The 72,089-nt window shown below is 36.7% G+C and overlaps 2 non-coding genes across 2 annotated transcripts; both read left to right on the forward strand.

Annotated features, from left to right (window-relative positions):
- The first annotated feature begins 16,444 nt into the window (after nt 1-16,444).
- Nucleotides 16,445-16,552, forward strand: LOC112725162 (small nucleolar RNA R71). Its single transcript, XR_003164286.1, has one exon. It is a non-coding gene; the product is annotated as a small nucleolar RNA R71 (small nucleolar RNA).
- A 22,388-nt stretch (nt 16,553-38,940) lies between these two features.
- LOC112725782 (small nucleolar RNA R71) lies at nt 38,941-39,048 on the forward strand. The gene has a single exon (XR_003164865.1). It is a non-coding gene; the product is annotated as a small nucleolar RNA R71 (small nucleolar RNA).
- The last annotated feature ends 33,041 nt before the right edge of the window (nt 39,049-72,089 follow it).

Here is a 72,089-nt window from a genome sequence, read left to right on the forward strand (position 1 = left end):
TAAAATATCCGCTCATCAGTGAGCTTGTTTGTTGCCCCATTCAGAAGCTTTTCCAATGCTTTTCTTCTTGGTGGCCAACCTAAAAGGAGAAAAAAAGAAAGAAAATTAAGCCTATAACAAAGATAGCGAAGCAAATAGAACATAGGCAGGGGCTAATGCCAAATAAGAGTAAGGTTCTCTACTACATGGTAGCTACAACATGTGAGTGAAAAAATAATATAGGCAAAGGGCATATTAACTAACACTTGATGCAAGAGTAAAGTCAAGGCATGAAGAATACTCAAAAGCATCAAGTTCAAAGAAGAAAGAGTGGGTCATGAAAGACATGCAAGTTCATATCAATGCACAAAGAATATAAGAGTCATACAAGATTAAGCATTGATTTAAAAGTTTCATCACCTAACAATATCAAACAAGTCAAGAAGCACCAAGATTAATCAAGAGATTCTCAACATTTGAGTAAGAAAATTCAATACCATTATTCAAATAAAAAGCTCAAAAAGGAAAGCAAAAACAGGCTATAAAAACAAAATGAAAATGCAAAGAATAAAAGTATACGAATGCAATGGATAAAGAAAAATGGAAGATGAGAAAAAAAAAACTCTTTTCTCTTTTTTTTTTACCGGCGCGGACGCGTATGCACCAATGCGCAGTTGGCCGAAGGGCGCGTACGCGCAAGGTGCGCGCACGCGTGGGTCTCAGGCACATAATAGGCACAAACTGGGCATAACTCTCTGAAACATGTACCAGGAGGGCAGGTGGCGCTATCGGCACGCACGCGCACAGCGTGCGTCTGCGCGCATTGCGCGATTAGCTTGAAGGACGCGTACGCGACAGGTGCGCGCACGCGCGGGTGGTTTGTGCTTCAGGCATGGTGCTGGCGCAGTGTAGACGCAACTCTCGGGTCAATGTATGGAGGGGTGAGATTTTGCAATCCATGCGTCCGTGCACATGGCGCGCCTACGTGGATGGTTGAAAATGCTTGAGGCGCGCGTACGCGCCAGGTGCGCGCACGCGCGGGTTGATGCTCTGTTTTTCAAAATTTTTCCATGTTCTTGCACCAATCCAAGCATTCCAAACCTCCAAACAGCTACCCAAACACCCTAAAACCTTATTTAACCTACTAAACTACCAATTATACTCAAAAAACTCAACAAAACATGAAAATAAACTAATTACCAATATGTACAAAAGGAAAAAAATGAAAAGAATTTACCATGGTGGGGTGTCTCCCACCTAGCACTTTTGTTTATTGTCCTTAAGTTGGACTTATGGGGAGCTCCTCTTAAGGTGGCTTGTGCTTGAAGCTATCCTTGAACATCCACCAATGCTTGAATCTCCAATAAGCTTTAGTCTTCAAAGATGATAACTCCAAGCCTTGATGGAGTTCCACACAACCCATGGGCTCCCAAAATTGATTTTCCTTGTGCGATCCGGGATCCCACACTTTGTTTTGACACCCATCTTCAAATTGATCATCATGATTCTAATTGGGTGAGAAGTGATCCGAATTCTCAAGTAAACACCAAACCATCTTCCTAGACCCCTTTAGTTGAGAACTATACCAACCATTATACTTAGACTTTGAGCATGCAACCATCATGAACTTAGAATGGTATTTCCAACCACTACACAACTCTCTCCTACTCTTGACTCCATAAAGAGCTCTAAGTTGCCCATCCGTCTCAAGCAAACCATATTCAAGTGAGAAATTAGAGCTTAGGGATAAGAATTTTATCCACTTGAATGTTGTATTGGATGGTGACTTAGGAAGGGGTGGTTCTAATGATCTTGCAAGTTCCACTCCCTTGTGCTTTTCTTTGACTACCTCCACCTCTTTACAAGCTTCTTCAATTTCAACCTCTTCCTCTTGGTAGCTTTCTTCCAATTCAATCTCTTCTTCATTGCTTACCAAGGGCATGGAAGGTTGTGCATCTTCTTTTTTGATCTCAATTTCAAGCCCAATGGGAGAGGATTCAATTGTAGATAGGAACTCCTCAATGATTGAATCCATCTCTTGATTAACCTCTTCAAAGTCTTCAATCATGATATGCTTTGGAGGTTGTACACCCTCCTCAACATCAACATCAAGCATCTTGGATGAGGGCTCTCTAATTCTACATTCCCATGGACTTCCAACATCTCCTAGGTCTTCAACCACTCCTTCCGGCTCAATTATCTTAACTTCCTCCTCTTGTGACAATTCTTGCTTCAACTCCTCTTCTTCACCTTGAAGCTTTAAACTCGCTCCCTCACTATGCTCCTTAATTGCTTCTCCACATTCGTCATTGGGAGTGCCTTGGTTGCTTAGGCTTAGTTGGAAGGAGGCCATATTGCTAACAGCTTCTACTAGGATAGCCATCTTGGCTACTAGCTCCTTAAACTTCTTTTCCATCACCTCTTGTTGCCTTTGGAATTGAGGGTTAAGATCTCCTAGTTCTTGCATGGGGGCTTCATCGGGAGGTGATGGTGGAAGAGAATGTTCATTTTTTGGGAAGAAAGGTTCATAATTGGAAGTTGGTTCATCTTAGTAAGGGTATGAAGGTGGTGTATATTGAGGTGGTTCTTGAGAGTAATTGTGTTGGAATGGTGGTGGTTCCATGTGTGGTTCATATGGTTCATAAGATGGTTGCTATGATGGATAAGGATTAGGGTCATATGGGGGTGTTTGGTGGTATGGAGCTTGTGTGTAAGGTGGTTTAAAACCATGTTAAGGGGGTGGTTCATAGGCATGTGGTGGTGGTTGTTGACAATCACAATAAGGGTCACCACATCCATTAGATTGATATGAATTAGGATTAGAATTATACCCATAAGAATCCGGAGGTTATTGTTGCCAAGAAGGTTGATCAATCCCTTGAGGCTCCTCCCATCTTTGATTCCCAAATCCTTGATGCATATCCCCATTGAAGCTTCTATTCCCTACAACATAATTTGAACCAAACTCATAGCCAAAGTGAGGATGAGAATTCATGATAGCCAATAAAAACAAAAGCTATAAAGAATAAGCAATAAATCCTAGAGCTAACAAAAACTAACAAATAAGCAAAAGACAAACATATTCACAATATTCACAATAGCCAATAACATAACACCATTGCAACTCCCCATCAACGACGCCATTTTGATAATGAGTTTTGTCGTGTGGTCTAGAATTTCTCTTATAGGAATAAGAACTTCGTTGTAAGCATAGTTCTAAACCAACAAACAATTCTCACATAAAAAATTTGAGTTGTCACAAGTACAAACCCCAAATGAAAATTTACCGAAGTATTTAAACTCTGGGTCGTCTCACAAGGAATTGCAATGAAGTGATCAATTATTGGCTATGAAGATGCAAGGGGGTTTGATTTTGTAGTTTGACAAGAAAATAAATGGCAAGAAAAGTAAATGAACAATTAACTAATAAAAGAAAGAAAAATACTCTTGGCTAAGACATGGGAAATTGAGATCACCATCCTTGTTTACATGCCAAATATTGATAATTGTGAGGGACCAACCCATTAAGTCTACTTCCAAAAGCTTTAAGTATGTAATATCTACTCCTAAGCTTGAAGTACGTCAAATAGGTTTGATCACATCAACCCATAAGTTCCAACCTATCTACTAATTAGATTAGTAGTGGGTTAGTGTCAATGAGTATCAAATTGATTACCAAGGGTTCTCAAATCACCAAATCATTGAGACCCAATGACTCAAGGTCACTCAATTCCCTTAGCCTAGGCCAAGAGCAAAGGAAACTACTCAAAAACTAGAGGAAACATTTTATCAAACATCTAGAGTGTAAGAAAAGTAAACATCACAAAATGCTAGAATTAATGAAACCCATAACTAACATAAGCAAGAAATCAATAATAACAATCAAGATCAACATAAAAGAGACATGGAAACATAAAATTGCATTAAGAGAAATCAAGATCCAACAATTGTTCATCAACATAAGAGAGCAAAATACGAAATTAACAAGAGAAACTAAGAAGATTAAGACAATGGAACACTAAAATATAATGAGAATTAAAATCAAAACAAGAATTGAAAGAAAAAATTGAGAGTGATTAACCTAACTTTACCCTAATTTCTATCCTAAATCTAGAGAGAGGAGAGAGCCTCTCTCTCTAGAATTCTATCCTAAAACATCATGAAAACTAAACTATGACTACTTGGTTCATTTTCTCTTTAATCCTTGGGTTTAATAGCATCAGAAATGAGTTAGATTGGGCCCAAAATGAGCTGGAAATCGCCCCCAACGAAGTGCAAAAAGTGGACCCACGCAGCTCCATCGGAGGGCACGCGTACATAGCGCGTGCGCGCCCCTGAACGCGAAGCAACATATGGCAAATTTTATATCATTTCGAAGCCCCGGATGTTAGCATTCCAACGCAACTAGAACCGACTCATTTGGACCTCTGTAGCTCAAGTTATGGTTGTTTGAGTGTAAAGAGGGTAGGCTTGACAGCTTTACAGTTCCTTCATTTCTTCATGAGTTCTCCCACTTTGCATGCTTTTCTTCTCACTTCTTCCATCCAATACTTGCCTTATGAACCTGAAATTACTCAACAAACATATCAAGACATCGAATGGAATTAAAGTGAATTAAAATCACCAACTTTAGGGCCTAAAAAGCATGTTTTCACATTGAAGCACAAATCAAGGGAGAATTGCAAAACCATGCTATTTCATTGAATAAATGTGAGAAAAGTTGATAAAACCACCCAAATTAAGCAAAAGATAAATAACATAATCGGGGTTTATCAGCGTTCAACACCTCTCATGGGCAGCATTGCTGGCATTGAACCCCAGCCAGGGAGCAGTCCCTGGGTGTTCAAACACCAAGTGCAAGAGGGCAGGGAATCTGGAATTCCTAACCTCTCAGGACCTGTAGGTTCCACAGAAACTCCACCTACCCCACCTTCTTCTACTTTGCTCGAGGATGAGCAAAACTCTTAAGTTTGGTGTTGCAAAAGCTTTGCTTTTTTACCTCTACGACTCTTAAGTATGGAAGAAGAGGATGGAGCAAACTAGGAAGCATGCACAAGAGCCTGTGCAACCGCCTCAACAAAGACAAAGGGATGACATAGAAGAGATCAGGCATCACATTGGATCCTCAAGGAGGAGCACTAGAAGCCACCCTTAAAGGTGGATTCGTTCTCTTTTACACCCATTTCCTGTTATTTTTCTGTTTTCTATCTGTCCATTTATCTGTTCTCTTGTTCTAGTTGCATGATCATTTGCATTGATGTCTTTAAGTTGTAAAATGTTCCATATATCTCTCAACTTGCTTAAATAAAATTTTCTATAAAGAATTAAGAGATGCATGAATTTCAAGTTTAAAATAAGAATAGTTTAATTATGTTGATGTGGTGTCATTTGCTTTTATTTTCTGAATGTATGATTAAACAGTGCATATTTGAAGTTGGAATTTTAGAATGTTGACTCTTAAAAGAATAAGGAAAAAGGAAAAATATTATTGATAATCTAAAAAAATCTAAAAATTGATTCTTGAAGTAAGAAAAAATAGCAAAAGAAAAAGCATATTGCAAAAAAAAAATTATATGCATGCGAAAAAAAGAGAAAGAAAAATGGCGAAAAAAGAAAAAGAAAAAAAATAAAAAGCAGAAAAATCCATTACTGCCCAAAAGTGCAGGAAAAGGAGGGCAGATTGAAAAAGCCAATAACCCTTTAAACCAAAAGGCAAGGGTATAAAAGGACCCAAGGCTTTGAGCATCAATGGATAGGATGGCCCAAAGGAATAAAATCCTGGCCTAAGTGGCTAAACCAAGTTGTCCCTAACCATGTACTTGTGGCATGAAGGTATCAAGTGAAAAGTTTGAGACTGAGCGGTTAAAGTCGTGGTCCAAAGCAAAAAGAGTGTGCTTAAGAACTTTGGACACCTCTATCTGGAGACTCTAGCAAAGTTGAGTCACAACCTGAAAAGGTTCACCTAGTCAAAGTGTCTGTAGCATTATTGTATCCGGTGGTAATACTGGAAAACAAAGTACTTAGGGTCACGACCAAGACTCTGAAATCTGTGTTCAAGAATCAAAATAAGCTTAACTAGGAAAGTCAATAATATCATCTGGATTCTAAGTTCCTAAAGATGCCAACCTCTCTGAGTTTCAATGGATAGTGAGATGCCAAAACTATTTAGAAGCAAAAAGCTGCTATGTCCCGCTCATCTAATTGTAACTAAGCTTCATTTGAAACTTAGAAATTTATTGTATCTTAATTTTCTTTTTATCCTACTGTGTTTTTAGTTACTTGGGGACAAGCAACAGTTTAAGTTTGGTGTTGTGATGATCGGATATTTTATACACTTTTTGGCATCATTTTCATATAGTTTTGAGTAGTTTTTATTTAGTTTTTAGTATGTTTTTATAGGTTTTAGTGTTAAATTCACATTTTTAGATTCTACTATGAGTTTTTTGTATTTTTTTTACAATTTCAGGTATTTTTTGGCTGAAATTGAGGAGTTAGAGCAGAAGTTTGATTCAGAGACAGAGAAATCACTGCATATGTTGTCAAGATCTGACCTGCCTGCACTTGGAAGAGCTTTTCTGGAGTTACAGAAGTCCAAATGTAGCGCTATCAATGGCTATGAAAAGCTTACTTCCAGAGCTTTCTAGAAATATATAATAGTCCATACTTTTCTTTGGATTAGAAGGCCCAAAACTAGCGTCCAACGCCAGCTACATGCCCCCTTCCAGGTGTCCAGCGCCCAAAGAGTAGAGACCAATGTACAAACGCCCAAAGAGGACCCCCTAGCTGGCGTTCTATGTCCAAGAGATCTCATAGCACGTGGATCTCATCAAGCTCATCCCAAACACTCACCAAGTGGGCCCCAGAAGTGAATTTTAGCACTAAATAGACTATTTTACCCTTATTAGTCATCTGTTTAGTATTTAAGGGATTATGTTTATGTAAATCAGACCTCTTTATGCTATTTTCGAGTTTTACATTATGTTTTACTTCAGTATGAGTTTCTAAACCTCCTAGGTTGAGGGGAGGAGCCCTGCTGAGTCCTATGAATTAATAAAAGTATTATTGTTTCTTCTTCGATCCATGTTTGATCTATCGCTAAGATGTATAATCCAATTTTCATCGTGGTGAATAGGATGATCTAACCAATGAGCTCTGTTCATCACATTAAAATGAATGTGCCTGACAAACACCCCTGTCTACTTGGGTTCGTGTGAATATTTGGTCGGAAAGCACGAGCCAACAGCTATGTTTATACATCTCTCAGACGGCTAATCCACGACTTCATTGGGGACTTCTCGAGACACCAGTTCAACCGATTTCCAAGAAGATTAGGGTCCCTGTGGTATAGGCTAGAATCCATAGAAGCAACACTCTCTGATCTGGAAGATTCGACCTTGTCTGTGGCATTTTGAGTAGGATCACCAAGAGAATGAACTGCTAAAGCTTTACCCTCCGTCAGATTTAAGGACCACAGGAAATGGCATTTGATCTAGAGCAGAGGAGATCAATGACCATGGGCAATGGCTTTGATCTCATACAACCTGCCATAGAAGAAGATCACTCACAAGCAGAGAAGACAGTAGTACCATAGTTAATTCAGAAAGACGAAGCAACTCCAATCCTTAACCCTATTCCTATTAGTATTTTCTACCTCTTTTTCTTTATTTTTGCATTAAATAGTTTCTCTTTATGAATGAAAACATATAAACCTTCTGATCTGCTTGACTAAGACCTGCAAGATAACCATAGCTTACTTCAAACCACAATCTCTGTGGGATCGACCCTGACTCGCTTAGGTATTACTTGGACAACCCAGTACACTTGTTGGCACTGCTGTACGAAAGTGTGGGGATCGTACGCACCATCCAGCGCCCAAAGGAGAAGAGACTAGCATCCAAAGCCCATAAAGGATCCCCTAGCCAGCGTTCAACACCCTAGAAGCCTCCTAGCATGTGAATCTCATCAAAGCTCAGCCCAAACACTCACCAAGTGGGCCCCGAAAGTGAATTTTAGCACTAAAAGACTTTTTTACTCTTCTTAATATAATCCTTAGTCATTAGTTTACTATTTAAGGATTTTTACACCTCTCATCAAGGGGAGGATACACACTTTACACGTTTATGATTGTATTTTCTATCAGTATGAGTTTCTAAACCTCCTAGGTTGAGGGGAGGAGCCCTGCTGAGTTTTATGGATTAATAAAAGTATTGATGTTTCTCTTCAATCCGTGTTTGATTCAATTCTAAGATGTATTTTCATTCTTCAATTTGATGAATGGGATGACCCGTGACAATCATCTTCGTTCTTCATTATAAGACCGCGTGCCTAACAACCACCCGTGTTCTTCTTGGGTTCGTGTGAATACGTAACTGGAAAGCATTGAACCACCATCTTGATTATACATCTCTTAGACGGCTAATCCACGACTTCGTTGGGGACTTCTCGAGACACCAGTTCAGCCGAGCTATGGGGAGATTAGAGTCTCTGTGGTAGAGGCTAGAACCTAAAGGCGCAGCATTCTCTGATCCGAAAGATTCGACCTTGTCAGTGGCATTTTGAGTAGGGTCATTAAGGAGAATGGACTGCAGGAGCTTCACCCTCAATCAGAATGGATCCACACTAACCCTGGGGTTCAGATCTGGAAGAGCATTGACGACCGCGCCCGTACGGCATCAATCACATACAGCCTGCAATAGAAAAAATCATTCACAGATGAAGAAGACAGTAAGACCAGAGTTAATCCAGAAGGACAAAGCATCTCCAAGCCTTAACCACCTTCTTATCATAGTTTACACAACTTCTGAGTTTTGAGTAACCTTTTCTCTTTATTTTCTTTTATGCTTTTAAACAACATACCTACATCTCCTACTCACCTGACTAAGATCTACATGATAACCATAGCTTGCTTCAAACCACAATCCTCGTGGGATCAGCCCTGACTCGCTCAGGTATTACTTGGACGACCCAGTGCGCTTGCTGGTACAGTTGTACGAAGTGTGGGGATTCGTGCACCACTCTTGACTGTGTTACATATTTGTAGGAAGCTGGATATGTGCATGTTTGGATCTTCTTGAGGATTCCCACCAAAATTGACCTTGTTGCACCAATTGGATGAGCGAGGGCTTCAATTCAAAAATGTTCGCTTGCACATTAGGCCTGACTATTTGGATCGTCTGCCATCTTCTCCTCTTCTTCTCTCCTAGCTCTAGATTTATTTCTTAATCAAAATAGAGTGAGTTTTATTTCTGGATCGTACTGGAGAGGTTCCTTGTCTTTATTGCGTTGCATAAAAAATACATAAACAACAAGTGAAATTAGAATTCCCAATATCATAGTGAAGAAAATTTCAGGTGAGGTGAAAATAAAATAATAAAAGTATAACTTAGAGAATCATTTAACTGGTTTGTTGTCAATCTCAATTAATTCCTGGCAATGGCGCCAAAAACTTGATGGTGTAAAAACCAACTCGACAAGTGCACCGAATCGTATCAAGTAATACCACGGTGAGTGGGTATTGTTCCCGCGAGGATTAATAGACTGAGCAAGTAATGATTAATTGATTAGTAGTAATTAGACAATTGAAAACAGAGGAATCAGAAAATTGAAACGTGTAATAGAAGCAAGATAAGCAAGGCAATGAGATGAAAAACAATAATGATGTGAATGTTAAGGTTTTGGAGATGTTCACTCTCTAGGAAAAAAATCCTTATGCTTTATTTATTTCGAGGCATGCAAAGATCAATTCACGACAAATCATAAATAATCAAATTACAATTCCTTAGTAATTTAATTTCTCTTAACTTATTAATTAACCGCTAATTTCTTAGTCCATTATTCAAGAAAAGAGGTTAAGCACAATTGCGATTTATATTCACATAAAATTCAAGAGTGATCCTAGGTTGAATTATATGTCACTTATTCAAACTAGTTCTAAACCAATTGAAGATCATGAGAAATTATAAAGTCGCACATCTTTTAAAACACTATTCTTAGTTGAGTTTAAAAGTCATGAGAAAGAGTTTTCAAGCTAATTTCAATATTAAATTACCCAAAATAATACTAGAATCCAAAATGGATTTAGAATATTTTTCAACAATTCTAATCTTTAGGGATGAACAACAAAAACTCAATCATAAAATAAATCAAAGCGTAAACCTCAAAATAAAATGAACACTTAGATTAATACTCCATGAAAAGATAAACAGAGCTCCTAACCTTAACAGAAGAGAGTTAGTCACTCATGATGCAGAAAAAAAAAACAGAGATTAAAATTTAGATAAGCTAAGGTGGGATGTCCTTCGATGGAATTCCTTGGACTTATTTATATTCAAACATAAACCTAACTTTTAAATTCAAAACAAAATCAAATAAAATCTTTCCTAATCAATCTCAACTAAAGGTGATATTCTCCTTGAACTTGATATTCAAAATTCGACATTTGCTTTCTTGAAATCATGGCACTTTGTCTTGGGCTTGGAGAGTTGGCGTGAAACTTGGTGAAAGTGGAGTGGCACGCCAAGGTACATTGGTGGTCATTGGAGCTTGGCCCAAGGAAGTGAGGCATGGGCGTGGCACTTGGTAGGAGAGTGGTGCGCAGAAATCGTGATCGTTTATTCCTTGGTAACGGCGCTGAAAACTTAATACACACGTTCATAATCTTAATTCTTTGTCACAACTTCGCACAACTAACCAGCAAGTTCATTGGGTCGTCCAAGTAATAAACCTTACGTGAGTAAGGGTCGATCCCACGGAGATTGTCGGCTTGAAGCAAGCTATGGTCACTTTGTAAATCTCAGTCAGGCGGATTCAAATGGTTATAGAGTTTTAATAATTAAAAGATAAATAAAATATAAAATAGGATAGAAATACTTATGTAATTCCTTGGTGAGAATTTCAGATAAGCGTATAGAGATGCTTTTGTTCCTCCTGAACCTCTGCTTTCCTACTGTCTTCATCCAATCATTCCTACTCCTTTCCATGGCAAGCTTTATGTAGGGCATCACCGTTGTCAATGGCTACTTCCCGTCCTCTCAGTGAAAATGGTCCAAAATGCGCTGTCACTGCACGGCTAATCATCTGTCGGTTCTCGATCATACTGGAATAGGATTCAGTAATCCTTTTGCGTCTGTCACTACACCCAGCACTCGCGAGTTTGAAGCTCGTCACAGCCATCCCTTCCCAGATCCTACTCGGAATACCACAGATAAGGTTTAGACTTTCCAGATCTCAAGAATGGCCGCCAATAATTCCAGCCTATACCACGAAGACTCTGATCTCATGGAATGGAAGGCTCGGTTGTCAGGCGAGGCAACCATGCGTCATGAACCAGGAGGCTAAGAGATACGCACTTAAGCTATTGCAAGTAGAATAGAAGTGGTTGTCAGGCACGCGTTCATAGGTGAGAATGATGATGAGTGTCACGGATCATCACCTTCCTCAGGTTGAAGAACAGGTGTATATCTTAGATAAGAAATAGGCTTTGAATTGAATAGAAAAATAATAGTACTTTGCATTAATTCATGAGGAACAGCAGAGCTCCACACCTTAATCTATGGTGTGTAGAAACTCTACCATTAAAAATACATAAGTGATAAAGGTCCAGGCATGGCCGAATGACCAGCCTCCATGATCTAAGAACTAAATGTCCAGAGCTGTGAAAGTAATAGTAAAAAGTACTATTTATACTAAACTAGTTACTACGGTTTACAGAGATAAGTAAATGATGCAGAAATTCACTTCCGGGCCCACTTGGTGTGTGCTTGGGCTGAGCATTGAAGCTTTCATGTGTAGAGGTCTTCCTTGGAGTTAAACGCCAGTTTGTAACCTGTTTCTGGCATTTAACTCTGCTTTGCAACCTGTTTCTGGCGTTTAACTCCAGAATAGGGCAGAGAGCTGGCGTTGAATGCCAGTTTGCATCATCTAAACTCGGGCAAAGTATGGACTATTAAATATTTATGGAAAGCCCTGGATGTCTACTTTCCAACGCAATTGAGAGCGCACCATTTGGACTCATGTAGCTCTAGAAAATTCACTTTGAGTGCAGGGAGGTCAGAATCCAACAGCATCTGCAGTCCTTCTTCAACCTCTGAATCTGATTTTTGCTCAAGTCCCTCAATTTCAACCAGAAAGTATCTGAAATCACAGAAAAATACAAAAACTCATAGTAAAGTCCAAAAATGTGATTTTTATTTAAATACTAATAAAAATATACTAAAAACTAATCAAATCATACTGAAAACTATGTAAAAACAATGCCAAAAAGCGTATAAATTATCTGCTCATCACAACACCAAACTTAAATTGTTGCTTGTCCCCAAGCAACTGAAAATCAAATAGGATAAAAAGAAGAGAATATACTATAAATTCCAAAATATCAATGAAACTTAGCTCCAATCAGATGAGCGGGACTAGTAGCTTTTTGCCTCTTGAATAGTTTTGGCATCTCACTTTATCCATTGAAGTTCAGAATGATTGGCATCTATAGGAACTTAGATTTTAGATAGTGTTATTGATTCTCCTAGTTCAGTATGTTGATTCTTGAACACAGCTACTTTATGAGTCTTGGCCGTGGCCCTAAGCACTTTGTTTTCCAGTATTACCACTGGATACATAAATGCCACAGACACATTACTGGGTGAACCTTTTCAGATTGTGACTCAGCTTTGCTAAAGTCCCCAATTAGAGGTGTCCAGGGTTCTTAAGCACACTCTTCTTTTTCTTTGGACCTCGACTTTAACCGCTCAGTCTCAAGTTTTCACTTGACACCTTCACGCCACAAGCACATGGTTAGGGGCAGCTTGGTTTGGCCGTTTAGGCCAGGATTTTATTCCTTTAGCCCTCCTATCCACTGATGCTCAAAGCCTTGGATCCTTTTTATTACCCTTGTCTTTTGGTTTTAAGGGCTATTGGCTTTTTGCTCTTGCCTTTTGGTTTAAAGAGCTTTTGGCTTTTTTTCTGCTTGCTTTTTCTTTTTCTTTCTCTTTTTTTTTTTTCGCAAGCTTTGTTCTTCACTGCTTTTTCTTGCTTCAAGAATCAATTTTATGATTTTTCATATTATCAATAACATTTCTCCTTTTTCATCATTCTTCAAGAGCCAACATATTTAACATTCATAAACAACAAATTCAAAAGACATATGCACTGTTCAAGCATTCATTCAAAAAACAAAAAGTATTGTCACCACATCAAAATAATTAAACTAGTTTCAAAGATGAATTCGAAACCATGTACTTGTTCTTTTGTAATTAAAACATTTTTCATTTAAGAGAGGTGATGGATTCATAGGACATTCATAGCTTTAAGACATAGACACTTAAACACTAATGATCATGTAATAAAGATACAAACATAAATAAACATAAAGCATAGTAAACGAAAAACATGAAAATAAGAACAAGGAGATTAAGAAATGGGTCTACCTTAGTGAGGGTGACGTCTTCCTCTTCTTGAAGAACCAATGGTGCTCTTGAGCTCCTCTATGTCTCTTCCTTGTCTTTGTTGCTCCTCCCTCATAGCTCTTTGATCTTCTCTAATCTCATGGAGGATGATGGAGTGCTCTTGGTGCTCCATCCTTAGTTGTCCCATGTTGGAGCTTAATTCTCCTAAGGAAGTGTTGATTTGCTCCCAATAGTTTTGTGGAGGGAAGTGCATCCCTTGAGGTATCTCAGGGATTTTATGGTGAGGAATTTTCTCATGCTCTTGTTGAGGTCCATGATATCTTGTTTGCTCCATCCTCTTCTTAGTGATGGGCTTGTCCTCTTCAATGACTCAGAGGTGGAAGCAATTGCCTTCCCTTTCCTCTTTCTTGAGGTTTCTCTGGCCTTAGGTGCCATTAATGGTTATGGAAAAATAAAAAGCTATGCTTTTACCACACCAAACTTAAAATGTTTGCTCGTCCCCGAGCAAAAGAAGAAAGAAAGAAGGAGAAGAAGAAGAAAAATGGAGGAGAGGGAGAGAGGTGTGTATTCGGCCAAGGGGGAGAAGAAAGGGTTGTGTTGTGTGAAAATGAAGAAGGGATGAGGGGTTTATATAGGAGTGGGGGAAGGTTTAGGGTTCGGCCATTAGGGTTGGGTTTGAGAGGGAAAAGAGTTTGAATTTTGGAGGTAGGTGGGGTTTTTGGGGAAGAGAGGATGGATGTGAGTGGTAAAGAGGTGATGGGGTAGAGTGATTGAGGTGATTGGTGAGGGGTATTTGTGGAAGAGAGTTATGAAAAGGTATGAAGAGGAGAGAAGAAAATGTGGGGATCCTGTGGGGTCCATAGATCTTGAGGGGATCCTATGGGGTCCACAGATCCTGTGGGGTCAAGGACTTAACATCCCTGCTCCAATTAGGCGTGTAAAACGCCATTAGCATGCATGTCTGGCGTTAAACGCCAGCTTGCTGCTTGTTTTTGGCGTTAAACACCCAGATGTAGCCTGTTTCTGGCGTTTAACACCACTTCCATGCTCTGTTCTGGCGTTAAACGCCAGTCTGGTGCTTGTTTCTGGCGTTTAACGCCAGCTTGATGCTTCTTTCTGGCGTTAAACGCCAGCTTGATACTTCTTACTGGCGTTTAAATGCCAGTAAGTTCTTCCTCCAGGGTGAGCTATTTTTAAAGCTGTTTTTCATTTTGTTTTTGATTTTTCAGTAGTTTTTATGACTCCACATGATCATCAACCTAAAAAAACATAAAATAATAATAAAATAAAATAGATATAATTAAATAACATTGGGTTGCCTCCCAACAAGCGCTTCTTTAATGTCAATAGCTTGACAGTGAGCTCTCATGGAGCCTCACAGATATTCAGAGCATTGTTGGGACCTCCCAACACCAAACTTAGAGTTTGAATGTGGGGGTTCAACACCAAACTTAGAGTTTGGTTGTGGCCTCCCAACACCAAACTTAGAGTTTGACTGTGGGGGCTTTGGTTGACTCTGCAGTGAGAGAAGCTTTTCATGCTTCCTCTCCATGGATACAGAAGGGGATCCTTGAGTTTTAAACACAAGGTTATCCTCATTCATTTGGAGGACCAATTCTCCTTTCTCCACATCAATCACAGCTCTTGCTGTGGCTAGGAAGGGTCTTTCAAGGATGATGGATTCATCCTCTTCCTTTCCAGTGTCTAGGATTATGAAATCAGCAGGGATGTAAAGGCCTTTAACCTTTACTAGCATGTCCTCTACTAGTCCATAAGCCTGTTTTTTTGAGTTGTCTGCCATCTCTAATGAGATTCTGGTAGCTTGCACCTCAAAGATCCCAAGTTTTTCCATTACAGAGAGTGGCATTAAGTTTATTCCTGACCACAGGTCACACAGAGCCTTCTCAAAGGTCATGGTGCCTATGTTACAGGGAATTAGGAATTTTCCAGGATCCTGTTTCTTTTGAGGTAATTTCTGCCTATCCAATGCATTTAGTTCATTGGTGAGCAAGGGAGGTTCATCTTCCCAAGTCTCATTACCAAATATTTTGGCATTCAGCTTTATGATTGCACCAAGGTATTACTTAGCAACTTGCTCTTCAGTAATGTCGTCATCCTCTTCAGAGGATGAATACTCATCAGAGCTCATGAAGGGCAGAAGGAGGTTCAATGGAATCTCTATGGTCTCTAGATGAGCCTCATATTCCTTTGGTTCCTCAAAGGGAAACTCCTTATTGGTCACTGAGCGTCCCAAGAGGTCTTCCTTACTAGGATTCACGTCCTCCTCCTCCTCTTTGGGTTCGGCCACACCAAGTAAGGTAATGGCCTTGCACTCTCTTTTTGGATTCTCTTCTGTATTGCTTGGAAGAGTACTAGGAGGAGTTTCAGTGACCCTTTTACTCAGCTGGCCCACTTGTGCCTCCAAATTTCTAATGGAAGACCTTGTTTCATTCATGAAACTTAAAGTGGCCTTAGATAGATCAGAGACTATATTTGCTAAGCTAGATGGATTCTACTCAGAATTCTCTGTCTATTGCTGAGTGGATGATGGAAAAGGCTTGCTATTGCTAAACCTGTTTCTTCCACCATTATTAAAGCCTTGTTGAGGCTTCTGTTGATCCTTCCATGAGAAATTTAGATGATTTCTCCTTGAGAGATTATAGGTATTTCTATAGCGTTTCCCCATGTAATTCACCTCTGCTATTGCAGGGTTCTCAGGATCATAAGCTTCTTCTTCAGAAGATGCCTCTTGAGTACCGTTGGATGCAGCTTGCAATCCATTCAGACTCTGAGAAATCATATTGACTTGCTGAGTCAATATTTTATTATGAGCCAATATAGGATTCAGAGTATCAATTTCAAGAACTCCCTTCCTCTGAGGCGTCCCATTACTCACAGGATTCCTTTCAGAAGTGTACATGAACTGGTTATTTGCAACCATGTCAATGAGTTCTTGAGCTTCTGCAGGCGTTTACTTTAGGTGAATGGATCCACCTGCAGAATGGTCCAATGACATCTTTGATAGTTCAGACAGACCATCATAGAATATATGGGATGGTCCATTCCGAAAGCATGTCAGAAGGACACTTTTTGGTCAGTTGCTTATATCTCTCCCAAGCTTCATAGAGGGATTCACCTTCTTTCTGTTTGAAGGTTTGAACACCCACTCTAAGCTTGCTAAGCTTTTGAGGAGGAAAGAACTTGGCTAAGAAAGCCATGACCAGCTTATCCCAAGAGTTCAGGCTATGTTTAGGTTGAGAGTCTAACCATATTCTAGCTCTGTCTCTTACAGCAAATGGGAAAAGCATAAGCCTGTAGACCTCAGAGTCAACCCCATTGGTCTTAACAGTATCACAGATCTGCAAGAATTCAGTTAAGAACTGAAAAGGATCTTCTGATGGAAGTCCACGAAACTTGCAGTTCTGTTGCATCAGAGAAACTAATTGAGGCTTTAGCTCAAAATTATTTGCTCCAATGGCAGGGATTGAGATGTTTCTTCCATGTAAATTAGAATTTGGTGCAGTAAAGTCACCAAGCATCTTCCTTGCATTGTTATTATTTTCGGCCATGTCTCCTTCTTTTTCGAAAATTTCTGTCAAATTTTCTCCAGAGAGTTGTGCTTTAGCTTCCCTTAGCTTCCTCTTCAGAGTCCTTTCAGGTTTAGGATCAGCTTCAACGAGAATGTTCTTATCCTTATTCCTGCTCATATGAAAAAGAAGAGAACACAAAAGAAAATATGGAATCCTCTATGTCACAGTATAGAGATTTCTTATATGAGTATAAGAAGAAAAGAAATTTGAACGCAGAAAGAGGGAGAGGGTTCGAATTTTTAAGAAGAAGAGAAGTGTTAGTAGATAAATAAATAATTAGAAGGAGATGAGAGAGGGAAGAATTCGAAAATTAATTAAAATAAAAAAATATTTTTGTTTTTAATTTAAAATTAAAGTTAAAATTTGAAAATTTTAAAAAGAAAAATGAAATTAAATTAAAATTTAAATCAATTAGTTAATTAAAAAGGAATTTTGAAAAAGAGGAAGGTGATTTTTGAAAATTAGAGAGAGAAAATTAGTTAGGTGGTTTTGAAAAAGATATGATTGAAATAGAAAATTTTTAAAATCAAACAGAAAGTCAGGTAGTTAATTGAAAAAAAAGATTTGAAAAAGATAGAATTTTTAAATTGAAAATTTGATTTGACTCATAAGAAACAACTAAATTTAAAAACTTTTTGACTAAATCAAACCAAATTTTTGAAAATTTATGAGAGAATAAGGAAAAGATATTTTTTTTATTTTTGAATTTTTAATGATGAGAGAGAAAAACACTACATTGAAACAAAACATAAAAATTATGAATCAAAACAACTAATGCATGCAAGAACACTTTGAATGTCAAGATGAACACTTAGAACACTTTGAAGATCAAGATGAACATCAAGACTTATTTTTGAAAATTTTTAAGAAAAGAAAAACATGCAAGACACCAAACTTAAAAATTTTTAATGTTGAGACACTAACAAATTGAAAATGCATATGAGAAACAAGAAAAGATGCAAAACAAGAAAAATTAAAGATCAAACATAGAAAATCATCAAGAACAACTTGAAGATTATGAAGAACACATGCATGAGTTTTTGAAATTTTAAAGAAAAATTAAAAGCATGCAATTGACACCAAACTTAAAAATTGACACTAGACTCAAACAAGAAACATCAAATTATTTTTGATTTTATGATTTATTAATTTTTTTGGATTTTTTTTCGAAAATTATTTTGAAAAAAGAAAATAAGGATTTCAAAATTTTTAATAGGAATTCCAGGAATCTTGCAATGTTAGTCTAAAACTCCGGTCCAGGAATTAGACATGGCTTACTAGCCAGCCAAGCTTTCAGTGAAAGCTCCGGTCCAAAACACTAGACATGGCCAATGGCTAGCCAAGCTTCAGCATACATAGTTCAAGCATGTGAAGAAGAAGCCTCAGCCCAAAAGAATTTAGACATGGCTTTACAGCCAGCCAGGATTCAACATATCCCATGAAATTCTAGAATTCCTTCTTAAAAATTCTGAAGAACATAAATTAAATTTTTTTGAAAAATATATTTTTTTTTTGAAAATTTTTCGAAAATAAAAAGAATGAAAACAAAAACTTAAAATTAAAATAAAATTACCTAATCTGAGCAACAAGATGAACCGTCAGTTGTCCAAACTCGAACAATCCCCGGCAAGGGCGCCAAAAACTTAGTGCGCAGAAATCGTGATCGTTCATTCCTTGGTAACGGCACTGAAAACTTAATACGCACGTTCATAATCTTAATTCTTTGTCACAACTTCGCACAACTAACCAGCAAGTGCACTAGGTCGTCCAAGTAATAAACCTTACGTGAGTAAGGGTCGATCCCACGGAGATTGTCGACTTGAAGCAAGCTATGGCCACTTTGTAAATCTCAGTCAGGCGGATTCAAATGGTTATAGAGTTTTAATAATTAAAAGATAAATAAAATATAAAATAGGATAGAAATACTTATGTAATTCCTTGGTGAGAATTTCAGATAAGCGTATAGAGATGCTTTTGTTCCTCCTGAACCTCTGCTTTCCTGCAGTCTTCATCCAATCATTCCTACTCCTTTCCATGGCAAGCTTTATGTAGGGCATCACCATTGTCAATGGCCACTTCCCATCCTCTTAGTGAAAATGGTCCAAAATGCGCTGTCACCGCACGGCTAATCATCTGTCGGTTCTCGATCATACTGGAATAGGATTCAGTAATCCTTTTGCGTCTGTCACTACGTCCAGCACTCGCGAGTTTGAAGCTCGTCACAGCCATCCCTTCCCGGATCCTACTCGAAATACCACAGACAAGGTTTAGACTTTTCGGATCTCAAGAATGGCCGCCAATAATTCTAGCCTATACCACGAAGACTCTGATCTCATGGAATGGAAGGCTCGGTTGTCAGGCAAGGCAACCATTCATCATGAACCAGGAGGCTAAGAGATACGCACTTAAGCTATTGCAAGTAGAACGGAAGTGGTTGTCAGGCACGCGTTCATAGGTGAGAATGATGATGAGTGTCACGGATCATCACCTTCCTCAGGTTGAAGAACAAGTGTATATCTTAGATAAGAAATAGGCTTTAAATTGAATAGAAAAATAATATTACTTTGCATTAATTCATGAGGAACAGCAGAGCTCCACACCTTAATCTATGATGTGTAGAAACTCTACCGTTGAAAATACATAAGTGATAAAGGTCTAGGCATATCCGAATGGCCAGCCTCCATGATCTAAGAACTAAACGTCCAGAGCTGTAAAAGTAATAGTAAAAAGTTCTATTTATACTAAACTAGTTACTAGGGTTTACAGAGATAAGTAAATGATGCAGAAATTCACTTCCGGGCCCACTTGGTGTGTGCTTGGGCTGAGCATTGAAGCTTTTACGTGTAGAGGTCTTCCTTGGAGTTAAACGTCAGTTTGTAACCTGTTTCTGGTGTTTAACTCTTCTTTGCAACCTATTTCTGGCGTTTAACTCCAGAATAGGACAGAGAGCTGGCGTTGAACGCCAGTTTGCATCATCTAAACTTGGGCAAAGTATGGACTATTATATATTGATGGAAAGCCCTGGATGTCTACTTTCCAACTCAATTAAGATCGTGCCATTTGGACTCTTGTAGCTCCAGAAAATCCACTTTTAGTGCAGGAAGGTCAGAATCCAACAGTATCTGCAGTCCTTCTTCAACCTCTGAATCTGATTTTTGCTCAAGTCCCTCAATTTCAGCCAGAAAATACCTGAAATCACAAAAAAAACATACAAACTCATAGTAAAGTTTAGAAATGTGATTTTTATTTAAAAACTAATAAAAATATACTAAAAACTAATCAAATCATACTGAAAACTATGTAAAAACAATGCCAAAAAGCATATAAATTATCCGCTCATCAGAGAGACATGGCACTTGGAGGCTCACTAGACTTTGGCCCAGTGTGCCATTTCATGGTGTGGCATGGCACACCCACTCTCGCAGGGGAGTCAAAGGCGTGCCACTTGGTGTGTGCGTGGCACGCCCATGCTTGGTTTGGTCCCTGGGAGTTATCTTGAACTTGGCCTGGCACTCTGGGAGGGCATGGCACACCACCTTTTGGCCTTGCAATTTGGCTCCTAAAACTTGGCCCAGCGTGCCATTTTGGTAGAGTGGCATGGCATGTAAGAGCCAGAACTTTTGAAAAAGGGTTATCATGAGCTAATTCCAAATTCAATCTTCTTGTAGCTTTAATTTCATAAATTTCTTTATTAAAGATAAGTAAAACAAGTTTCGATTAATTGAATTTGAAATAAATTAAGGTTAGTATCCAATTTTACAATTATTGAATTATTTTCTATATTTAAATTATAAAGTTAGTAGTTATGAAATAATAAGAATTTTATATGATTTGGACTAAATAATTAATATTTTAAAATATTAATACTGTTGTTTTGGGAAAATAAAGAATTTAATTATATTATTTCTAATAATTGGATTTGAATATTTTATTGAAAATAATTTGTGAAATTGATGAACAAATAGTATTTTTATACATTATTATTGTTGGATTAAAATTTATTTCTAATTATTATATTATCCCTATTTTTATTTGAAATTACAAAATTACCCTTGTACCTAATTTTACCCTAATCCTAAAACTCAACACACACAACTCTAACCCTAATTTCCCTTTCTAGCCCCCACCCCATCAGCAAACACTCCCCACCCCCAAGCTTGAAACACGCGCAGCCACCCAAAACCCCTCCAATGCAATACACGCTTCAGAAACAGAAATTAGAGAGAAGAGGCAGAGAAGGGAGAATGGGGAATCGAGGGAGAACAGAGAGCTTGGAATCAGAGAAGAGGGAGTCACGCCTCCCGTCACCATCAGATTCATTGTCGCCGTTTGTGGAGCTGCGAGGAGCATCGTGGCGAAGCCATGCCGATCGTCACTGCCCAGTCGTCGTTCTGGCTTCCACCAAGCCCGTCCTACTGCTGACGTTGCCGAACAGGGGAGATCGACCACCACGAGGAGCCACCGCCGTCCTTGCTTGTCGTCTCCCTTGGAGTCGTCGTCGTCCTTGATCTTCGGTACCGCCGTGGGGGAGTGGAGCAGTCACCATCACCGAAGAGAGTGAGAGGCCGAACGTGGGGCCTTCGTCGTCCTCCCCGTCACCAACTAGCTCGCCGCTGCCGCTGTGGTGTTCGCGCCGTCGTCGTATTTCCCAGTTGTCCCTGCTGCCGCCGTATCACCGGGAAGGAGGTCGTCGGGTCGCACAGAGTGAGAGAGAGAGAGAGAAAGCACGAGAGCAGAGGAGAGAGAAGGGAGACCTGCACCATTTCTGGCCGCTTCTGTCGCCGGAAAAACACTGCCGTCGCCTCTATCACCAAAAACAGCCGCTGAGTCCTCTGTGTTGGTAAGCTCTAACCCTGCTTCAGCTTCCTTATCCGTTAAGTTCACCATTGCCATGAGAGTTGTTGCTAAGGCTGGTTGTGCTAGGAGTTTATCACGAGTTGCCGTCGTTCTGGTCACCGGCTGTGGCGTTGGTGTTGCTGGAACTGCCACTGGTGCTGCCGCTACTTGGTTCCCTCGAGTACGGTAAGCTTTTTTCTTTTAAAGAGTCCTTTAATCGCTGCTCTGTTATCATACGCTGAAGTTTTGCGGCGTTAATTGCTAGAACATTGAGTTTCGGTTGTTGTATGTCACGATTAGAGTTGTTGTGGTTACTGTGAAAGTGGCTTGGAGCTGAGGTTGTGGTTGTCGGTGATTTCAAGTTGAGAGAGAAGGTTCTTGTGACGCATTTGGGTTATGGTTTTCCGTATTGAGGAAGGGGCTTTTCTAAAAGGCTATTTTATATCTGGAATTGTTATAAATGGATACTGGTGTGAGAATTAAATACTTTTAGTGATTGTACCAGTCTTATTTATTCTTTGGTTACTTTGGATGAATATGATTATATGTTTTGATTAGATTATTGTTTGGTTTTTGATAAATAAATTGTTGCTGAACTGTTTCTTTAAAGTTTTGGAAATTAGTTTAATCGGTTGATAATGAGTTGATTTTGAAACGGTTTCCTTGAGATATGAAAATGAGGTGACTGTTGGATTTAGCTTGATTTTGAACTGATTTTGGATTTTAGACTGTTGAAAAGGATTGTGGAATAATTTAGTTGAGACCTGAACCGGGTGGCAAAGTCCAAGTTTTAGGGGAGGTGCTGTTGAAATTTCTATAAAAATCCTAGACTTTGTTTGAAAAGTTATTTAGAAAGGTTTGGATTTGAGAAATTGTATTATTTGATTTATTAAAAAAATATTTATGTTTTCGAGCTTAATTTATTTAAGTAAACTATATGTCTTGAGTTCAATTTATTTAGAAATGAATTATTTTACCATTTGAATCACTGAAGGACAGTATTATGTTTTAATATTGATTTTTAATATAAAAAGAACTTTTACTTTTGGTTAGACTTAAAGGTTTCGTTCAGAGGAGCTTTTAGTGATTTTAAAGGAAATTGGACTTTGACTGAATAATTACGTTTGTGACATTTTGGAAGAAGTCAGAGAATTGATTTTAAGGAGGAACCTGAAAGTGGTTTTAATTTAAATGAATCGGTTCCGTTTCAAGTGAATTGACTTTGGAATGGGTTGGGACTTGGTACTTTATATGATCCAATTTTATAATAAACTCTATTTTTATTTGCTTAAACCAAGGATCTATGATTTTAAGAATTTTAATGAATTTTTAAGAAATTCAGATAGGTTATTCTTCTGTAAAGTCTTGAGACTCGACTGAGAAATTTTATTATCGAATCCTATATTAGGATGAAAGATTTTGAATCCTTCAAAGGAGATTTTAATTTGGCCTAGTTTTGGAATTCTGGAAATACGATGCTGAGGGTGACTTTGTTTTAGAAAAGAGAAAGTTACATTTGAGAAAATGTGGCTATGAGCCTGAAAAGATTTGTGAAATGGGAATTTTAAAGCCAAGGCTGGAAAGAATTGATTTTCGATTCCAAAGTAAATTGAATTGAGAAAAAGTGATTTATGGCTTGAATGATGATTTTATGAGTTTGATGATGTTGGATGGTGGAAGTGCTTATATGTTATGAGCCGGAATGGCTGTATATGATAATGAATTATGGTTGATTGTGGAATATGTTATGAGCCGGATAGCTGAGTATGAATATGAATGATTTTGAGCTTATAAAGTGATTGTTGCACTTCCAATTATCTGAGATACGAGTTTTCCTAGGTAAAAGCAGTGGCTAGCCACCATGTGTTCCAGGTTGAGACTCGATAATCTGCTGACCCTATGTCGTAAGTGTGGCCGGATACTGTGAAAGTTCCGGATGAGCTCACCCCGTGAATAAACACCAGTGAGGGTGTTGGATGTGAATTATGATTATGATTGTGAATAACTCGAGTTAGGGATGCACGACAGAGGGACAGTCTAATAGTTAGCTACCAGAACTTGTCGGGTTGGCTTTATAACCAACAGATGATATCATCAGCCACTAGGACAGGCATTCATCGTATGCATCTATGTGACCTTGTTTGGGTGTGCATATTGTACTTGGTTTGTCTTTGTGATTACTTGTGATTAACTGCTAATTTTTCTACTTGCAGTAACTGTTTGTTTGTGCTTGAACTGTCCTATTTGTGTTTGCGACTAAGTCTCTGTTGGACTGTGGTGGTTGGTTGTTTTCTAGGTTGTTTGGGCCTAGGGCCGTGGTTGATTAAGAGATGGGCTGATGGTTGGTTTCAGTTTTGTGTATATGGTTTAGAAAAGTATGAAAAACTAATATGGTTCAGCATAGATAAACCTTTTGAAAGGCTTTTGAATTTTTAAGAAATGAACAGTTCCTCTTTCAGAAAAGATTTCAGATTTTCTTGATAGTAAACCTTTGCTTTTGAAAAGATGCATAAGGCGGTTATTAATCACTGTAACAATTTTATCTCGTGTATCCTATTATAGTACTTCTGCAACCCTATAGTGAGAACCCTTTCGAGGATGATGTTCTCACTCCCCTACAGATCTTTTCTTATCAGGTTACAGACGACGAATTTCAGAGGATATTATTTATTTTCTGTCAGACGATATTTTTATATTGTTTTAGTATTTATGTTTCCCTCGCCTTTAATTTTACAAGTCTTATATGAGGGATAGGATTTTGATATGAGATGTTTGTAAATTAATATATATATTTCCTGTGAGTATTGTAACTTATATTTTTAGTTTGGATGTTTGTTTTTTTTTTTTAAATTCGATTCAAGTTTTAAACAGGCTCATTTTTTAGTATTAAATATTATAAGAGTCGTCGTAATACCTGATCTATCAGAGTGGCGCAGCCGGAAGCGTGACATTTTGATAGTTAGGGTGTTACATTATGGTATCAGAGTGGTCCTTCCTGTAGAGCCTGAGGAATGGACTGACTATACTTCAATTGCATACTCTGAGCATTGTCATGTAGTAGGTCTTGTTCGGATAACAAGAATTAGAGCTCTATGCACATGACGGTCTATTGATTAATGCCATTAGACTTGCATTGCATAGTTCCTGATATTAAGTTTGGCCGGCTTAATACTAGCGAATTATGTATATGAGAGCACTAATGGGTTATCATAGATGATATACGAGTTTTGGGTAAAGCGAATCGTGGGTTTTGGAAATGTTAGAGACTATTTCTCGAGGTTACTCAGTATGTGTCTTGAAATTCTGTTGGAGTTAACGTGTTCCTTCCTAGCCTATCTTGAAGTTCTTGTTTGCTAATTCTTTTGAAAAGTAGTTTGATTTTTTTCAATCCTATTCCTCTACTCCTATGCATTCTTGTTTGATCCTAATTGCATATGCTGTTTGAAATCCTTGTTGTATCTATCTTTCTCTGTTTAAATTCTTCTTCTTGATTCAAGTACTCCTTGATTCATGTATTCCTTGATATAGCTCTGAATTTGTCTTGATGCGCTGTGCCTTTTAGGTCCTTTTTCCGAGTCCATTCTTAAAGAAATTGTGATTCAGTTTTTCTCTTATTTGACAGTAATTACAACTAATTTTGAAAATTTTACAAAAATTGCTGTTGATTCTATATGCTCTTATCTATATAAAACATTGAAAATTTCTTATGCAATTTTAAAACTATTTATTTCTAATACCTCACCTATTCTTCTACTGGTTTAAGGAATTATACTTACTCTAAATACAATTTGATTTTCCAAACAACCTTACTACAGTTCTTATGCATATCTTTATTTGATTATGTGCTTAGATATTTTTTAAAATTTTAGAAAGAAAAGATTTTCGCCTTTATTCCGATTGATCTTCATTTGACAAGTATCGCCTAATTCATTTTTAATTGAATTTAATTTAGCATGATACATTGCTTATGCAATTATTGTTCTTTTGAAAATATTGGGCTCATATCTTTCCTTTCTAGCATGGACTAATTCCTTAAGTCTTTGTTTCTATGGATTTCATACTTGACTTTGTTTTTAACTAATCTTTTACATCTTGTGAACATTACCATTGATATTGGTTTTCCCTCTCTTGTGAATATCCTTCTTATGTGAGTCAGCTTGATTCGTTTCAAAATTAGTGCATCGTTTATCCTCTCATTGTCTCTATTAGAGTTCTTAGTCAAAGATTTATTCTTGAGAAATTACTAATGATTGAGTTATCTTTTTCTATGACTGTTGTATTCTTTTGGATCAATTGAAAGCTTGTTTGATGCTCATGCCTAGTAGATCTTGTTTGAACTCCCTTAATTTAAGATCCTTTCTTGTGTGGCTTGACTCCTTTTTAAGTACATCCTAATCTTCTTGAGTGTCCTTTTGAGATAGTGATTTCAAGTATACTTTTGGAGTCTTGTTTTGAACTTTTTAAAGAAGTTTTGAATTCTCTTTGAAGAAATTCTAAACTAAATTTATTTTTCTGTTGCTTGATTGTAATTGAAACCATTGTTCAATTTTTGACAGTTGATTTAAAGTTGGCATGCGCTATTCTAAATGAAGATTTGAAATCCTTCCTTATTTAGTAGAAACCTGTTCGTTTGTAATGCACTACTTATTTCCTGTACCAACTTATAAGCAAATTTTTACCTCGGATTTTCTTTTCTAAATAGAGTTTAATTTCTTCTTCCGTCCTTGCGATAATTTTATACATGCTTGTTTGGATATGGACTTAGAGAATTTCTGAACAATCATTTGATTTTCTTCCGAGTTTTATGATTACTTTTGGTTTAGTTGTATTCCTGACTATCCTTCTAAAATATTTAAGGAAATATCTTTGCTCTTAGCCAAATCAGTGTTTATTTCGTTTTAAAACTCTACCTAATCTCTTTCGACATGAAAATTTTATTAAAGTAATGCCACATTTATACTTTTGTTATTCTCTTACAAAGTGTTTGTTGCGCATCTTTTCTTTGAAAACGTGAAATAGTTTTCGAAAGGTTTAACGCTTTTCATGAGCAATGCATTCGAAAGAGTTTCATCCATACTCGACTCTTGTAGGTTTGTCTTTGGCCTTGGATTTTCTTTTCTAAAAACCTCATACTTCTTCGAATCAGTTTGAATTTGTTTCAAACTAATGCGCTAATTTTTCTTCTTATTGATCATATTGGATTTCCTTGATCCAAGGGTTATCTTTGAAGTTGTCAGTTGATTTAGTTCTAGCAAACTTCATTGCTTGAGCATCTTTGTTTACCTGGAATTTCATACATTCTTTCAAATCTATGAGTATTATCTTTGACATTTGTCTCTCCTTTCTAAATTCTTGTATCCTTCTGAGTAGACTCGAGAATTATTTTGATGTCACGTACGACTTGTAGGTGTAGTAATGCGATGCGTTAGTTCTTTAAGATGTGATATGTGTATATGGAAGGTGAAACGGTAGGTGTGTAACGTTATGATGGGTTGTGGTAGTTTTGTTCCTTGTGAAAGAGTTTGTGGGTGTTAGACTTGTGGCCGGTTATGGGGTTGTTACGTGATTGATGGAGTTGGAAAGTTGAAGCTTTGAGGTTGATACGAGATTAGTGTGCAGATGTTAAGCACGTCGTTTTAACCCCACCCTGTTTTATAGCCTTCGATGTCTTGCTTTACTATCACATGTTTGAACCATGTCATCTTTTGCATTGAGCCTAACTTGTAACGTCTGCTTTGCAATCACACTCCTACCTTTGTATCTTTATGCATGCGACAATCCAAGTATTTGAAAACCATATATATGTTGAGATATTTTTGCTTCTTCCTTAAATGTGTTCAAGAGTGAACTGTTATGAAATTTCTTTCGTTTTGTATCAATTTTCGAGGACAAAAATTTTTATAAGGTGGGTAGAATGTAAGACCCAGAACTTTTGAAAAAGGGCTATCATGAGCTAATTTCAAATTCAATATTTTTGTAGCTTTAATTTCAGAAATTTATTTATTAAAGATAATTAAAGCAAGTTTCGATTAATTGAATTTGAAATAAATTAAGATTATTATCCAATTTTACAATTATTGAATTATTTTCTATATTTAAATTATAAAGTTGGTAGTTATAAAATAATAAGAATTTTATATGATTTGGAATAAATAATTAATATTTTAAAATATTAATACTACTGTTTTGGAAAAATAAAGAATTTAATTATATTATTTCTAATCATTGGATTTGAACATTTTATTGAAAAAAATTTGTGAAATTGATGAACAAATAGTATTTTTATACATTATTATTGTTGGATTAAAATTTATTTCTAATTATTATATTATCCATATTTTTATTTGAAATTAAAAAATTACCCTTGTACCTAATTTTACCCTAATCTTAAAACTCAACACACACAACTCTAACCCTAATTTCCCTTCCTAGCTGCCACCCTATCAGCAAACACTCCCCACCCCCAAGCTTGACACACGCGCAGCCACCCAAAACCCCTCCAACGTAATACACGCTTCAGAAACAGAAATTAGAGAGAAGAGGCAGAGAAGGGAGAATGGGGAATCGAGGGAGAACAGAGAGCCTGGAATCGAAGAAGAGGGAGCCGTGCCCAGCCACCGTCCAGCTCCGTCGCGCCTCCCGTCACTATCAAATTCATCGTCGCCGTTTGTAGAGCCGCGAGGAGCATCACCGTTGAAGCCACGCCGATCGTCGCTGCCTAGTCGTCGTTCTGCCTTCCACCAAGCCCGTTCCACCGTTGATGTCTCCGAACAGGGGAGATCGACCACCACGAGGAGCCGTCGTCGTCCTTGCTTGTCGTCTCCCTTAGAGTCGTCGCCGTCCTTGATCTTCGGCGCCACCGTGGAGGAGTGGAGCAGTCACCATCAACGAAGAGAGAGAGAGGCCAAACGTGGGGCCTTCGTCGTCCTCCCCGTCACGGACTAGCTCGCCGTCGCCGCTGTTGTGTTCGCGCTGTCATCGCATCTCCCAGTCGTCCCTGCCGCTACCGTGCCACCGGGAAGGAGGTCGTCAGGTCGCACAGAGTGAGAGAGAGAGAAAGCACAGGAGCAAAGGAGAGAGAGAGGAGACCTGCACCGTTTCTGGCCGCTTCAACCGCCGGAAAAACACTGCCGCCGCCTCTGTCACCGAAAACAGCCGCTGAGTCCTCTGTGTTTTTAAGCTCTAACCTTGCTTCAGCTTCCTTATCCGTTAAGTTCTCCACTGCCATAAGAGTTGTTGCTAAGGCTGGTTGTGCTAAAAGTTTATCGCGAGTTATCATCGTTCTGGTCACCGGCTGTGGCGTTGGTGTTGCCAGAATTGCCACTGGTGCTGCCGCTACTTGGTTCCCTCAAGTATGGTAAGCATTTTTGTTTTGAAGAGTCCTTTAATCGCTGCTCTATTATCATACACTGAATTTTTGCGGCGTTAATTGCTATAACATTAAGTTTCAGTTGTTGTATGTCACGATTAGAGTTGCTGTGGTTACTGCAAAAGTGGCTTGGAGCTGAGGTTGCAATTTTCGGTGATTTCGGGTTGAGAGAGAAGGTTCCTGTGACGCATTTGGGTTTTGGTTTTGCGTATTGAGGTAGGGGCTCTTCTAAAAAGCTATTTTATATCTGGAATTGTTATAAATGGATACTGGTGTGAGAATTATATACTTTTAGTGATTGTACCAGTCTTATGTATTGTTTGGCTACTTTGGATGGATATGATTATATGTTTTGATTAGATTATTGTTTTGTTTTTGATAAATGAATTGTTGCTGAACTGTTTCTTTAAAGTTTTGGAAATGAATTTAATCGGTTGATAATGAGTTGATTTTGAAACAGTTTCCTTGAGATATGAAAATGAGGTGAATATTGGATTTAGCTTGCTTTTGAACTGATTTTGGATTTTGGACCGTTGAAAAAGATTGTGGAATGGTTTAGTTGGCATCCGAACTAGGCGGCAAAGTCCAAGTTTTAGGTGAGGTGCTGCCGAAATTTCTATTAAAATCCTAGACTTTGTTTGAAAAGTTATTTAGAAAGGTTTGGATTTGAGAAATTGTATTATTTGATTTATTAAGAAAATATTTATGTTTTCGAGCTTAATTTATTTAAGTAAACTATATGTCTTGAGTTCGATTTATTTAGAAATAAATTATTTTACCATTTGAATCACTGAAGAAAAGTATTATGTTTTAATATTGATTTTTAATATAAAAAGGACTTTTGCTTTTGGTTAGACTTAAAGGTTTCGTTCAGAGGTGCTTTTAGTGATTTTAAAGGAAATTAGACTTTGACTGAATAATTGCGTTTGTGACATTTTGGAAGAAGCCAGAGAATTGGTTTTAAGGAGGAACCTAAAAGTGGTTTTAATTAAAATAAATCGGTTCCGTTTCAAGTGAATTGACTTTGGATTGGGTTGGGACTTGTGACTTTATATGATCCAGTTTTATAATGAACTCTGTTTTTATTTGCTTAAACCAAGGATATACGATTTTAAGAATTTCAAAGAATCGGCTGAGAAATTTTATTATCGAATCCTATATTAGGATGAATGATTTTGAATTCTTCAAAGGAGATTTTAATTTGTCTTGGTTTTGGAATTTTGGAAATACAATGCTGAGGGTGAATTTGTTTTAGAAAAGAGAAAGTTACATTTGAGGAAAAGTGGTTATGAGCCTGAAAAGATTTGTGAAATAGGGATTTTAAAGCCAAGGCTGGAAAGAATTGATTGTCGATTTCAAAGTAAATTGAATTGAGAAAAAGTGATTTATGGCTTGAATGATGATTTTATGAGTTTGATGATGTTGGATGGTGGAAGTGCTTATATGTTATGAGCCGGAATGGCTGTATATGATAATGAATTATGGCTGATTGTGGAATATGTTATGAGCCGGATGGCTGAGTATGAATATGAATGATTTTGAGCTGATAAAGTGATTGTTGCACTTCCAATTATCTGTGATACGAGTTTTCTTGGGTGAAAGCAGTGGCTAGCCACCATGTGCTCCAGGTTGAAACTCGATACTCTGCTGACCCTATGTCGTAAGTGTGGCCGGACACTGTGAAAGTTCCGGATGAGCTCGCCCCTGTGAATAAACACCAGTGAGGGTGTTGGATGTGAATTATGATTATGATTATGAATAACTCGAGTTGGGGATGCACGATAGAGGGACAGTCTAATGGTTAGCTACCAGGACTTGTCGGGTTGGCTTTATAACCGACTGATGATATCATTAGCCACTAGGACAGGCATTCATCATATGCATCTATGTGACCTTGTTTGGGTGTGCATATTGTACTTGGTTTGCCTTTGTGATTACTTGTGATTAACTGCTAAATGTTCTACTTGCCGTAACTGTTTGTTTGTGCTTGAACTGTCCTATTTGTGTTTGCGACTGAGACTCTGTTGGACTGTGGTGGTTGGTTGTTGTCTGGGTTGTTTGGGCCTAGGGCCGTAGTTGATTAAGAAATGGGCTGATGATTGGTTTCGGTTTTGTGTATATTGTTTAGAAAAGTATGAAAAACTAATCTGGTTCAGCATAGATAAACCTTTTGAAAGGCTTTTGAATTTTTAAGAAATGAACAGTTCCTCTTTCAGAAAGATTTCATATTTTCTTTTATAGTAAACCTTTGCTTTTGAAATGATGCATAAGGCGGTTATTGATCACTGTAACGATTTTATCTCGCGTATCCTATTATAGTATTTCTGCAACCCTATAGCGAGAACCCTTTCGAGGATGATGTTCTCACTCCCCTGCAGATCTTCTCTTTTCATGTTACAGACGACGAAGTTCAGAGGATATTATTTATTTTCTATCAGCTGATATTTTGTATTGTTTTAGTATTTATGTTTTTCTCGTCTTTAATTTTGCAAGTCTTATAAGAGGGATAGGATTTTGATATGAGATGTTTGTAAATTATATATATATATATATATATATATTTCCTGTGAGTATTGTAACTTATATTTTTAGTTTGGATGTTTTTTTTTTTTAAATTCGGTTCAAGTTTTAAACAGGCTCATATTTTAATATTAAATATTATAAGAGTCGTCGTAATACCCGATCAATCAGAGTGGCGCAACCGGAAGCGTGACATTTTGATAGTTAGGGTGTTACATGGCACGCCACTCTTCATTCTTCTTCATGCCTTGTGGAAGGCGTGGCACGCCCAAGGTGGCATTGCACACCACCCCTCTTTGCTTCATTGAGGGCATGGCACTCCAGAGTGGAGTTGCACGCCACCTTCCTCTGCTTCATGCTAGCTTCCTTTGCTTGTCTTCTTCCTCTTTGTTCTTGCTAACATTCTTTTAATAATCTCCTACAAAATAAAACACAAAGTACTCAAAGTAGCAAGATTTCAAGGAATATAAAGAAAGATCACTAACTTTATTAAGAGAATAATAAGGAAAACTACTAAAAGATGCTCATGCATCAGAGAGAAGTTACTTAAGAAGAGACTCAATGTCGAATGGAGGGGTTGAGAGAAGCAAAGTTGGTGGATTTAGAAGCAGCAATGGTGCACGAAATCGTGATCATCAATGGCGCCATCAACATGGTACGCTCAATTGTAATCTCAACTTTTTATCACAACTTTGCACAACTAACCAGCAAGTGCATTGGGTCGTCCAAGTAATAAACCTTACGTGAGTAAGGGTCGATCCCACGGAGATTGTCGGCTTGAAGCAAGCTATGGTCACCTTGTAAATCTCAGTCAGGCGGATATAAAATAGTTATGGAGTTTTCGAATATTAATAATAAATAGACAGAAAATAAAGATAGAAATACTTATGTATATCATTGGTGAGAATTTCAGATAAGTGTATGGAGATGCGTTCGTTCCTCTGAACTTCTGCTTTCCTGCTGTCTTCATCCAATCAATCTTACTCCTTTCCATGGCTGGCTTTATGTAAGGGCATCACCGTTGTTAATTGCTACATCCCATCCTCTTGTGAAAATGGTCCAAATGCTTTGTCACAGCACGGCTAATCATCTGAGGTTCTCGATCATACTGGAATAGGATTTACCCTCCTTTTGCGTCTGTCACTACGCCCAGCACTCGCGAGTTTGAAGCTCGTCACAGTCATTCAATCCCTGAATCCTACTCGGAATACCACAGACAAGGTTTAGACTTTCCGGATTCTCATGAATGCCACCATCAATCTAGCTTACACCACAAAGATTCTGATTAAGAGATCTAAGAGATACTCATTCAATCTAAGGTAGAACAGAAGTGGTTGTCAGGCACGCGTTCATAGGGAATGATGATGATTGTCACATTCATCACATTCATGTTGAAGTACGAATGAATATCTTAGAAGCGGAATAAGTTAAATTGAATAGAAAACAGTAGTACTTTGCATTAATCTTTGAGGAACAGCAGAGCTCCACACCTTAATCTATGGAGTGCAGAAACTCTACCGTTTGAAAATACATAAGTGAAAGGTTCAGGCATGGCCGAATGGCCAGCCCCCATGATCTAAGAACCAGGCGTCCAAAGATGATCCAAAGATCCTAAGATACAATCCAGGAATCAAAGATGTCTAATACAATAGTAAAAAGTCCTATTTATAATAAACTAGCTACTAGGGTTTACAGAAGTAAGTAATTGATGCATAAATCCACTTCCGGGGCCCACTTGGTGTGTGCTTGGGCTGAGCTTGAATGTTACACGTGCAGAGGCTCTTTTTGGAGTTGAACGCCAGGTTGTAACATATTTCTGGCGTTCAACTCTGGTTTGTGACTTGTTTCTGGCGTTTAACTCCAAACAGCAGCGTAGAACTGGCGTTCAATGCCCTTTTACGTCATCTAAACTCGTTCAAAGTATGGACTATTATACATTTCTGGAAAGTCCTGGATGTCTACTTTCCAACGAAATTAGAAGCGCGCCATTTTAAGTTCTGTAGCTCCAGAAAATCCACTTTGAGTGCAGAGAGGTCAGAATCCAACAGCATCAGCAGTCCTTCTTCAACCTCTGAATCTGATTTTTGCTCAAGTCCCTCAATTTCAGCCAGAAAATACCTAAAATCACAGAAAAACACACAAACTCATAGTAAAGTCCAGTAATATGAATTTAACATAAAAACTAATAAAAACATCCCTAAAAGTAACTAGATTCTACTAAAAACATACTAAAAACGTATAAATTATCCGCTCATCACAACACCAAACTTAAATTGTTTCTTGTCCCCAAGCAACTGAAAATCAAATAGGATAAAAAGAAGAGAATATACTATAAATTCCAAACTACCAATGAAACATAGCTCCAATCAGATGAGCGGGACTTGTAGCTTTTTGCCTCTTGAATAGTTTTGGCATCTCACTTTATCCATTGAGGTTCAGAATGATTAGCATCTATAGGAACTCAGAGTTCAGATAGTGTTATTGATTCTCCTAGTTTAGTATGATGATTCTTGAACACAGCTATTTTATGAGTCTTGGCCGTGGCCCTAAGCACTTTATTTTCCAGTATTACCACCGGATACATAAATGCCACAGACACATAATTGGGTGAACATTTTCAGATTGTGACTCAGCTTTGCTAAAGTCTCCAATTAGAGGTGTCCAGGGTTCTTAAGCACACTCTTTTTTTGCTTTGGACCTTGACTTTAACCGCTCAGTCTCAAGTTTTCACTTGACACCTACACGCCACAAACACATGGTTAGGGACAGCTTGGTTTAGCCGCTTAGACCAGGATTTTATTCTTTTAGGCCCTCCTATCCACTGATGCTCAAAGCCTTGGGATCCTTTTTGTTGCCCTTGCCTTTTGGTTTTAAGGGTTATTGGCTTTTTGCTCTTGCCTCTTGGTTTTAAGAGCTTTTGGCTTTTTCTACTTGCTTTTTCTTTTTCTTTCTATTTTTTCGCCTATTTTTTTCTTTTTTTTTTCTGCAAGCTTTGTTCTTTGCTGCTTTTTCTTGCTTCAAGAATCATTTTTATGATTTTTCAGATTATCAAATAACATGTCTCCTTGTCATCATTCTTTCAAGAGCCAACATATTTAACATTCTTAAACAACAACTTCAAAAGACATATGCACTGTTCAAGCATTCATTCAGAAAACAAGAAGCATTGTCACCACATCAATATAATTAAACTAAGTTCAAGGATAAATTCGAAACTCATGTACTTCTTGTTCTTTTGAATTAAAACAGTTTTCATTTAAGAGAGGTGATGGATTCATAGGACATTCATAACTTTAAGACAAAGTTACTAGCTACTAATGATCATGTAATGAAGACACAAACATGGATAAGCACTTAACATAGAGAAAACGAAAAACAGAGAAAGTAAGAACAAGGAATGAGTCCACCTTAGTGATGGTGGCGTTTCCTTCTTGAGGAACCAATGATGTCCTTGAGCTCTTCTATGTCTCTTCCTTGTCTTTGTTGCTCCTCCCTCATTGCTTTTTGATCTTCTCTAATTTCATGAAGGATGATGGAGTGCTCTTGATGTTCCACCCTTAGTTGTCCCATGTTGGAACTTAATTCTCCTAGGGAGGTGTTGATTTGCTCCCAATAGTTTTGTGGAGGAAAATGCATTTGAGGCATCTCCGGGATCTCATGGTGATGAGTTTCATGCGTCTCTTGAGATCCATGAATGGGCTCTCTTGCTTGCTCCATCCTTTTCTTAGTGATGGACTTCTCTTCCTCAATGGAAATGTCTCCTTCTATGAAAGCTCCAGCTGAGTAACATAGATGGCAAATAAGATGAGGTAAAGCTAGCTTTGCCATGGGGAGGACTTTTCGGCTATTTTGTAGAGTTCAAGGGAGATAACTTCATGAACTTCTACTTCCTCTCCAATCATGATGCTATGAATCATGATGGTCCGATCCACAGTAACTTCAGATCGGATGCTAGTGGGGATGATGGAGCGTTGTATGAAATCTAACCATCCTCTAGCTACAGACTTGAGGTCCAGTCTTCTTAGTTGAACCAGCTTGCCTTTGGAGTCAATCTTCCATTGAGCTCCTTCCACACATATGTCCATGAGGACTTGGTCCAACCTTTGATTAAAGTTGACCCTTCTAGTGTAGGGGCGTGCATCTCCTTGCATCATAGGCAAGTTAAACGCCAACCTCACATTTTTCGGGCTAAAATCTAAGTATTTCCCCCGAACCATGGTGAGATAATTCTTTGGGTCCGGGTTCTTACTTTGATCATGGTTCCTAGTGATTCATGCATTGGCATAGAACTCTTGAACCATTAGGATGCCGACTTGTTGGATGGGTTTTGTTAGAACTTCCCAACCTCTTCTTTGGATTTCATGTCGGATCTCCAGATACTCATTCTTCTTGAGCTTGAAAGGGACCTCAGAGATCACCTTCTTCTTGGCCACAACATCATAGAAGTGGTCTTGATGAGCTTTGGAGATGAATCTTTCCATCTCCCATGACTCGGAGGTGGAAGCTTTTGTCTTCCCTTTCCCTTTTCTAGAGGATTCTCCGGTCTTAGGTGCCATCAATGGTAATGGAAAAACAAAAAGCTTATGCTTTTACCACACCAAACTTAGAATATTGCTCGCCCTCGAGCAAGAAAAGAAAGAATAGATGAAGAAGAAGAAGAAATGGAGGAGAGGGAGAGGGAGATGTGTTTCGGTCAAGAAGGGGAAGAGAGGGTTGTGTTGTGTGAAAATGAGGAGGAATGGAGGGCTATATATAGGGAAGGGAGGGGGGTAAGGTTTCGGCCATATAGGGTGGGTTTGGGTGGGAAATTGATTTTGAATTTTGAAGGTAGGTGCCGTTTATGAGGTAGGTTTATGGGGAAGAGTGGATGGATATGAGTGGTGAAGTGGTGATAGGGAAGAGAGATTGAGGTGATTGGTGAAGAGTTTTGGGGAAGAGTGTTTATGGGATAGTGTGAAAGAGGGGTGAGAAGAAGTGAGTGAAGGTAGGTGGGGATCCTGTGGGGTCCAGAGATCCTGAGGTGATCCTGTGGGGTCCACAGATCCTGAGGTGTTCAAGGATTTACAACCTTGCACCAAATTAGGCATGCAAAATGCCCTTGCACACAACTCTGGGCGTTCAGTGCCAGATTGGTGCTTGTTTTGGGCGTTGAACGCCCATTTGTTGCCCATTTCTGGCGTTGAACGCTAGAACCATGCTTGTTCTGGGCGTTCAGCGCCAGCTCTTCTCCAGGGTGCAATTCTGGCGTTCAAACGCCCAGATGCTGCCCATTTTGGGTGTTCAGCGCCAGAACCATGCTCTGTTTTGGCGTTGAACGCCAGCCAGATGCTTCTTACTGGCGTTTAAACGCCAGTAAGGTCTTCCTCCAGGGTGTGATTTTTCTTCTGCTGTTTTTGATTCTGTTTTCAATTTTTATATTTATTTTGTGACTCCACATGATCATGAACCTAATAAAACATGAAAGAACAAGAAAAATAAAATTAGATAAATAAAAATTGGGTTGCCTCCCAACAAGCGCTTCTTTAATGTCAATAGCTTGACAGTGGGCTCTCATGGAGCCTCACAGATGTTCAGAGCATTGTTGAGACTCCTCAACACTAAACTTAGAGTTTGGATATGAGAGTTCAACACCAAACTTAGAGTTTGGTTGTGGCCTCCCAACACCAAACTTAGAGTTTGACTGTGGGGGTTCTGGTTGACTCTGTTTTGAGAGAGGCTTTTTATGCTTCTTCTTCATGTTTACATAAGGGTAACCTTGAGTTGTAAACACAAGGGAGTCCTCATTCAATTGAAGGACTAATTCACCTCTGTCAACATCAATCACAGCTCTTGTTGTGGCTAGAAAAGGTCTTCCAAGGATGATGGATTCATCCTCATCCTTCCCAGTATCAAGGATTATGAAATCAGCAGGGATGTAAAGGCCTTCAACCTTTACTGACACGTCCTCTACTTGTCTATAAGCCTGTTTTCTTGAATTGTCTGCCATCTCTAATGAGATTTTAGCAGCTTGCACCCCATAGATTCCCAGTTTCTCTATTACAGAGAGGGGCATGAGGTTTATCCCTGAACCAAGGTCACACAGAGCCTTCTCAAAGATCATGTTGCCTATGGTACAAGGTATTACGAACTTTCCAGGATCCTGTTTCATCTGAGGCAATCTCAGTTGATCCAGATCACTTAGTTCATTGGTGAACAAGGGAGGTTCATCGTCCCAAGTCTCAATACCAAATAATTGGGCATTCAGCTTCATGATTGCACCAAGAAACTTGGCAGCTTGCTCTTCAGTAACATCCTCATTCTCTTCAGAAGAGGAATACTCATCAGAGCTCATGAATGGCATAAGGAGGTTTAATGGAATCTCTATGGTCTCTAGATGAGTCTCAGATTCCTTTGGTTCCTCAAAGGGAAGCTCCTTATTGATCACTGGACGTCCTAGGAGGTCTTCCTCCTTGGGATTCACGTCCTCTCCTTCCTTCACAGGTTTGGCCATGGTGATTAATTCAATGGCCTTGCACTCTCCTTTTGGATTTTCTTCTGTATTGCTTGGGAGAGTACTAGGAGGGATTTCAGTGATCCTTTTACTCAGCTGGCCCACTTGTGCCTCCAAATTTCTAATGGAGGACCTTGTTTCATTCATGAAACTTACAGTGGCCTTAGATAGATCAGAGACTAAGTTTGCTAAATTAGAGGTATTTTGTTCTGAGTTCTCTATCTGTTGCTGAGTGGATGATGGAAAAGGTTTACTACTGTTAAACCTATTTCTTCCACCATTATTAAAGCCTTGTTGAGGCTTTTGATCCTTCCATGAGAAATTTGGATGATTTCTCCATGATGGGTTATAGGTGTTTCCATAAGGTTCACCCATATAATTTACCTCTGCTATTGCAGGGTTTTCAGGATCATAAGCTTTTTCTTCAGAAGATGCCTCTTGAGTACTGTTGGATGCAACTTGCATTCCATTCAGACTCTGAGAAATCATATTGACTTGCTGAGTCAATATTTTGTTCTGAGCCAGTATGGCATTCAGAGTATCAATTTCAAGAATTCTCTTCTTCATAGGCGTCCCATTATTCACAGGATTCCTTTCAGAAGTGTACATGAACTGGTTGTTAGCAACCATGTCAATGAGTTCTTGAGCTTCTGCAGGCGTTTTCTTTAAGTGAATGGATCCACCTGTAGAAGTATCCCATGACATTTTAGCTAATTCAGACAGACCATCATAGAATATGTCCAGGATGGTCCATTCTGAAAGCATGTCAGAAGGACACTTTTTGGTCAGTCCTTTGTATCTCTCCCAAGCTTCATAGAGGGATTCACCTTCTTTCTGTCTGAAAGTCTGAACATCCACTCTAAGCTTACTCAGCTTTTGAGGAGGAAAGAACTTGGCTAAGAAAGCCTAGACCAGCTTATCCCAAGAGTTCAGGCTATCCTTAGGTTGAGAGTCCAACCATACTCTAGCTCTGTCTCTTACAGCAAAAGGGAAAAGCATGAGCCTGTAGACTTCAAGATCTACTCCATTAGTCTTAACAGTATCACATATCTGCAAGAATTCAGTTAAGAACTGAAAAGGATCTTCAGATGGAAGTCCATGAAACTTGCAGTTTTGCTGCATCAGAGAAACTAATTGAGGTTTTAGCTCAAAGTTGTTTGCTCCAATGGCAGGAATGGAGATGCTTCTTCCATGTAAATTGGAATTAAGTGCAGTAAAGTCACCAAGCATTCTCCTTGCATTATTGTTGTTGGGTTCGGCTGCCATCTCCTTTACTTGTTCGAAATTTTCAATAAGGTTGTCTCTGAATTGTTGTAATTTAGCCTCTCTTAGTTTCCTCTTCAGAGTCCTTTCAGGTTCTGGATCAGCTTCAACAAGAATGCCTTTTTCCTTGTTCCTGCTCATAAGAAAGAGAAGAGAACAAGAAAAAAGAGGAATCCTCTATGTCACAGTAAAGATGTTCCTTATTGTTAGTAGAAGAAGAAAAGGAATAAGGGTGAAGAAGAATGAAGAATCCAAACACAAGGGTAAGGATAGCAGCAGTGATGTGAGATGAAGAGAAGTGCTAGTAGATGAATAAATAATTAGAAGGAGATGAGGGAGATGGAGAATTTTCGAAAATAATTTTTGAAAAAGAGTTAGTGATTTTCGAAAATAGTTTTTGAAAACGGTTAGTAATTTTCGAAAATTAAAATAAAAATTAAAATAATTAGTTAATTAAAAAGATTTTTTTTTGAAAAAGAGGGAAGATATTTTCGAAAATTAGAGAGAGAGGGAGTTAGTTAGGTAGTTTTGAAAAAGATAAGAAACAAACAAAAAGTTAGTTAGTTAGTTGAAACAAATTTGAAAATCAATTTTGAAAAGATAAGAAGATAAGAAGTTAGAAAGGATATTTTAAAATCAAATTTTGAAAAAGATATGATTTTGAAAAAGATAAGATAGAAAGATATTTTTGAAAAGATATGATTAAAATTATTTTTGAAAAAGATTTGATTTTTAAAATCACAATTAATGACTTGATTCACAAGAAATCACAAAATATGATTCTAGAACTCAAAGTTTGAATCTTTCTTAACAAGCAAGTAACAAACTTGAAATTTTTTGAATCAAAACATTAATTGATGATGTTATTTTCGAAAATTAGGAGATAAAGATAAGAAAAAGATTTTTGAAAAATATTTTTAAAATTTTCGAAAATAACTAAGAAAATTGAAAAAGATTTTATTTTTGAAAAAGATTTTGAAAAAGATAAGATTTTCAAATTAAAAATTTGATTTGACTCATGAAAACAACTAGATTTTTTAAATTTTTGAAAAAGTCAAATCTAATTTTCAAAATTTTAAGAGAAGAAAAAGGAGAAGTTGAATTGAATAGAAAACAGTAGTACTTTGCATTAATCTTTGAGGAACAGCAGAGCTCCACACCTTAATCTATGGAGTGCAGAAACTCTACCGTTTGAAAATACATAAGTAAAAGGTTCAGGCATGGCCGAATGGCCAGCCCCCATGATCTAAGAACCAGGCGTCCAAAGATGATCCAAAGATCCTAAGATACAATCCAGGATTCAAAGATGTCTAATACAATAGTAAAAAGTCCTATTTATAATAAACTAGCTACTAGGGTTTACAGAAGTAAGTAATTGATGCATAAATCTACTTCCGGGGCCCACTTGGTGTGTGCTTGGGCTGAGCTTGAATGTTACACGTGCAGAGGCACTTTCTGGAGTTGAACGCCAGGTTGTAACATATTTCTGGCGTTCAACTCTGGTTTGTGACTTGTTTCTGGCATTTAACTCCAGACAGCAGCGTAGAACTGGCATTCAACGCCCATTTACGTCATTTAAACTCGTTCAAAGTATGAACTATTATATATTTCTGGAAAGCCCTAGATGTCTACTTTCCAACGCAATTGGAAGCACGCCATTTTGAGTTCTGTAGCTCCAGAAAATCCACTTTGAGTGCAGGGAGGTCAGAATCCAACAGCATCGGTAGTCCTTCTTCAACCTCTGAATCTGATTTTTGCTCAAGTCCCTCAATTTCAGCCAGAAAATACCTGAAATCACAGAAAAACACACAAACTCATAGTAAAATCCAGAAATGTGAATTTAACATAAAAACTAATAAAAACATCCCTAAAAGTAACTAGATTCTACTAAAAACATACTAAAAACAATGCCAAAAAACGTATAAATTATCTGCTCATCAAGCAGCAACAGTTTATGCAGGAAATTCTTAGAGTAGTCGGGATGAGATTGATACTTGTTCTAATCTGAACATGGTGGGTGAGTAAGACAGGTAGTAATCAAGTGTCCAAAGAGCTTGTTATAATGGTAGAAAAGTTTTGGATAAATGGAGTCAATGTGACCTTTCTGTTTGCATCTTTGACATTCAATAGAAGGACAATTTGAGAAGAGGTACCCAGAATGGTTATAGTTTCGACAAAATTTACCTTCTCTATCGATGGCAGCAAAGACAGTTTCACTCTTAAAGCGAATCAACCCCAAGAGTGTTTCTTCAGTCTTAAGACAAGGAAGCACGTCTTCAAGGCTAGGCAAGGGATTTTGATGAATAAGAGAAGCTCTAACCAACTCGTAGTCATCAGTTAGAGCCATGAGGAACTGTATGAGACGAGTTCGGTTGCGACAATCCTCATATGCCTTAGCATCAGTTGTATTTATAATAATAAGCTCACAGGAGGTCAATTGATCCCAAATAATTTTCATCTGAGCAAAAAGATCAAAGACTGCCTTTTCCACGTTCTTGCTTGAGGCTATGAAGCTCCTTTAGCAATTGGTACTGATGAGAAAGGTCAGAAATAGTGTAGTATTTTGTCAAATGATCCCATACCTCTTTAGTAGTTTCAAAATGCCCAAACCGTAAATGAATACCTGGGGTAGAAGTGTTGCAAAACTAAGTGATAATCTGGTGAGTTTTACTATCCCAATCTTCTAATTTTTTCACAAAGTCTTACTCAACTTACTCCTTAGATTTGGAGGTCCCATATTTTGATTTGTCAGCCACAATTGGCTTAATAGGACAAACAACATCACCAATAATATAGCACCACAATTTGCGCCCTTTAAGAAATCCTCTCATAGCTTCAACCCAATGAGCATAGTTGGAGCCATTGAGGATAACAGGAATATGTTGAAAAATATCTAATTATTTCATAACAATAGATACAAAGAAGGAAACTGCAAGATCATGGCAGAAATTGAGAAAACAGAGAAAAAAATCGAAAAGAGTACACCAAAAATTCTTAAAATGGGTCCTACTATATGCCACGTCAGCAGACATGTGGCAACGTCTGAGTAGAGAGGAAAGACATGTCAATGCTGAGTCAGTGAGGGTTGACATGCGGGTCAACGAAGTGGTCCGGATCGGGTCGAGGGACGGGTTGACACGCAGATCTGGGGGGAGGCGCTGCTCCAAGACGTGTACGATTCTGGACCGTTGATCATGGATGGTGATCAACGGTGTTGGGTGTAGGAAAAAGGGGAAACAGGCAGTGAAGGTTGCGGCGGCGCATGGTAGCGCGTAGGCAGTCTCCGGCGACGAGATTAGGTTTGTTGGACTCAGAATGGCGAGACGAAGATGATGGTGTAGTCGCCAACAAAATACAGCATCATGAAAGGATCGAAAACAGGAGCAGAAAAACATTGTCGAAAGAGAAAAATATAAATGGCTATGAACGAATTTTCATTGAAAAAAAAAAAAACCTAAACTCTTACTATCATGTTAGAAACAAGAGAGTTATCTAAAAAAAATATTTTTATGTATTATTCAATATAGAATAAATGATACAATATACAAAGATATATAAATACTAGATGAATCAAAACAATAAAAATATAATATCCTACCATACATACATACATATATATATATATATATATATATATATATATATATATGCTAAATAAATATAATTAATACTAAGTGATATTAATTAATGCTAATTATACTCTAACCCCCATTTCCTAGGCCATTTCGTACGTAACAGACCACTTCACATGAGCCAGTCAAGGATTGGCCCATTTTGGATGCATAGCAGGAAAAATGGGCACAAACTATTTGCATCCCATTTTAAACCGGGTGCATTTTGAAAATTAGTGTATTCTTAATATTTATTTTAATGAAGAAAGGCTTTATAGTTGTAAGTTGTAACTTAGTAAGATCAGTTGCTACTGATGATATAGTCAACGAAACTTTAACTGAGAGGCGAGAGCAATAAAAGGAGTTGACAGGGGATGAAAATTGAGAAGTACAAGTCCGCATTGTAGTTGAGCTGATTGATTATCCTGTGTGTGTGTGGTTCCCCACACCATTGCCATTGCCATTATTTGCATTTGCTTCTTCTCATTACTCTCCTTTGACTTCAATTAATGCTGCAGGCACTCAACTAATTATGAGATCCTGTGCACCCTGTCTTGGATCAAGTCCACGGTAACTCATCCTCATTAATCATTTTCATCTTCCAGATACAAACAAAAATCTTGCAGTAGTATCGTACTATACCACAGAGCCATCGTGTTAAATATTTTGTTGACTCAAATATATATAGAGTAAATTTTGACTAAAAGTTCTTGATATCTCAAATTTTAATTAATTCAAAAAGATCATATAAAATTAATTTTATGATTTAATTCCGTTTCTTAATTTCAATATTTATTCAAAATATTCCTCAAAATTTGATTATTTAGCTCAACTTATTCTCTAATTTTTTTATGAGATAACTTAATATAATTTTTTAAGGTTCGTTTTTTTACGCCACGTTATTATGACATCTATGAAATAATGGTTAAGAGACTGAATTAAATTATGACGCAAATTTAGAGGGTGAATTGAATTAAATTTTGATGAATCAAATTTTATTATAATGTTAAATTTAAATGACCATTTTAGGTTCATTAAAATATAGAAAAATGAATTAAATCTCCAATGAAATTTGAGGAACCAAATTAAAATTTTAAGGGTTTGTGTTGGACAACTGTAATTCTAACAATGATTTAAAATGATCATTTCATCTCATCTTTAATAAAAAAAATATGTGACAAATTAGTTTTCTAGACATATATATCAAGAAGGTCTAATATGTCTTTCTGTTTAGCAGGGAGGAATAAATTTGTCTTGTAACAATCTGTATGATTAAGTATTTGAAACGATATGAAAAATAGTGAAAGACAAAAGTTGTCTGACACTAGTTGCCAAAGATTAATTTAAAATTCATTCTATATTTTATTATTAGATAATGAAATATAAATATTTAAAATCAAATTTATAAGGCATTTAATAACAGTAAGACGTAAATTGATAATATTTTATTTAATATTTATTCATGAAACGTCAAAGAAATGGAAAAGAAAAAAAAAAGAAAGAAAAAATAATAAAAAAGTAATCATATAGCATTAAAGTTTTAGAAGACCAACAATTTAGTTAAAGAAAATCAACAATTGGTTAATATTCACTTAAATAAAAAATACTAATCACTTAGCGTTTCTAAATATTATAATATGTGTTCTCTTTTTTTTTTTTTTTGTTATATATTTTTTGAAAAAGTCAGTGTAAAATAGAAAGGTGATTGATACTGTAGATAAAGAAAGATATCAACTACCAAATGAAATAACAATAATAATTAAAAGTTAAAGCAAGTAAACGAAAGTAATCAAAGTTGATAAACTTTTCTTCAGCCAATTTTGGACGACACTTTTAGGGAATACTTTTAGGGAAAAACATAAATTCGCTAGTACTTTTGCTTTCACTTGGTTGGAAAATCGTAAAGTTGAATACAATAATAATGCAAAATTTCAAGTCAATTTCTTTATAATAATTGATTCTTTTAAGAGCCAAAAAGCTGGAAATTAAAAAAGAAAGGAAACTAAGAAAATAAAAGTGAACTATCAATCTAGTTTTTTATCTATTTTTTAAAATGATAATGCAATTCTTTAGGATAAAAATAATTCATTTTAGTCTCTATCTTTTATTTCTGTGACATAACGTGATTTTTATGGGTATTTTTTCGTTAACTCTGAACGAAAAATACTAATGTGTCAGATTCAGAAATAGATAGAGATGTAATTGTCTTTAAATTTAAATTAGTTAGTGGTTTATTTGTTCTCATTCTTTAAACAAGATCTTTTTTAAATTATATTTTTATTTATTATATTAATATTTTATTAATAAATTATTGAATATATAATATAATAATAAAAATTAATTAATAAATTATTTAAATTTAAAAATATCATTTATTATGAAACTAAATAAATAATTCTCAAATATAATTTTTAAATATATAAATAATAAATATTAAAATATGATTAATATATTAATAATAATAATTCTATGATATACAATATATTAGTATTATGATCTAGATAATTTTCACAATAAAGTGAAAACTAATGAACACATTATTTGATATATATATAGTAGAAATTTTTTTGAGTAATATATATATATATATATATATTATGTTTATTTTATTTTATTTAGTATTAGTAGTCTACTCATAGTGTATTTTAGTGTAAAGATATCAAATAGAATTATTAATTTAATTTAAAAAAATAAAAAATTAAATTTATTATTACTCAAAATTTTTTTACTATATATCAAATAATGTGTTCATTAGTTTTTATTTTATTGTAAAAATTATCTATATCATAATAATAATAGTATATCATAGGATTATTATTATTAATATATTAACCGTATTTTAATATTTATTATTTATATATTTAAAAATTATATTTAAAATTTATTTATTTAGTTTCATAATAAATAATATTTTTAAAATTAAATAATTTATTAATTAATTTATACTTATTATATCATATTCAATAATTTATTAAAAAAATATAAATATAATGAATAAAAAATAATTTCAAAAAAAGATATTTAAAAAAAATAAATCTCTAACCAATTTGAATTTAAAGACAATTAAATTTTTGTCTATTTTTAAATCTGATATATCAGTATTATCCATTTTAAAATTTGAAATGTCAGTATTTTTCGTTTAAAATTCATAAAAAAATACTCACAAAATTGTATTCTGTCACAAAAATAAAAAACAAAAACTGAAATAAATTGTTTTTATTTTAAAAAATTGCATTATAATTTAAAAAAAAAAAATTGAGTTGGTAGTTCACTGAAAAAATAAAGAAGACAAAGTCTGACTTGATTGATGCACATGGGCTCCAAAATATAAAACGAATAAAGCAGTCTCAAGTCTCAACGCTCATCCTTTCCGGCACACTATCAACTCATTCATAATTTTAATTGAGCAATGTTAGTAGGTGTACACTAAAATTAATTATTAAAATTAGTTATTAATATAAAATATATATTAAAATATAAATATATATTAAAAATAAATTAAATTATATATATATTTATATATAAATATATTAGTGATTAATTTTAGTAGTTAATTTTAGAATATAAATAATATTTTTTATTTTGATTTAAGAAATTAAGACGTCTAAAAATACGTTTTTTAATTTGAATATGGAAGTAAAGGAAGTGTTGGACTCACGTATGGGGAAGAGGGGTGCTTCACTTCGTTGTGGGATCAGAGGAAGCAGAACTCGGACCCTCCAAGCTGTGTCCCTCAAATGTAAAAAAAAAAAATTACCCAGAACAAGAGAAAATGAAAGATCCGAATTCTACGTTTCAGATTTCAAATTTCATCAGCCGCAAATTGGACCATGCGATTTGTGAAGCAAAATTTCATGACCAAAGAACTCGCATGGTCTGAGTTGTGTACTGTGAGTTTTTTCAATTTTTTAACACAAATCGGAGAGTCCGATTTGTGTACTCTGAATTTTTTTCAACTTTTTAAACACAAATCGGATCCTCTCTGATTTGTGTACTCCCACAATTTTAAAATACACTAAAAATTATTATATTAAAATATATCATTCATTTTGCTTTCATGTCAAAATTTTTTGCCCTAAAAATATTTATGAATTTTAGGAGATAGAAAGATAGAAAAACAAAGTTAGGAGAAGGAGGAAATAGTGTTATACCTTAATTATTTTTAATAGAAAATATTGAACCAGTTTGAGTAGTATTCTAAAAAAACATCTCGTTATACTTATTTTTAAAGATCAGATGTGACCAGAATCTTATAAAAGGGAATGGATATTATTGTTACTCTCTAGTTTTAATAATGTTACTTCTGATTTAATATAATAAATTTTATTAAAAATATATGTTTATATTAAAAATAAGATCTTTTAAATAAGAGTATCGTTATTAATGTAACAGTAATAATATATATTTATTGTCCTAATAAAACCAAATAAATTTAAAAGAAGTTTTTATTTAAAAAAATATTAAAAATATAATTTATTTATATTATTTTTTATTAATTTAAATTTTTTAAAACAATAGTATCATCACAAAAATTATAAATTAGTATCAATATAAAATTCACACACAAGTAGAAAATGCTCGGTTTTACTTTTATAGGATAAAGGATTGGTAACATTCATTTTTATTATGTTAAGGATAGCAATGGATAGAATAGAATATAGTTTAAAATTTGTTATAATTTTATTTGCAGATTTAAATTTTTTAACTTGCTTAATTTGTGTTGACTTTGCAATTATATATTCGGTCGCTAAATTTTTCTTCGAAAAATTAGCGACTGTTGTGTTTGCTTCACTAATTTGCGATTTATAATTATCGAAGAAAATATTAATTGTTAGGTGGTAACTAATTCGTCATAAATTATATTTTGCGTCAAATTAGTGATAATTTTACGATTATTTTTGTAGTAGCTAATCAGGTTTATTCTTCTAGTGCTAGTCAAATAAAATCTTTTACAACCAAAATAATGGATATACAATTAGTTTTTCTAGTAGGTCTAGGACATCTTAACAATTAACACTATATCAAAAAAATTGATGAAAATAACATAAATCCTTTACAAAGTGAATATCTCAAATCAAACAAAAGAAAAGACAATATAACTAGTAACTAATAATAATATCCTACTCTATACTAAGAATAACATATTAAACTTTTATAAAAAATGGAGCAAGTTTAGCAGTTCAACAAGATCAAAATGGCATTGCCCTTTTTCCTCTTTTTCTTCTTCTCTTTGATACCGATTTATCCTCTTTCACTATGTGTTTCTTTTCTTTTTTTTTTTTTTTTTGTGTGATGAATGCACACTCTCTGTTTTTTCTTTCACTTTCACGTGGCTTATAGCCACCTCTTTTTTTTATTTTATTTTTCTTGTATTCAGTTTGTAGGCCCTATTTGTATTGGAGACCTACCAATAAATGTCTCCCTCACCAAATCAAATGGGAATAAGTTATTGCTCCACCAAATTCTCCTTTTCTTGCAAGAATCAAACCCTTGACGTATTCAATAATATATCACCTCTATGTGCTTTGATCTGGAATGAAACATGGAACTCTTACGGAGATGGATAGCATTTTGACTATCACAAAATAACACAAACTTTTCTTATTTGATGTCTAATTCTTATAGAAATATCTTCATGCACAAAAGTTTCTTAAAGCTTGAACAACAACCATGTATTATACCTCTATAGCAGATAAAGAAACATATTTCTAAAACGAGATTGTCACGATATACATTTTCCTGTAAAAGTCATCATATAACTAGAAGTAGACTTCCTAGAATCAAGATCACCAGCCATATTTATATTTGTGTAACTATCCAACACAGGTTAACTATTTCCAAAGCACAAACAAACTCTGAAAGTACTATTAAGGTATCTGAGGATCCACTTTATTACTTACTAATGTTCTTTGCCAAGATTAAAGAGAAACCAACTAACAACTCCAACAGCATGAGTAATATCCAGCCTAGTCCAAACCATAGCATACATCAAACTGCTAATCACAGATGCATATGAATCTTTTTCATTTTTTTCTTTCTCACTTCTAGGACATTGTTATGAACTCAGCTTGAAATAACTAGCAAGTGGAGTACTAACATTTGGAATTACTCATGTTAAACCTCTCTAAAACCTTCTCAATGTATTTCTGCTACAACAACCACAATTCTGATTCTTCCTATCATGAATGATACTCAACCAAGAATTTTTTTTGTAAGACCCAATTCCTTCATAGAGAAGGATTTGTTGAAAATTTTCTTAATACTTTCAATCTTCTTAATATCATGACCAACAATCAAAATGTCATCAATATAAAGCAAAACAATTATAAAGTAACCGTCAAAGAGTTTTTTGATATAACACCCTTACTATTAGATTATCATGCTTAAGTCATGATATCATTAGTGGCAAAGAAATATACCCTATATTACTTACATATATAGGAGCTTTTAAGAATGAAGCTTAAAACTAAAAGCATTTTTTATACATATACATATATTTCATATTTTGACTATACAAGATAATCAACAATCAGTACAACTTAAACAGATAAAACAACCTTCATGAATAAAAATACATCTCATATACCTTTATATATATATTTGTATACATACAACAAATAATACAATTTTCTACTCCTTTTAAAAGAATAAATAACAGCGAGAAAAAAATAACTAAATACGTCGCTTTACAAATAAACTAATGCATGTCCAATGCTCAATAAACTCTTTAGAGGCTTCCTCGTCCGTTTTCTGAAAAATATTGAGATATAGGAGGGTGAGAACCAAGCCGCACAGTCTTAATAGAAGGGTTTTAGAATTGTCATAAAAGGATATAAAACTTAATTTGCCTTACGGCAGTTGATCAATGCTTGTTTTATGAATCTTTTTCTTGCAAATTTTCTTCGTCTTTTCAACTTTTAGGATTCAATTATCACTCTTTCCCAACTTATTCTTCAATACCATTTTCTTTTCTAAACTATTCTTTTCTCATAATTAACCAATTTAATTCCACTGTCATTTACTTTTCTTAATTTCGATCATGAGACATATTACTCATTTTTCATTCCTTTCAAGATTTATCGTCCAGTCAATCTCTTTCTTAAAAAACTACTAACCATGATTCTGAACCAACAATCTCAATCACAAGAAAAAAATAATCAAGCAAATAATCATAACACATTCCAATTACACAAGCATAGACAACAGAAAAATAATTTCAAGTAATATTCAAACAAATGCAGTATGATGCATGTCTGTCCTACTGGCCATGAGCTTATGTGTTAGTTAAACTGTCAGACCCGACACATCTAGTAGTTAACCCGGCTATCATCTTTCTATCATGCATCCCCAAGAGAAAAGTATCTCATGCATGTATAAACTGGTCTTGTAGGGAGAGTGCTCTGTCACCTTCTCTTGGAGGCTAGTTAATCCGAGAATTGTGTGTCGGGCCACCCTTACGAATAAAAAAAAATGGTACAACAAAAAAGAAAATCCTCAACCTAAATCATCCACACTACAGTTGAAAATTGAATCGAATGGAATCCTCAACCTTCTATCCAATTTCTTGATTCAACAAGGGAGGGAATTCTCAACCTCACTTGTCCACCGCAACACTAAGCAAGCAAGACAAAACCACCATTCTTGCCAAGTGCAGGTGTCTCATCACTAACGCAAGTGGGACAAAACTCATGTCCTTGCCAATCAGTAGTCATATCTCAATCACAATCATGCAAGCTGGACAAACCTCTGTCCATGCCAATTCAATGATCATATCTCAATCACAATCATGGAAGTAGGACAAATCTTCGTCCTTGCCAATTCAATTATTATATCATAATCACAATCATAATCAAACATAACCATAGGCATAACAAAGATCATAATCATAATCATAATTCTCTAAAATCACATAATTCTCCAAAATCACATTTTTCACAAGAACAGTCATCCTCAAACTATCAGTGGGACAAAACCACCATCTTCACTGTGGACGGGACGAAACCACCATCTTTTCCAAGTAAGTAATCAATATCATTAATCATTTCTCAATTAGAATAATCATATCTCATCATGCAAGCGGGACGAAACCCACGTCCTTACTAATTAAACAATCATATCACAATTCAAATAACATACTTTCTTTAATCATATATCGGACCTTTTCTTTTTAAAATGATACTTTGATCTTTACTTTCAATAATAATAATAATATATTAGGTCGACACCATGCCAGGAATCACATTCTTTACTCATTTATCCTTAAATTCACAATCGGGTTCACATACCCTTCAAAAACTCAATCAGATGTCATACTCTGTTATCAGATAATAAAACATATTATTCGCTTCCAAGCTTTCTCAAACTGACCCAAATAATGCTTAGGTTCATCCTAAGACTTAAATTTCACTTTAGGTCTTTAGTATATTTCTAAATTTAACCAAAGTCTCATTCTTTTAAAATAATTCTGAATAACAAAAATCTTAAACTTCAAAGGTCGTAATACCTCAACTGACCCAAGAAAAATTCACCATTCTTGCCTACTATACTTTCAAGCATAGTCTATGAACATATATAACAAATCACTAATTAATCATAATTATTATCCATATTAATGAATCACATCTAATCGGTCATAACTTTGTTTTTCAATCCTCAATGTCAATAAAAATCCTTATTTATTAATTCTTACCAAAATTCTTAATCTTAATAATTATATTATAATAAGAAACTCAACAAAAATCACAATCCTTAAGGAAATCACAAACCTTTAGAGATAGAATATTTAAAACTTATTAAGGTTTATGTTAATTACTCTCACTCGTAATCTTGAAAAAATGTTGACATAACCTCCTCTAAAATTGGGCTTAACCACCATTAAAGGTTCTCTCAAATCCAACTAATATCTCATACCATATATTCTACAATTCTCCAATATCAATCTAAACATCAATTTAGATCCTTCATTCTCATGCACAAAACTATAAACTCAACATAATAATCAACTGCTCAATTCCTTTTATTGAAATCATAACAACACACTAATAGCTCATCAAATTCTTATGAATTAGCCATATTTAATCCTTCAATTTTAATCTAAACATAACATGATTAATTAGGATTCAACTTACTTTTCAAGTTTTCATAGCACTAAATTATAGTAATTAAACCAAATTCATCAATTTGAAGCACAATATTCATTTCCACTGAAAATCAATTATAAAACTCATCCAATGGTCCAAGCAATCAAATAATTACAACTCATATTCTCAATTAAAATGCAAGATATTCACAATCCTAATCCACCTACCAAGAGGCTTCAACCATTGTTTCTAATCTATTTTATTACTTTAACATCTATCCTCATTTAACCAATTTCATTTCTCCAAAATAGTCTAATTTAATTCATAAGACTCACACAATCACTAAAATTATATTTTTCACATTGATATCGATATATAACAATTATTTGAAATAAAATAAGTTTAAGAAAAGGCCTCTACCTCAACTAGTCGGAACTCGTAGGAGTTGCTAAACGCGATAAACCTTCTTTCTTCTTTTAATTAACATCAGCTCCATCCTAACTGCGTGAAATCACCAACTCTCTCTCAAAGCAGTGATAATTACAGTCCACGGCTATAATAGCTCAGCCCTGAGATATTAATACCTGAAAATCCTCAACAACGTATAACAGAACAACGACTGTAAGGGTTCGGAACAAGAACAATTTACCGAAACTAGAGAAAAACCAAATAATAGAGTAACAGACAACAGTTCTAACGGCCTTTCTGGCAACCTCTTACTGCAATGGCAGCAACTACCACAACGGCGAGCAGGGTAGCAGAGGTAGCACCATGACAGATTAGGGAGGAAATAGTTGCAACAGCCATACAGGGGTTTAGCTCGGCAGAAACCTCCTTCGGCAACAGTGGTAGCAGCAGTGATCACCCACCACCGTCACCTCTCTTTCCCGGTGATGAGCTCCTCACGTTCTCTTTTCCCTTTCTCGAAGTCTCTCTGTAAGACCCCGAATTTTTTATAATTAGATAATAAGTTATTTATTATTTATTATATTATTTAAGATTATATTTTCAGAGATTTTTATATATAAATTGGGAAATTTCTCAACTATAATTTAAAACTTTAGTAATTGAAAAATAATGAGAATTTTATGTTTTAATTTGAATATATTTACTTTGAACCTTATTTTATAAATAAAGAAAAAATTTATTTGATTATCTCTAATTCCAGAATTAGAGTATTTATATGAGAATAAATTATAAATTTATGAATAACTAGTATTTTTATAGATAATTATTGTTTGATTAAATTAGTTTTCAATTACTACATTACCCCTATTTTTTATTAGAAATTACCAATCTAGCCTTAGCCCTTTTTTCTTAATCAAAACCCTAACCCTAACTATACACAAACACACTCCTCCCTTTCCTCCTCAGTAGCCGCCAGCCCCCTTCCTAAAACTCACACAAAAACACACACCCCCACATGAACGAAGAGAAGAGAGAGCTCGGGAAGGAAGGAAAGAAGAAAGGAGGGAGTTGTCCCGTGCCACATTGCCGTCGCACCCAGCCGCCGTCCAGCTCGCCACCACCGTTGTCGCACGCTGCTGCTACCATCGAGATCGCCATCGCTGTCATCCAATGTTGCCATCACGTTGCCATTGAAGAAGAGAGGGAGAAGAGAACGCGAACCAGCGGCTCAGGGGGAGGAGTCGCCATCGTTCGTGCCTCCCGTTATCGCCAGCTGTGTCGCCGTTGTGCCTTGCCTCACCGCTGTTGAGTTCGTCGCTGTCCACCATTGCCAGAGGAGCAGAATGCGATGGAGAGGAGGAAGCTCATGCCACCATCATTGAACTACATGCGCCATTGCCGTTGAGCTACTCTGCCGTTGTTCTGGTCGTTAGGAACGTGGTTGTGGCCACCGGAACCACCACCAGAGCTACTACTGTTTGGCTCAGTCATTCCTCCTTAGTTACTATAAGCGTTTTAGTTCCAGAACCCTTGAAAATCAGTATTCTATTATAATCTATTAAAAGTTTTGAGATTTTGGTAACGTAGGGTTGAGTTCCAGTTCTTTCATGTCGCGATTGAAGTTGCAGTTGTTGCTATGGAGGTAAAATAGAGCTGTGGTTGCGGCTTTTGCTGTTGCAGACTGGGAGAAAAAGAGTTTTAGCGCATTTTATGGCTTTCAGGTTTTGAATATTTGAGGTAGGGACTTTTCTCAAAACCTTTTTATTTTCAAGAATTGTTACAAGTCGATATTGATAGGAAAAACATATTTTTATGATTTCGTAAGTCTTATAGATTGAATTAAGTTGCGTGGGATGGATGTGTTTGTTTGCTTGACTGATTTATTAATTGATTGAGAATGTTTAGTTAGTGGTTGCTTGATAACGCGAAATTTGTGTGGGACTGAAATACGATGAGTAATTGATGACGTTGAGATTTGATGGTTAAAGTGGTTTCTTGATTGAGTTGGTGGTTATTGAATTGGTTTTGCTTGAATTATTAAAAGTGATGGTTGTTGTACTTTTTGGTTACATTGAATTCCTTGATTTGGATATTGGATTGAAATTTGTTTGATGAAGTGTATTTTTGTAAGTTGACTGGATATTATTAAATACCAAAAATTCTAATTGATTTGGTTAATTCTAGATTCAATGCTGTTTTGGATCAAGATAAATTGAGAATTTATGAGAATGAGAAAACCCGCAAAGATGGTAAAGTCCGAGTTTTAGGAGAGGTGCTGCCAAAATTTTCATAAGTTTGGATTCAAATTTAATTATAAGGAAAAATGAAAGTGGTTGATGCCCTCTAAAGTTTAGAGACTTTACCGTGCAATTTAATTTAGTAAATCTTGATTTAAAGTAATTTAAGTGATTGATTTAAGAGTAAATAATTATGTGGTTTCAGTTAAGATTTTGATTTGTAAACAGGATGATTTTTGAGTCTTTTTAAAAGAGGTTTTAACGTGAAATAGTTTTGAAGTTAGTTTGGGGTTTGCGGTTGAGTATAATTAATTATTAACTTAAGGATTTTAGGAATATGAAGTGTGAGTATGAAGTTTGTGTTACAATGGATTGACTCAAAACTAAAATTTTTGGTGATGATTGTTAAAAATTAGATTTTGTTAACATTGAGTTATTTATGTTAGTAATGGCTATGTCTAAGAGAATGGAGGATCTGAATTGATATTGGTTTTACTGTTGGAGAACTATTGAATATATGGTATGAGGTTGGTTGAATTTGAAAGAACCTTAAATGGTGGATAAGTCCATATTTTTAGGGAGAATATGTCAAATTTTTCTAAGATTATAAGTGAGAGTAATTAGCACAAACTTTAATGAGTCTTTAAACTTTCTATCCTTAGAAGTCTCGATTTTTATGATTTTCTTGAAGGTTGTGGCCTCGGTTGGGATTTATGCTATGTTGGAGTTACTCAAATTAAGATTTTGGTGGGAATTGAGAAATAAAGGTTTTGTTAACATGAGAAGTAAAATACAAAGCCATTATCGATTATGTGTGATTGATGGATGCGAATAATAACTGTGAATTTTTCTCAGATTGGTTAATGTACTAAGGTCCTAAAGTGTAATTTGAGTCTTAGGATGAAACTAAGCATTATGTGGGTCAGTTTGAGAATGTTTAGAAGTGAGCGATATGTTTTGTGATCTAATAATAGAATATGACGTCTGATTGAGTCTTTGAAGGGTAAGTGAACCCGATTGTGAATTTAAAGATAAAATGAGTAAGGAAATGCGAGTTTTGGTATCGTGTGGACCTAGTATATTGTTATTGAAAATAAATGGGTCAAAATATGATTTTTAGAAAGAAAAGATGCCAATATGAGATTTGAATTGTGATATTAATTGATTGCCTGGCAAGGATGGTGGTATAGTCCCGCTTGCTCAATGCGTTGTTATTTTGTGGGGATGGAGGTTTCGTCCTACCCACGGTGAGGATGGTGGTTTTATTCCACTCACAGTTTGAGGATAATTATCCTTGTGATAAATGTAAACATAAAGAATTATGATTTTGATTTTGATCTTGGCTATGATTATGATTATGTTTGATTGTGATTATGATTATTACAGTGAAATAACAACTGAATTAGCAAGGATTGAGGTTTTGTCCTGCTTGTGTGATTGTGATTGGAATATGATAACTGAATTACCAAGAACGTAGATTTTATTCTGCTTGCATTATTGATGAGGCATTTGCACCGGGGAAGGATGGTGGTTTTGTCCCACTTACTTGTAGTTGCGGTGCAGATATGGAGAAGGTGGTAGGGCACTCTCTCTCGATGTATTTTCCCATACTCTCTCTTTAGTTGCAAGGTGGGAAGGCACTCTCCTTTTTTCTTATATGGCACGGCTTCACAGAAAAAGGTAGTAGGACACTCTCCCTCGATATATTCCCCCTGGTGATACCTCCAGAAGAAGGTGATAGGGCACACTCCCTTAATGTATTCCTCTTGGGGATGTGAAACAGAGAGACAATATCCAGGTTTGCTACCGGATGTGTCAGGTTCTGGCAATTTAACTGACATGTGAGCAGGGGCGCAGGTACATATAAGTAAAGGGGGGCAATGCCCCCCCCCCCATTTTAGTTTTTATTTAAAAAAAAATAGTCTAGTCCCCCCTTTCTTTATTTCCCAGCCCCCCTCTCCTTTTGTTCCATAACTTTTCCAGTCCCCTTTTTAATTCCTACAAAAAACCCAGCCCAATAGCCCATTCCCTATCCCCTTTTTTATTTTCCAGCGTACAACCAGTCTCCCCATCTCCTTTTCTTATTTCCCAGCGTACAACCAGTCTCCCCCTCTCCCCCTTCCCGCCTTCACTTTCTAAAATTTCAGGTAACAACTTTTTCTATTCTTCTTCTTCTTTATCTCTTTAATCTTCTTATCTTTTACGGTTTTACCTCTTTGACTCTTATTTTTTTGTTTTTTGCAGATTAAAAAAAAGATAGCAATTCAACAAGTGATTCTTCACTCCTCTTTCTCAAAAAAGGTTATATTTTTATTCTTTTTTATATATTTAGTTATTTACTTAATTAGTTAATTTATTATTATTTGTTAATTAAGTTTATGTTATTATATGTTAGTTTGTATATTTAGTTTTTTTTATTAGTTAACTATTTAATTACAATTTTATATTATTTATACTAGGATGTTAGTATTATTGTTTTGAATTTTAATATTTTATTTTAAATTGAAATATAATTTTTATATTTTATAAAGATTTAGACTGTAATTTACACTTTTTGCTAAATATATTTTTAATTATAGGAACTTATTTGGCCATTTGAATTATGAGTAAGTTCAAAACTATTGATACATTTTTTTAAAGAAAAGATCAAGAGAATGAAGATGCTTCTACTATTGCTACTCCAATACTTGAGGGGTGATGACAAGTCATCTTAGCCTAGTTTCACTAGCCTTTTTCTTTTGTTTTCAATTGAATTATGCACTTTCTTGAGACAAAAGCAAGCCAATTGGGTAGATTTTCATGTTTCCTTTGATTTAATCAACCATGTATGAATTCATGCTATTTCATGAGGTTTTATGCTATAATTGTCATATATTATGAAAGAATGAATATCTCATGATTTTGAGCATAGCTTTGATGTGTTTGGTTGATTAATGATAGGTGAAGAAAGCTTGGAGAAAGGTTGATGCAAGAAGGAATGGCTAGGAGGAATGACTTGAGTCTTGAATTAATTATGAACCAGGAAGCAAAAGCTGGAGCAAAAGTTAGCCCCTAACTTTTTGGCTAACTTTTGAAGCAAAAGCTGATGCACCAAAAGTTTGCGCCAACGTTAGCCCCTAACTTTCTGGCTAACGTTGGCGCTTGAAAAAACTCCCTGGGCTAGCAAAAGTTTGCGCCAACGTTAGCCCCTAACTTTCTGGCTAACGTTGGCGCCGTGAATAACTAAGGGGAGGCCAACGTTGGAGCAAAAGTTAGACCCCTAACTTTTGCCCCAACGTTGGTATCAGCAAAACAAGGGTGCTGATGTGAAAAGTTGGAGCAAAAGTTAGACCCTAACTTTTACTCCAACTTTCACTCAAGCTTTCATGATTCCAACCCGGTTCAATTCGGTTCTTCTCCAAACTCCAAGAGCAATCAACCAAGGCCTCTCTCAACCCAATTCCATCAAGAGCAAAAGCCCAATTGAAGGCTTGAAGACCATTTGAAGAAAGTGTATAAATAGATTAGAATTTAAGTTTTAGAGAGCTTCTTTTTGAGTTTTCAGAAGAGCTTTCTTTTCTGGTTTTGATTGAGAGCTCACTTTTACATTCTAGCATTGTTGTTTTAATTCAAGAGAATTTGGGAGGAGAATTGATCTCTCTTCTTCCTTGTTCTTGCCCAGCACTCTTTACTTTTCTTGTCTTGGATTTTGGGTGGAGAATTGAAGAAATTCTGTTTCAATCTCACCTTAGGATCTTGCTTTATTTCACTGCACAATTGAATTTCAGTTTCGGTTAATTGTTCCTCATCTACTTTCTTTGCAATTTACAATTTCCTTTACAATTGTGCTTGTTGGATCTAGGAAGGCATTGAGATCTAAACTTGGTTATCTAGTCTCTTGGGTCCTGAGATCCGGATTTCCCATTTCCCATTCCCTGTTTACTGTTTTCATGCTTATTTACATTTCTGTTTTAAGATCCGGTTCAATCCAAGTCTTCTTCTATTTCTCTGCTTGTTGCAATTTTTCATTTCCTTGTTTAATTTTTGCAAATCCAATTCCCAATTCCCTTTACAATTCAAGCCATTTACATTTCTTGCACTTTAAGATTCTGCAATTTACATTTCTTGCGTTCTAAGTTTCTGCCATTTAATTTCTTGCTCTTTAAGATTCAGCACTTTAAATTCCAGTTCTCTTTAATTTCATGCAATTTACCCATTTCTTTTACTTTCTATGCAATTTAAATTCTGCAAATCACAAATCTCTCAACCAAATTTTGATTCGCTTGACTAAATCAACCACCAAACTAAAATTGCTCAATCCTTCAATCCCTGTGGGATCGACCTCACTCCCGTGAGTTATTATTACTTGATGCGACCCGGTGCACTTGCCGGTTAGATTTGGGTGTTTTGGAGAAATTCGTTTCTCCGCGAAAATATCCCATCAAGTTTTTGGCGCCGTTGCCGGGGATTGAATTAGATTGACAATGATTAAGTGAGGTGGTGATCTAGATCTAGCATTTTTATTTTCTGTTCCTTTAATTTTCAATTAACCCACTAACTGTTTGAATTTTTTCTTAAGCTAACTAAAACTTCATTCTAGCAATAGATTGAAGTGTCACTGGTTTGTGTGTTTCTTATGTTCTGCTTGTATGTCAGGTACAAGAAGAAATACACCCATCTTTCATGAACAAGACGAAAGAACTCTTAGAAGGTTAAGAAGAGCTGAAAGAAGAAAAAATATTGTTGGAGAAGAGGAATCAGAAGAAGAATTCCAAGATATGGAGGAACATTCAACCAATCCACCAGGTGGAGTAGACAACAACAATAACAATCCACCCCAGAGGAGAGTTTTAGCTTCCTATACTTTTGCAAATCCTAGACATTGTGGAAGTAGCATCTTAACTCCAAATGTTAATGCAAACAATTTTGAACTAAAGCCACAACTCATCACTTTGGTTCAAAACAATTGCTCTTTTGGTGGAGGACCACTTGAAGATCCGAACCAACACTTATCCACCTTCTTGAGGATTTGTAACACTGTTAAAACTAATGGTGTGCCTCCTGACAGCTACAAGCTATTGCTATTCCCATTTTCTCTCAGAGACAAGGCCACTCAATGGTTGGAATCCTTTCCAAGAGACAGCATCAACAATTGGGATGATCTGGTAACCAAGTTCCTTGCCAAATTTTACCCACCTCAAAGGATCATAAGGTTGAAGACTGAGGTACAAACATTTACACAAATGGAGGCTGAACCCATCCATGAGGCATGGGAGAGATACAAAGCTCTAATCAGGAAATGTCCTCCTGAAATGTTCACTGAGTGGGATAAGCTGCAGAATTTCTATGAGGACTTAACATTGAAATCTCAAGAAGCTTTGGATCATTCAGCTGGAGGTTCATTGCAACTCATGAAAACTGCAGAGGAAGCTCAAAATCTCATTGATATGGTGGCTAACAACCAATATTTCTTTGCTCATCAAAGAAACCGCCAACCATCACAAAGAAGAGGAGTAATAGAGCTAGAAGGAGTGGACTCAATCTTGGCTCAAAACAAGATGATGCAGCAGCAAATTCAACAACAATTTGAACAAATGGCCAAGAGGATTGATAGTCTCCAAGTTGCAGCAGTTAACACTAGCCAACCATCAACCACATGGGGACAGAATGAAGAAACTCAAGAAGAACAACAACAAGAGCAAGTACAGTATATGCACAACCAAGGACCGAATGAAGTGTATGGTGATACATACAATCCATCCTGGAAGAACCACCCAAACCTCAGATGGGGAGATAATCACACCCAAAATCAACAACCATGGCAGAGAAACTCAAACCAAAACAACCCAAGAAGCAACTAAAACCACAACCAGCAGCAAACTAACCAGAACCCCTACAGAAAAACTCAAAACAACTACCCCAACCCCAACCAGTACCAATCCAATAACCACCCCACCAACCAAAATGCCTACCATCCACCACCCACATCTCATAACCCACCTCAAGTATCACCTGAAGCCCAGAGAATCACTAACTTGGAGGCCGTGATAGACAAAATGTTGAAACACCAGGAAATGACAACCAAGAATCATGAAGCCTCCCTGAAGAGCCTAGAGAGACAGATGGGGCAAATCTCCAAACAGATTTCTGTTGAGAGACCTTCAAGCTCACTGCCGAGTGACACAATTCCAAATCCTAAGGAAGAATGCAAGGCGATATAATTAAGGAGTGGGAGAACATTGGTGAGCAACAATGACACTACTAAGAAGCAAGTAGAGAGCAGCAAAAGACCAATAGAAGAGGAACAGCCAACACACACAGAGGAATCCAATGATGATGATGCAATGGCAAGCAAGGAAGCTTCAAAGCAAACTCAAGCAAAGGAGGAACAATAAAAAATTCCAAAAAAAGGGAATGAAGCAGTTGAAGAGCCAACCAAGAATCAAAAGCAACAAGCAGAGAAAACCTTTGTACCTCCACTGCCATATCCCCAGAGGTTCAACAAAGAAACTAAGGACCAACAATTTCATAAGTTCCTTGAGGCTTTCAAAAAGCTGGAAATCAATATTCCCTTGGCTGAAGCACTTGAGCAAATGCCTCTGTATGCCAAGTTTTTGAAGGAGCTTATCAACAAGAAAAGAAGTTGGCATGAGAAGGAAACCATACTGCTCACTGAGGAATGCAGGGCTTTGATTCAAAAAGGGTTTCCCGCTAAGCTTGAAGATCCAGGGAGCTTTTTGCTACCTTGCACCATTGGGGAATTAACCATCACTAAAGCAATGTGCGATCTAGGAGCAAGTATCAACTTAATACCATCCTCCTTGGTAAAAAAGCTGCATATAGAGGAAGTTAAACCAGTACAGATATCTCTAGAGCTAGTAGATAAGTCAACAGTATACCCCAGGGGTATAATTGAAAACCTTCTGGTCAAGGTGGACAATTTCATATACCCTGCAGATTTTGTGGTTCTAGATTCAGAAGGGGATGATGGTGACTCTATTATTCTGGGAAGGCCATTCTTGGCCACTGCTAGAGCTATCATAGACATAGAGGAAGGAGAATTAACTCTCAGAATGCATGACAAGAGTGTCACTCTGAAGGTGTTACCAGAAGCACAGTTTGGTAATGAGAAGAAAAACTATATGGAACTTGACAAGGAAGAATCACAGTTAAAGGAAGAAAGCAACAAGGCGATTCACAACAACATCCCAAGGCAAAAGGTTGTGCAAACTGATGAAGAAGTCCAAGAGAATATTGGAGTATTAGCCACTGAAAGGATGAAAGATCCCCAAGGTAAGCCTACGGCCAGAAAAGAAAGGTCAATAAAAGAAAGGATGAAACGCAGAAACAAAACAAAAAGGGGTTGGAAGAACAGGAAGATTCCAACAGAGGGGCTTTCCAAAGGTGACAAAGTGCAATTGATATATCAACAACTGGGAGCAAGCCGACAGACTGATGACTATTACAATGTCAACAACATACTCTCGTTAGAACATGCTGAAATTGAACACCAGAGAACAAAGAGGAGGATCACAGTCAGGGGAGACAAGTTGAGGCACTACAACCCTCAACCACCATAAAAGAAAGCTCTAATGTCAAGCTAGTGACAATAAAAGAGCGCTCCATGGGAGGCAACCCATGATTTAAGATTTATGTCATTTCAAATTCAATAAGTTATGATCATCTGAGCATGAAATTTATTTTCATAGATGTACTCAATGAATGCATGCAAATTTTTTTTTTTCATATGCTAAGACTTCTAAAGTTTGGTGTGCCTTCAAGCACACCAAACCAGTGTTGCAAACATTTTCATACTATATGCCTAGCATATGACCAAACACTAAGTTTGGTGTTTCTCTTCTCATGAAAATTAAAAAAAAAAATCATGCATCAATGATCATACATTATCTCTTACTGAGACTTTTTCATTAAAAAGAAATCATACTCTATGATGTAGGCATCAATTGTGATTTAATACTAGCATCTCACATTTATCCCTTAAGCAAGATACAAGTTTGGTGTTCACCAAACTTTGATGCACGGATTTAGGGGCACAATTGATCCTTCATGAAAAAAAAAGAGAGAGAGAAAAAGGAAAATTATGATGAAAACATCTCTTATAAACATTTGACCAAGAATGACATTGGGATTTCAATTTCACTAGTTGGAGGGAGAACCATATATTTTCAACTATATGACCAAACATTAAGTTTGGTGTCCTCCAAGGAAAGTCACGGTCCAAATGGATATAAGGAATGATAATTCATATAGTGTTAATAAAAAGAAGCACTATTGCCACGGTTTGATATAGCTAATGTGTGTTGTCTTGTTGTGATGACTAGATGGTCAAAGAATACTTTATGAAAGAGACAAGACAAAGGAAAGCATAGCAAGAGGACAAAATCTCATCACATGCTTCAAAAAGAGAATCTGCCACTCCTTGAGATGATCACGGCAAAGACAATTGAAGAAGCAAGCTTTGTCTTCATTCTCCCTTACATGCACACCTTTGATTCACATAGTATCTAATTGCATCCTAGCCCTTCATTGTTCATTTAAATAACATACCACCTCCAAGCCATGCATGTGACCGAATCCTTGCACTCCAACCATTTAAACTTCCCTTCATCATTTCTCATCATAATAAGCTCGGCCTCAAATTTCATCTTTCTCCAAGACACACATCAAAATCTCTAACATTCTTCACACTCCCTTTAACCTCAAGAGTCTCAAACAACCAAGTGATCATGGCCTCTTCCTCAAGAACCAAACGAAGAAGAGGGAAAGATCCCATGGTGGAGGAGAGCACCCCTGAATATGACCAATGGAGATTCAAATCTCGGTACCATCAGATGCAAATTGAATGGATGAATCAGAAGAAGATATATCCAGAAATTCCACTCTGGCTGCCGGATGATTGATGCCAAGAAATGAAGGACAAAATTCGAAAGAGGAGGTGGGAGGAACTCATATCACCAATCACCCGAATCAATGCTAATATCATAAGAGAATTCTATGCCAATGTCTCAAGACTTGACATGAGTGAGGCCCCAACATACAAGAGCTATGTGCGGGGAGTGGAAGTAGATTTTAGCTCGGATGCAATCAAAAAAGTCTTGGGACTAAAATCAGTTCGCTTTAGTGAACCAGGATACCACCAAAGGGTAAATGGTGATCCGGATTATGATGGGATTGCTAGAGATATTTGTATGGAAAACTCAGAGTGGGAAGGAGATGACAAGAATAAATATAAGTATTTGAAGAGAGTTAACCTTACCCCAAAAGCAAAGGGATGGTATGAGTTGTTGAAAAGATCAATTCTGGGCACAGTAAACACCTCAGAAGTTAACAAGAATAGAGCTATTATGTTGCATTGCATAATTGTGGGAGGAGAGGTAAAAGTTCATGAAATTCTGGCAAAGGACATTCAAAAGCTGGCTGAGAAGAATTCGGCCGGATCTTGGTTGTACTATCCGAGTACCATTTGGAGGTTGTGTGCAAAGGCTAAAGTTCCAATGGAAGAGGAGAATCCAATGTGGTTAAGCCAAGGCATGCCTATAACCATTGAAAGAATGATGATGCCCCCTGAAGCACATCAAGGCCGAAGACCACATGGAAGAAGGGAAAGAGAGGAACCAATGGAGGGAGAAGAATTACAAGAGGAAGAAGAGCCACAAGAGGAGGAGGAACAGCAGCACACTCCTCTACATAACAATCTGGACATGACTCAAATACAGGAAGCAATTGGAAGATTATCACAACAGTACATGAGAATTCAAGAAAGGCAAGAGGAATATCATTCACTATACATGAAAAACCAACAAGCACAAGAAGAACGGGAGCTAAGAATGATGAACAAACAAAGTGAATTCGAGTCAAGATTCCTTGTGATGCAAGAAGAACATGCTTTTCAATCTCATGAATCATTTGGAAAGTTGGAGCAAATGCAAGCTGAAAATTTGAGGGCTCTCAAAGAGTTCACAACACTCCAAGATGCAAGATATGAAGTCCAAGCCGACTACAACATAAATAGTCAAATCAAGCTGAACTATATTGGAGAGCATCTGCACAACATGGATCCAGCTTTTCCAACCTTTGATGAATTCTTCAAAAGGAGAAGTGAGATAGAAGTAAGCAATGCAATGAAGCTTGAAGATAGAGTAGAGGAAGCAATGAATAGAGCTGGGTTCTGGCGGGATCAACAGACAACAGACATGGACATAGGAAACACCAGCAACCAGGTGTATGAAAGAAGAAAGAAAAAGCATGACAAATAAAAGGTGGACTTGCTCCTTGTTCAACACTAAGAAAGCATGCATTGTGTCAGTTTTAAGTGGTCCTTGCATCTTTAAGTAGTTGTCATAATTAATAGTCTTTGCATCTTGTTTGTTTCTCTTAGAATAAGTAAGCTAGTCTATGTGTGTGCTTGTGTGTTTACTTTCACTGAACAAAAAGCATGCTTTGTCCCCTGCATTTTCAATTCAATAAAAGAAATGTTTGAATGTGAAGTGAGATAGTTCTCTGTTAGATAGAAGTAAAATAAAAGTGGTGGTATGTGTGTGATTGTATAATAGCTCACCTTTAATGAATAAGAACACTAGGATGTCTCATCTTAAGTAGAAAGTAGTTACTGTCTATAAATCTCAATTGAATAAAAATCCTTGGTTAGAAAGAAAAACAAAAAGAAAGAAAAAAGGGGAGAAAAAGAAATAGCCAAGAAGTGGCAGAACAAAAGAAAAACAAAAAGAAACAAAGCTGGACACCAATAGCTTGAACCTTAGAATATATGCCTGTGGTGTCTTTGTATTAGGATCTGCTTGGATTATTAAGCTCTTTGGAGTGCATCAACACTTGATGACTTGGGTTAACTAACCCGGGATCATCAGCTGAAAGTCCACTATCAAGAGCAACCTAACTACAAGGCATTTAGTAGCTCAAAGAGGTACTGGGCATCAATGTTCTAAGAAGGAATGTGAGCCAAGTGTCTATAGTGAATAATGTGTCAAGTTTAAAGAAAAGGAAATGAACTTGCTACACATGACACTCAAATAAAGCTCATGAACAAGATAATAGCCAAGGATAAAGGAATAATGAGAGGTCATAGCAGTAGGTTACTTGAAGCTTGAAAGAGGCTTTCTAGGCTTAAGAGTCAATAAGAGGTGAGTGTGTACATATCCACATAAAACCCCATGAACTATCAATAACACTCTACTAGCATGAACATCCTCTCCCATTTCATTCTTTCTTCTCAATAAATCATTTCTTGCTTGGGGACAAGCAAGCTTTAAGTTTGGTGTTGTGATGACAAGTCATCTTAGCCTAGTTTCACTAGCCTTTTTCTTTTGTTTTCAATTGAATTATGCACTTTCTTGAGCCAAAAGCAAGCCAATTGGGTATATTTTCATGTTTCCTTTGATTTAATCAACCATGTATGAATTCATGCTATTTCATGAGGTTTTATGCTATAATTGTCATATATTATGAAAGAATGAATATCTCATGATTTTGAGCATAGATTTGATGTGTTTGGTTGATTAATGATAGGTGAAGAAAGCTTGGAGAAAGGTTGATGCAAGAAGGAATGGCTAGGAGGAATGACTTGAGTCTTGAATTAATTATGAACCAGGAAGCAAAAGCTGGAGCAAAAGTTAGCCCCTAACTTTTTGGCTAACTTTTGGGCAAAAGCTGGAGCAAAAGTTAGCCCCTAACTTTTTGGCTAACTTTTGGCATGAAAAACACTCCCTGGATGCACCAAAAGTTTGCGCCAACGTTAGCCCCTAACTTTCTGGCTAACGTTGGCGCTTGAAAAAACTCCCTGGGCTAGCAAAAGTTTGCGCCAACGTTAGCCCCTAACTTTCTGGCTAACGTTGGCGCCGTGAATAACTAAGGGAGGCCAACGTTGGAGCAAAAGTTAGACCCCTAACTTTTGCCCCAACGTTGGTATTAGCAAAACAAGGGTGCTGATGTGAAAAGTTGGAGCAAAAGTTAGACCCTAACTTTTACTCCAACTTTCACTCAAGCTTTCATGATTCCAACCCGGTTTAATTCGGTTCTTCTCCAAACTCCAAGAGCAATCAACCAAGGCCTCTCTCAACCCAATTCCATCAAGAGCAAAGGCCCAATTGAAGGCTTGAAGACCATTTGAAGAAAGTGTATAAATAGATTAGAATTTAAGTTTTAGAGAGCTTCTTTTTGAGTTTTCAGAAGAGCTTTCTTTTCTGGTTTTGATTGAGAGCTCACTTTTATATTCTAGCATTGTTGTTTTAATTCAAGAGAATTTGGGAGGAGAATTGATCTCTCTTCTTCCTTGTTCTTGCCCAGCACTCTTTACTTTTCTTGTCTTGGATTTTGGGTGGAGAATTGAAGAAATTCTGTTTCAATCTCACCTTAGGATCTTGCTTTATTTCACTGCACAATTGAATTTCAGTTTCGGTTAATTGTTCTTCATCTACTTTCTTTGCAATTTACAATTTCCTTTGCAATTGTGCTTGTTGGATCTAGGAAGGCATTGAGATCTAGACTTGGTTATCTAGTCTCTTGGGTCCTGAGATCCGGATTTCCCATTTCCCATTCCCTGTTTACTGTTTTCATGCTTATTTACATTTCTGTTTTAAGATCCGGTTCAATCCAAGTCTTTTTCTATTTCTCTGCTTGTTGCAATTTTTCATTTCCTTGTTTAATTTCTGCAAATCTGGTGCACGAAATTGTGATCTCTGGTAGTGGCTTCTTAGGCCAGATACTCTGATCTAGTTTTACAGTCTGTCACAACTTCGATACAACTAACCAGCAAGTGTACTGGGTCGTCCAAGTAATACCTTACGTGAGTAAGGGTCGAATCCCACGGAGATTGTTGGTATGAAGCAAGCTATGGTCACCTTGTAAATCTCAGTCAGGCGGATATAAAATAATCATGGAGTTTTCGAATATTAATTAATAAAATAGGGATAGAGATACTTATGTAATTCATTGGTAGGAATTTCAGATAAGCGAATGGAGATGCTTTCGTTCCTCTGAACCTCTGCTTTCCTGCTATCTTCATCCAATCAGTCTTACTCCTTTCCATGGCTGGCTTTATGCAAGGCATCACCGTTGTCAGTGGCTACATCCCCTCCTCTTAGTGAATAATATGCTCACGCACCCTGTCACGGCACGGCTATTCATCTGTCGGTTCCCGATCATGCTGGAATAGGATTCACCCTCCTTTTGCGTCTGTCACTAACGCCCAACAATCGCGAGTTTGAAGCTCGTCACAGTCATTCAATCATTGAATCCTACTCAGAATACCACAGACAAGGTTTAGACATTCCGGATTCTCTTGAATGCCGCCATCATTCTAGCTTACGCCACGAAGATTCTGGTTAGGAGATCTAAGAGATACACATTCTAGCTTATTTCATGTAGAACAGAAGTGTTTGTCAGGCACGCGTTCATAAAGGAGAAGGATGATGAGCGTCACACATAATCATCACCTTCATCATGTTCTTGGGTGCGAATGGATATCTTAGAAGAGAAATAAGAAGAATTGAATAGAAAACAGTAGTACTTTGCATTAATCTTTGAGGAACAGCAGAGCTCCACACCTTAATCTATGGAGTGTAGAAACTCTACCGTATGAAAATACATAAGTGAAGGTCCAGGCATGGCCGAGAGGCCAGCCCCTCTGATCTAAGAACCAGGCGTCCAAAGATGCCTCATACAATAGTAAGAGGTCCTATTTATAATAAACTAGCTACTAGGGTTTACATGAGTAAGTAATTGATGCATAAATCCACTTCCGGGGCCCACTTGGTGTGTGTTTGGGCTGAGCTTAAGTGTAGCACGTGCAGAGGCCATTTGTGGAGTTGAACGCCAGTTTCTGTGCCAGTTTGGGCGTTCAACTCTGGTTTTGGATCCTTTTCTGGCGCTGGACGCCAGATTTGGGCAGAAGGCTGGCGTTAAACGCCAGTTTACGTCGTCAATTCTTGGCCAAAGTATGGACTGTTATATATTGCTAGAAAGCCCTGGATGTCTACTTTCCAACTCAATTGGAAGCGCGCCATTTCGAGTTCTGTAGCTCCAGAAAATCCACTTTGAGTGCAGGGAGGTCAGAATCCAACAGCATCAGCAGTCCTTTTTCAACCTCTGAATCTGATTTCTGCTCAAGTCCCTCAATTTCAGCCAGAAAATACCTGAAATCACAGAAAAACACACAAACTCATAGTAAAGTCCAGAAATGTGAATTTAACATAAAAACTAATGAAAACATCCCTAAAAGTAACTAGATCCTACTAAAAACAATGCCAAAAAGCGTATAAATTATCCGCTCATCACAACACCAAACTTAAATTGTTGCTTGTCCCCAAGCAACTGAAAATCAAATAGGATAAAAAGAAGAGAATATACTATAAATTCCAAACTATCAATGAAACAGAGCTTCAATCATATGAGCGGGACTTATAGCTTTTTGCCTCTTGAATAGTTTTGGCATCTCACTTTATCCATTGAGGTTCAGAATGATTGGCATCTATAGGAACTCAGAGTTCAGATAGTGTTATTGATTCTCCTAGTTCAGTATGATGATTCTTGAACACAGCTATTTCATGAGTCTTGGCCGTGGCCCTAAGCACTTTGTTTTCCAGTATTACCACCGGATACATAAATGCCACAGACACATAATTGGGTGAACCTTTTCAGATTGTGACTCAGCTTTGCTAAAGTCCCCAATTAGAGGTGTCCAGGGTTCTTAAGCACACTCTTTGTTTGCTTTGGACCTTGACTTTAACCGCTCAGTCTCAAGTTTTCACTTGACACCTACACGCCACAAGCACATGGTTAGGGACAGCTTGGTTTAGCCGCTTAGACCAGGATTTTATTCCTTTAGGCCCTCCTATCCACTGATGCTCAAAGCCTTGGGATCCTTTTTATTTGCCCTTGCCTTTTGGTTTTAAGGGTTATTGGCTTTTTCTGCTTGCCTTTTTCTTTTTCTTTCTATTTTTTTTTCTATTTTTTTCGCCTCTTTTTTTTTTTCTGCAAGCTTTGTTCTTTGCTGCTTTTTCTTGCTTCAAGAATCATTTTTATGATTTTTCAGATTATCAAATAACATGTCTCCTAGTCATCATTCTTTCAAGAGCCAACATATTTAACATTCTTAAACAACAACTTCAAAAGACATATGCACTGTTCAAGCATACATTCAGAAAACAAGAAGCATTGTCACCACATCAATATAATTAAACTAAGTTCAAGGATAAATTCGAAACTCATGTACTTCTTGTTCTTTTGAATTAAAACATTTTTCATTTAAGAGAGGTGATGGATTCATAGGACATTTATAACTTTAAGACAAAGTTACTAACTACTAATGATCATGTAATGAAGACACAAACATAGATAAGCACATAATATATAAAACGAAAAAAAATAGAGAAAGTAAGAACAAGGAATGAGTCCACCTTAGTGATGTCCTTGAGCTCTTCTATGTCTCTTCCTTGTCTTTGCTGCTCCTCCTTCATTGCTTTTAGATCTTCTCTGATTTCATGAAGGATGATGGAGTGCTCTTGATGTTCCACCCTTAGTTGCTTCCAATAATTGTGTGGAAGAAAATGTATCCCCTGAGGTATCTCAGGGATCTCTTGATTTGCAGTCAAATGTTCTTCCACTGAGCTATAGACCCTTGATGGAAGCTTTTGTCTTCCCTTTCCTCTTTCTAGAGGTTTCTCTGGCCTTAGGTGCCATCAATGGTTATGGAAAAAACAAAAAAAGCTATGCTTTTACCACACCAAACTTAGAATGTTGCTCGCCCTCGAGCAAAAGAAGAAAGAATAGAAGAATAAGAAGAAGATATGGAGGAGATGGAGGGAGATGTGTATTCGGCCATGTGGGTGGGATTGGGTGGGAGAGAGAGAGAGATGTTGAATTTTTGAAGGTAGTGGGTGTATGGATATGAGTGGTAAATGGAAAAAAAAAAGAAGGGATGATCATGAATGGAAAGAGAGATGATGAGGTAGGTGGGGATCCTGTGGGGTCCACAGATCCTGAGATGATCCTGTGGGGTCCACAGATCCTGAGGTGTCAAGGCATTTACATCCCTGCACCAATTTAGGCATGTAAAATGCCCTTGCACACAACTCTGGGCGTTCAGCGCCAGGTTGGTGCCCATTTTGGGCGTTCAACGCCCCTTTGCTGCCATTTCTGGCGTTGAACGCCAGAACCATGCTTGTTCTGGGCGTTCAGCGCCAGGATGCTCCCATTCTGGGCGTTCAGCGCCAGAACTATGCTCTGTTCTGGCGTTTGAACGCCAGACAGATGCTCCTCCAGGGTGTGATTTTTCTTCTGCTGTTTTTTGATTCCGTTTTCAATTTTTATATTTATTTTGTGACTCCACATGATCATGAACCTAAGAAAACATGAAAAACAATAATAATAAAGTTAGATAAATAAATATTGGGTTGCCTCCCAATAAGCGCTTCTTTAATGTCAATAGCTTGACAGTGGGCTCTCATGGAGCCTCACAGATGTGCAGAGTTTTGTTGAAACTCTCCAACACCAAACTTAGAGTTTGGATATGGGAGTTCAACACCAAACTTAGAGTTTGGTTGTGGCCTCCCAACACCAAACTTAGAGTTTGACTGTGGGGGCTCTGGTTGATTCTGCTTTGAGAGAAGCTTTTCATGCTTCCTCTTCATGGTTGCAGAGGAAGATCCTTGAGTTTTGAATACAAGGGAGTTCTCATTCCATTGAAGGACTAATTCACCTCTGTCAACATCAATCACAACTCTTGCTGTGGCCAGGAAAGGTCTTCCTAGGATGATGGATTCATCCTCTTCCTTTCCAGTATCCAGGACTATGAAATCAGTAGGTATGTAAAGGCCCTCAACCTTTACTAATACATCTTCTACTTGTCCATAAGCCTGTCTTCTTGAGCTGTCTGCCATCTCTAGTGAGATTTTAGCAGCTTGTACCCCATAGATTCCCAGTTTCTCTATTACAGAGAGGGGCATGAGGTTTATTCCTGAACCAAGGTCACACAGAGCCTTAAAGATCATGGTGCCTATGGTACAGGGTATTATGAACTTTCCAGGATCCTGTCTCTTCTGAGGCAATGTCAGTTGATCCAGATCACTTAGTTCATTGATGAACAAGGGAGGTTCAACTTCCCAAGCATCAATGCCAAACAATTTGGCGTTCAGCTTCATGATTGCACCAAGAAACTTGGCAGTTTGCTCTTCTGTGACATCCTCATTCTCTTCAGAAGAGGAATACTCATCAGAGCTCATGAAGGGCATAAGGAGGTTCAATGGAATCTCTATGGTCTCTAGATGAGCCTCAGAGTCCTTTGGTTCCTCAGAGGG

The sequence above is a fragment of the Arachis hypogaea genome, chromosome 11 (assembly GCF_003086295.3).
Source record: "Arachis hypogaea cultivar Tifrunner chromosome 11, arahy.Tifrunner.gnm2.J5K5, whole genome shotgun sequence".
Classification (NCBI taxonomy): domain Eukaryota; kingdom Viridiplantae; phylum Streptophyta; class Magnoliopsida; order Fabales; family Fabaceae; genus Arachis; species Arachis hypogaea.